Source organism: Eleutherodactylus coqui, chromosome 6, assembly GCF_035609145.1.
Source record: "Eleutherodactylus coqui strain aEleCoq1 chromosome 6, aEleCoq1.hap1, whole genome shotgun sequence".
NCBI classification, from domain to species: Eukaryota; Metazoa; Chordata; class Amphibia; order Anura; family Eleutherodactylidae; genus Eleutherodactylus; species Eleutherodactylus coqui.
Window position 1 is genome coordinate 163195175 of NC_089842.1, and position 72089 is coordinate 163267263.

Below are 72089 nucleotides of genomic sequence, written 5' to 3' on the forward strand. Positions count from 1 at the left end.
TAACATTTTTATTTACAGCAGTATAGACAAAACCCAGTAACATTTCAGTAGCAGCAGTGTAGGCAGAGCCCAGTGACATTTCAGTAGTTGGAGTATAGACAGACCCCAGTAACATTTCATTTACAGCAGTATAGACAGAACCCAGTAACATTTCATTAGTAACAGTATAGACAGACCCCATTAACATTTCATTAGCAGCAGTGTAGGCAGAGCCCAGTGACATTTCAGTAGTTGAAATATAGACAGACCCCAGTAACATTTCAGTTGCAGCAGTATAGACTGACCCCAGTAACATTTCATTTGCAGCAGTATACACAGACCCCAGTAACATTTCAGTAGTAACAGTATAGACAGACCCCAGTAACATTTCAGTAGTAACAGTATAGACAGACCCCAGTAACATTTCAGTAGTAACAGTATAGACATACCCCAGTAACATTTCAGTTGCAGCAGTATAGACTGACCCCAGTAACATTTCATTTGCAGCAGTATACACAGACCCCAGTAACATTTCAGTAGTAACAGTATAGACAGACCCCAGTAACATTTCAGTAGTAACAGTATAGACAGACCCCAGTAACATTTCAGTTGCAGCAGTATAGACTGACCCCAGTAACATTTCATTTGCAGCAGTATACACAGACCCCAGTAACATTTCAGTAGCAGCAGTGTAGGCAGACCCCAGTAACATTTCAGGAGCAGACGTATAGGCAGACCGAAGTAATAATTTTTGAATTATTGGCGTGCAGTTGGAGTGAGACAGCGCTTATGTAACGCAAACTGCAGCCAGGAAAAAAATAATTCGGAAGCCTGCAAGCACACCTAGCTGTGCAATTTGCAATACTGATACACCTGACCTCACAGCAGCCACGCAGTGAAATGCAGAGAGTCACAGCTAGCCGTAAGAAGTATTTTTAATTTTTTTTTATTTTTGGGCAATGCAATGCAGGCTATATTGCGTCTATCTGAGTTTCCCTCTATCGGGGGCTGTCGCCGTGTGTGTAGTTGACAGCAGACACACAGCGGTGTAAAAAATTTTTGAATTACTGGTGTGCAGTTGGAGTGAGACAGCGCTTATGTAACGCAAACTGCAGCCAGGAAAAAAATAATACAGAAGCCTGCAAGCAGGCCTAGCTGTGCAATAGTGAGGTACTACAACTGCCAGCAGCCACGGAGTTAAATGCACACGGTCACAGATAGCCCTAAACAGGTGCTTTTTTGGGGTACTTGTTGACAGGATTCTACAGTAGCACTGTCCCTGCCTCACCAATACTGCCCCTATACTATGTATAATTGGCTGCAGACTGAGAAGGCAATAGTCTGCAGAGCCCAAGATGAAAAACAAAAATTGGTGCAAAACTGCTCCTAGCAGCCACAACAGTAATTCACACGGTAAGATGTGTCCCTAAGAAGGACCGTTGGGGTTCTTGTACACTACCTACTGTCCCTGCCTGACCAATACTGCCCCTATACTATGTAGTACAGACTGCAGCCTGAAAACGCTATAGCCTGCATGTCCAATATAAAAAAAAAAAATGCGCAAAACTGCTCCCAGCAGCCACAACACTAATGCACACAGTGAGATGTGGCCCTAAGAAGGACCGTTGGGGCTCTTGAAGACGCCAACACTCTAACTATAGCAGCAGCACCCTCCCTAATCTCTGCCAGCGTGTGTCTGAGGCGAGCAGCGGGCGGGAAAGATTTAAATACTCGGCGGTCACCTGATCTCGCCAGCCACTCACTGCAGGGGGGGTGGGATAGGGTTGGAACCTCACTGGAGAAAGTTGTAATGCCTTCCCTGCATGTCTATTGGCCAGAAAATGGCACTAACATTTCAGGGAAGTAAATGTAATTGACTCGAGTAACGCGTGGTGCTCGTCTCGAATAACAAGTATCTCGAACACCCTAATACTCGAACGAGTATCAAGCTCAGACGAGTACGCTCGCTCATCTCTACATGTTATATAAAATAACAAATCCGGAAGCCGCTCTGTAGATTGGAGCTGTATGTGGCAATATTATTTGGATCTGTGAGTCAATAAATGACATAACTGGATACATATGCCCTGATACCTGCAGGACTGGATTATCATTGGAATTCTCGGAGCGCCGGTTTCAGACCTCGCTCTTTCTCTTGCTCAGGGGGTCTCCATCGGTCCCCACTTTGTCACTGAATCCGGATGGTCCTGACATCCTGCTTGGTCCTGCAGGCTGCATGCTGCGGTGGAGGACCACACAGGCTCATGTCTAGATGGTGACTGCAGGAGTTTACTAAACCCTGCCCTCCTCTATGGTGATGACAGTGATGTGTTGTACAGCTCGCCATGCTGCAGCTGGGAAACCTATACAGAAGCCTGTTGTAGGCAGTTGGTCACTGAATGTTTTGGCCTTTGTACTGACATTTAATCCTCTTCTGAATGTTACTTTCAGGCCTGTGTCTGTCACTAGACAACTGTGAACAGGACCTAGGGAAGCAGGAATTAAGATGTGGCCATGACATAGTAAAAAAAGTTTTCACTTTTTTGTATAACATCTGTCGCTGCCATTCAATTGCTTCAAAAATTGCTGTCAGCCAAGTGGTTTCTGCTACTTATAGTCAGGCTGCAGACTAAATAACAATACTTAGGCCAAATGCACACAGGCAAAAATTCCGCTGAATTTCTGCCCATGCCTGCTACCATTATGTAGAACTGCTGTATATAGTGATATACCAGGTTAAACCAGCATGTACTATATACACGGGATGTCTAACTTATACCAGTAGTATATATATAATTATACATAGGAGAAACCCAGGTTACCCCAGCATACTCCATATCACTATATATAGCGGATATACATCACTTGTATATAGTGATGCTGATGTAACCTGGGTATCTCCTGTATATTATGTACGTATAGCTGCTATATATAGTGATATACCAGGTTATACAAGCATGCTCTATATCACTATATACAGGGATGTCTAGCTTATACCAGTAGTACATATATAATTATATACAAGAGATACCCAGGTTACCCCAGCATACTCCATATCACTATATATAGCAGTTATACATTCCCTGTATGTAGTGATGCTGATGTAACCTGGATATGTCCTGTACATAATCATATGTACAGCTGGTATAATGTATACCACCTAAACATACAAGATTACATGCAGTACATGGTACAAACCTTGTTCCGCATTTACTGCTCCTCTGCTCTCGAAACTGTCACTGCAGGGCTGGCCGGACATCCATCCTGACCCCCACACATCACACACACAGCTTCACTACATCCATCCCGATCCCCAGACATCACACACACAGCTCCGCTACATCCATCCTAATCCCCAGACATCACACACAGCTCAGCTACATCCATCCTGACCCCTAGACATCACACACACAGCTCTACTACATCCATCCTGATCCCCACTTATCACACACACAGCTCTGCTACATTCATCCTGATCCCCACACATCACATACACAGCTCTGCTACATCCATCCTGTTCCCCACACATCACACACACAGCTCCGCTACATCCATCCTGATCCCCACACATCACACACACAGCTGCACTTAACCAGTCACTCCATTCATCCATCCTGACCCCCACAGCTCCACTCACTCACTCCATCCATCCATCCTGACCCCCAGAGGTCCAGCACACACACACAGAACACAGTTGAGTCCTACATTTACTGATCTCCCCCATGGTCATGTGATCCCTGACTCCTCCCACACAGGGTATGACATGAGGTGACATCACCACAGGTCTTGGAAGCTGCCAACTCTGCAGGTCTCTCTGTTTCCTTATGTCAGGACTTCAGGAGGAGGGTTAACTGGCGCTAGGGGGCCATGCAGGCTCTGTGAGGAGCTTCTGGCAGACTGGGCTGTATGGGAAAGCTCCTCTGCGGCAGTCAGTCACACGTGGCACCGGGTAGAGAGCAGACAAGGTGGCCAGCAGGCACTGGTTCTCCTGCAGCAGCTCCAATAGAAGCTCCTCCACCCACTGCCAGGACCACAGCTTACTAGCTGAGCTGTCACCCCCTCACTGATAGCACCTGGGGTGTCCCGCACTGGTCGTACCCAGCTTGCTACGCCACTGTGTGGGATGTCACTATTATTACTGTGGCCACTGTGGGATGTCACTATTACTACTGTGGCCACTGTGGGTTGTCACTATTACTACTGGGGTCCATTGTAGGATGTCACTATTACTACTAGGGCCACTGTGGGGTGTCACTATTACTACTGTGGCCACTGTGTGGGATGTCACTATTACTACTGTGGCCACTGTGGGATGTCACAATTACTACTGGGGGCCGCTGGGGGATGTCACTATTACTACTGTGGTCACTGTGGGGTGTCACTATTACTACTGTAACCGCTGTGGGATGTCACTATTACTACTGTAGCCACTGTGGGATGTCACTATTACTACTGGAGTCCATTGTAGGATGTCACTATTACTACTAGGGCCACTGTGGGGTGTCACTATTACTACTGTGGCCACTGTAGAATGTCACTATTACTACTGGGGGCCACTGTGGGATGTCACTATTACTACTGGGGGCCGCTGTGGGATGTTACTATTACTATTAGGGCCGCTGTGGGGTGTCATTATTACTACTGGGGGCCGCTGTGGGTATCACTATTACTACTGAGCTGCTGTGGGATGTCACTATTACTACTGGGCTGCTGTGGGATGTCACTATTACTACTGGGCTGCTGTGGGGTGTCACTATTACTACTGGGCTGCTGTGGGATGTCACTATTATTACCGGGCTGCTGTGGGGTGTCACTATTACTACTGGGCTGCTGCAGGGTGTCACTATTACTACTGGGGGCTGCTGTGAGATGTCATTATTACTAATGGGGGCCACTGTGGGATGCCACTATTACTACTGTGGCCACTGTGGGGTGTCACTATTACTACTGTAACCGCTGTGGGATGTCACTATTACTACTGTAGCCACTGTGGGATGTCACTATTACTACTAGGGCCACTGTGGGGTGTCACTATTACTACTGTGGCCACTGTAGAATGTCACTATTACTACTGGGGGCCACACTGGGATGTCACTATTACTAGTGAGGGGTCGCTGTAGGATGTCACTATTTCTACTGGGAGCCGCTGTGGGATGTCACTATTACTACTGGGGGCCGCTGTGGGATGTTACTATTACTACTAGGGCCGCTGTGGGGTGTCATTATTACTACTGGGGGCCGCTGTGGGTATCACTATTACTACTGAGCCGCTGTGGGATGTCACTATTACTATTGGGGGCTGCTGTGGGATGCTACTATTACTACTGGGCTGCTGTGGGATGTCACTATTACTACTGGGCTGCTGTGTGGTGTCACTATTACTACTGGGCTGCTGTGGGGTGTCACTATTACTACCGGGCTGCTGTGGGGTGTCACTATTACTACTGGGCTGCAGAGTGTCACTATTACTACTGGGGGCCACTGTGGGATGTCCCTATTACTAGTGAGGGGTCGCTGTGGGATGTCACTATTTCTACTGGGGGCTGCTGTGGGATGTCATTATTACTACTGGGGGCCACTGTGGGATGTCACTATTACTACTGGGGCCGCTGTGGGATGTCACTATTACTACTGTGGCCACTGTGGGGTGACACTATTACTACTGTAACCACTGTGGAATGTCACTATTACTACTGGGCTGCTGTGGGATGTCACTGTTATTAATAGGGGTTGCTGTGGGATGTCCATATTATTACTGGGGGCCGCTGTTGGATATCACTATTACTACTGGGCTGCTGTGGGATGTCACTATTTCTACTGGGGCTGCTGTGTGATATCACTATTTCTACTGGGACGGCTGTGGGATGTCACTATTACTACTGGGGCCCGCTGTGGGATGTCCCTATTACCACTGGGGCCTGCTGTGGGATGTCCCTATTACCACTGGGGCTTTCTGTGGGATGTCACTATTACTACTGGGGGCTGCTGTGGGGGTCACTATTATCGCTGGGGCCGCCGTGGGGGGGGGGTCACTATTAACACTGAGGCCTCCGTGGGGGTCACTGCTACCGCTGGGGCCGCCATGGGGGGTATTTGTTACCGCTGGGGCCACTGTGGGGGGGTCACTATTACTACTGGGGGCCGATGTGGGGTGTCACTATTACCACTGAAATATGTTTACATGTGGAAGAAATGCTGCAGAATGTCTTCGAGGGAAATTTCTGTGGCAGCATTTCAACATCCATAAAGCAGTCAAAATCTGCATGCTGTCTATTTTGAAATGACCCTGTCCTTTTTATAACGATGGAGGTAAAAATCATACATGGTAATAAGCCCTGCCTCCTGACGTGTTGGCACTTTCGTTAAGTAAGTGGGTTTTGGGTTGCAGTTTGGGCACTCTGTCTTTAAAGGGTTCGCTATCACTGGCCTAGAGGGTTGTCAGGATGCATAAATAGCATTAATGCATGATGTCATCACATAGACTACAACAGAAGCCTGTAAGAGTATACGATATAGGTTTGAGCTAAAATAAGCTCACAAACTGATGGAAAAAGGGGGCTCAATGCGTTTACCCACCTTTGTTTAGTCGGACCAACAGGAGCATAATGAAAATTTGCATCAATCGTTCCACAGCTATATGCAGGATATAGATTAAGGCCTCATGTCAATGGGGACAGATCCACAGTGGGTCACCCGCACGCGTGATCCGCGCCCCATAGGGATGCATTGGAGACACGTAATTAAATACCTGCAGATGTCATTTTCCCTTGAGGTGCGGATAGCGTGTGCGGGAAAACACCCGCAGCATGCTCCATTTTAGTGCGGGTCTCCCGCGGGGATGGCTCCCGCAGGTTTCTATTGCAGCCTATGGAAGGCATCCGAATCCGCGGCACACCCACAGCTGAATTCGTGCTCTCCAGCGCGGGAGCGCGGGAGAGCAGGAGTTTAAAAAAGAAAAGAGTGCACGGCGCATGCGCGCAGCACACTGCTGGCGTAGCGAGCACATCTGCCAGGCCGAAGAAAGAAGATCCGGCCGCAACGGAAGGCAGATCCGCAGCGTTCGGTCAGGTAAGTAAATTCTTATTTTTAGGCCTCATGTCCGCGGGAAAGAAGGGACCCGCTGCGGGATTCTGCATGAAAAATCCACGGCTGGCCTGATTTTCCCAGTGGACATGAGGTCTAAGGAGGGTGGTAACCAAACCACAGAGGTGCTATTAGTTGCCTGGTGGGTGTACAATCACACCAAAGATAGCTAGTTAGATAGAGGTTATACTAACTACCTAAACTACAAGAACCATCTAAGCAAAGAATCCCATTTGAGGGAAAATCCCATAGAGCAGATAAAACATAAAAAGGCACAATCACCAGCCCTAATGGTGCACTTGTGATCTTGCAATGGCTGTAAATGGTTCATCGAGTGCTGGCTCTGATCGGTTCAGCCAATCACAGCCAGCGCTTCTTGGAGGCAGGGATTTTCAAACTCCAATCCAGGAAGGGATGGCAGAAGACTTCAAGCAAGCCTGTCATAGCTTCAGGCAAGATGCCCCGGAGTCGACAGCGCCTGAGAGGTGATGTATTCTTTTTTTTAAATGCAGCTAGGGCTTAGTTTAGGGCTTTCACAGTAGTATTTCCTACTGTAAAAGTTGTATCACACCGCACGAAAGACACACTTTCGTGTGATGCGATGCAACAGAGAGGAAGGCTCCATAGAGAAACATGGGCTGCAAAACATCGCAAGTCGCGGGCATCTCTAGAAAGTCACAATTTTTTTGTCTCACAATGTTGCATGCTACAAAATACAGGTAATGTGAATAAACGCATAGGAAAGCATGGGCTTCACATACATGCGATTTGTAGCACTGTCGCATCGTGAGAAAATCACGTGATTTTGTCATCCGTGTGAAACAGGACTAAATGCAATGCAATCTCTATCACTGTGTAGAGCTGGTGTCCGACTACTAAATGGTGACTGCATTATTTTAAGTAGAGATGAGCGAGCATGCTTGTTTAAGCCTGCTACTGGAGCGAGTAGCAGTCTTTTCGAGTAACTGTGTACTCCCCGCCGCCCCCCGCATGCTGTTGCGGTGAGTACACAGTTACTTGAAAAGACTGCTACTCGCTCGAGTAGCAGGCTTAAAAGAACATGCTCGCTCATCTCTAATTTTAAGGTATCCTAGGTTAAACTGCTGTATCTAAGTAAGCCCACTGTCTTATAAAAGTTGTCTTGTAGATATGGTGCCTGTGAGATAATACATACATAGATGCTGATATGAACTCATTACTAGCATTTACTGTGACCTGTAAAACTACAGTCATAATGACCTGCTCAAGTATCAACAGCCTCAAAAAATAATCACAGACTCATCTATTTTTTTTTCACGAACACTGGAAAAAGTGTCCCATTTTTACGAACTGTCCAGGAATTTCTGGACAGTTGGAAACCCTGCTTATGTGATTGCAGAAGTCAAATGTGAATTAAGGCCCATTTACACGGAGCAATGATCGCTCAAAAGCGATCGTTTGAGTGATAATCGTTGCGTTTAAACGTGCGCCCATCGTGCACTTTTCGTGCAATGCTAGTTGATCGTTAAATTCAATCCAGCCTAGAAATCATCATGCAGTCTTATTGAGACCACAGGCTGAGTTCTCTGCGGATACTGCTGATAGCATTTTTTCAGCTATTTAACCTGTCAGAGAACAAAGGAGCTGAATGCAGATAGGAGCTCACTGTCATTTGAGTGGTTTTTGAGCGATCATCGCTCCGTGTAAATAGGCCTTTACAACTATCGTTTATTGTCTATGTCAATCTATTAATCTATCCCATCTGCATCGGAACCTCCAGCCAGAGATTCAATCACAGATCCGGCTTAAAATACCAGAAGAAAAAGAGCTGCATCCAAAAGCCGGGCAGCTGGGTGGAAAGCGGACGGACCCCATAATAGTCAATGGGGTCTGTCCAGCATTGTTCGGTTCCATCCAGAGGCAGAGCCGTTCGGCAGCAGGGATTCCCATTTGCTGCTCCCCAAATTGAGCTGGAAAGCGGAATCCCCAACACAGATGTGAAATCACCCTTAGTAAAGATATTTTTCATGTTGAAATGTGTATACAGTTTTTTGGACTATACCATTTTTCAGCACAAACACATAATTTTCAGTAAATAAAGTAAATTGCACTTTTGCAAGTTATGACACCGGCTATCATATAAGCATAAGTTGCTTGAACAATTAGTGACCATTTAAGTATGACGACATGTTTCTGAAATTCACACAAATTAGACAGATAAAAAAGCAACAAAATAAGTTTTATTTTTCACAGCCGTCTGTTGAGCCATTCCAATATTTCTAGATCTGTACATAGTGCACTCAGGTTTAATTTACATTAAATATAAAATAATTTATACATTCAGTAGACCGATTCACATTTCAGATAGATTAACATGGACAGCACATGAAAAACTTCAGTTTACGGCTGTCCACCTGAACACTTTCAAAGAAACACAGTTTGCTTTGGTCGCGGTCCATCTCTCTGTTGCGTATGTAATATAAAAGATCTTCCTTTTCATTATTGCTGAGGTTCCCTCTAATATTCAAGATGGCATTAAGATGTTCTTCCCTGTTAAATACAGTAAAGTCGATGTAATCAATGACTAAATGATACAAAAACAGTGATGTATAACAAATTAGGCTGCTTTTATATCTGTGGCGAAGGCTCCGTTGTCCTGAAATCCCCTCCACATGGCTTGTACTGTTAGGCCTCATGTCCACTAGGAAATTCAGGCCCACCGCGGATTCTCCATGCAGAATCCCGCAGCGGGACCCTCCTTTCCCGTGGACATGAGGCCTGAAAATTGACTTTACTTACCTGTCCGGATGCTGCGGGTTCCCGTCCGTTACGGCTGGATCTTCTTTCCTTCTGCCCGGCGGATGTGCTCGGCATGCGCCGTGCACTCTTTTTTAACTCCTGCTCTCCCGCGGCAGAGCAGAAATTCAGCTGCGGGTGTATCGCGGATCCAGACGGCTTCCATAGACTTCAATGGAAGCCTGCGAGAGACCCGCAGCAGAATTTCGCAGCAGAGTCTCACACGGCGCACCCCCAAAGACACCATACTCACCTGTTCAGATCCGCCGCGTGAGTCCCGTCCGCCAAGCTGGTGCGCATGTGCAATGCAGCGCATGACGCACTGGCGGTGGGCAATGACGCAGCTGGCAGTGGGCGATGACGCGTAATCACGCGATACTTCTGCTGTGCATAGTTCCCTCATAAGAATACTAGCCTAAGGCTATCTACACACAGTTAAGCGCGAAATCAGGTAATGAAACTTGGCCCAATATTGTGCTTGCCGATGTGCGATTTTCTAAGATAAGGTAGCAATCCTCCAACTAAGAACCTCAGGATCGGCAAGTGCTTCCCACTGTTTTCAATGGGAAACCTCACATCGCACCGGCACGCTGTGCAATGTGTTTTCCTGTCCCATTAAAAACAATGGGCAATGCATTCTGAGGAATGCGAAAATATAGGACACGCTGCAATTTTTTCGCTCATATATATGACTCCATTCAAAAGAATAGCGCTCATAGTTGTACAAAATTTTGTGTGTCTCGCAATGCAGAAATCTCACATGATTTTCTTGGCCGCGTGAAAGTGGCCTTAATGCAATTTCAAGGCCTCCATATCAGTGCCAGCCACAATGGCCGCTATATTAGTTCCTAATAGGACACGTGGAAAAGGGTTGTCCTGTTGCGATAACTCTTTTAAGGACAGCATTTGAGACCCTAATAATGTGTCAAGTGGGCCACAAATGAAGAACAAATTAGAGCTCAGTTATAACGAGGACTCACCTTACGTCCTGATGTTTATCAATAAAGAAGACCGTTGTTGTACGTAGAGATTCATAGTCATTAGCAGTCAGTATTTCTGATATGAAATCAAATGGATTACTAGGCAGGAGATAATCATCTGAAAGCTTCAGAACAGAAAAATTATTTTAAACCACATGCATTTGCATATTATTATTATTATTATTATTATTTTGAAGAGATCTTTTTGATATCAGCGAGTTGTAACATTCTGTAAAAATCTAGGTTTCACCGGAGCAGAAAAAAGTCTATTAGTATTAACCCCTTAGTGACGAAGCCTGTTTGCGCCTTAGTGACGGAGCCAAATTTTGGAAATCTGACATGCGTCGTTCAACGTGGCATAACTCCGTAAAGGCTTTACATATCCCAGTGATTCTGACATTGTTTTTTCGCCACATGTTGTACTTCATTTAGATTGTAAAAAGAGACCGATATAATTTGTGTATATTTATTAAAAGTACCAATATTGGAAAAATTTTGAAAAAATTGTCTTTTTTTTCACATTTTCAACCGTAATATCTCAAATATGTCCAAACATACTGTACAAATTTTTGATAAGATATGTATTTCCATCTGTTTACTTTATTCTGAATGCACACTTGAAAAACTTTTGTGTTTTTTTTAACCATTTAGAGGACGTACAAATTTAACATTACTTTTCAGCATTTTGAGGAGCACTTTGTTTTCCTGCACCAAGCCAAGTTTGCAGAGGCTCATAAGTGTCAGAATAATAGATACACCCACAAATGACCCAATTTTAAAAACTACACCCCTTAGTGTATTCACTGAGGGGTGTCATGAGTATTTTGACCCCACCAGTTCTTTTCAGGAATTAGTTCAATTTAGGGGACAAAAAATAAAATTTCATATTTTTGCAAATATGTCATTTTAAAGACATATTTTTTTCCTATAGAGCCCATGAAAATGAGGATTTACACACCAAAATGGATACCCCCGTTTCTCCCGTGTTCAGAAACATACCCATTGTGGCCCTAATCTTATGTCTGGATGCATAACGGGAGCCAAAATGAAAGGAGTAGTCGGTGTCTTTCAGAACATAAATTTTGCTTGAAGGCGTTTTAGGCCCCATAGCACTTTTGTAGAGCTCTTGAGTGGCCAAAACCAAAGAGAACCCCCACAAGTGACCCGATTTTGAAAACTAGACCCCTTAACGAATTTATCTAGGGGTGTACTGACCATTTTGACCCCACAGTTTTTGAATGAATTCAAGCCAAGCAAAAGGAAAAAATTGTGATTTTCATTTTTTTGTCAATTCTGTCATTTTAAAAACAGCTTTTTTTGTACAGCACACGCATGAATGAAGCCTTTCATCCCAAAATGGATACCCCTGTTTCTCCCGTGTTCAGAGACATACCCATTGTGGCCCTAATCTTATGTCTGGATGCACAATGGGGCCCAAAACGAAAGGAGTAGTCGGTGGCTTTAAGAACATAGATTTTCCTTGAAGGAGTTTTAGGCCCATAGCACTTTTGTAGAGCTCTTGAGCGGCCAAAATCAAAGAGAACCCCCACAAGTGACCCCATTTTGAAAACTAGACCCCTTAATGAATTTATCTAGGGGTGTACTGCCCATTTTGAGCCCACAGTTTTTGAATGAATTGAAGCAAAGCAAAAGGAAAAAATTGTGATTTTCGTTTTTTTGGCAATTCTGTCGTTTTAAAAACTGCTTTTTTGGTACAGCACACACATGAATGAAGACTTGCACCCCAAAGTGGATACCCCTGTTTGTCCCGTGTTCAGAGACATACCCATTGTGGCCCTAATCTTTTGTCTGGATGCACAACGGGGCCCAAAATGAAAGGAGTAGTCGGTGGCTTTCAGAACAGAAATTTAGCATGAAGGTGATTTAGACCCCATTGCACACTTGTAGAGCCCTTGAGCGGCCAAAACGACAGAGAACCCCCACAAATGATCCCATTTTGAAAACTAGACCCCCTAACGAATTTATCTAGGGGTGTACTGTGTATTTTTACCCTACAATTTTTGAATAAATCTAAGCAAAGCAGTAGGAAAAAAATTACAATTTTCATTTTTTTGGCAGTTGTATCAATTTAAAAACTGTTTTTTTTGTACAGCACACATAGGAATGAAGACTTTCACCCCAAAATGGATACCCCTGTTTGTCCCGTGTTCAGAACCATACCCCTTGTGGCCCTAATCTACTTAAAGGACGCATGGCTAGGCCTATAATGGAAGGAGCACCCGTTGGATTTTAGGGTACAACGGAATAAATTCCAGGCCCCATTGCCCACTTATAGAGTCATTGAGCGTCCAAATCTATAAAGACCCCCACAAATATCCCCATTTTAAAAACTAGACCCCTTAACGAATTCATCTAGGGGTGTACTGCGTATTTTGACCCCACAGTATTTGAATAAATCTAAGCAAAGCAGAAGGAAAAAATTACGATTTTCATTTTTTTGGCAGTTGTATCAATTTAAAAACTGTTTTTTTTTGTACAGTATACATAGGAATGAAGACATTCACCTCAAAATGGATCCCCCCGTTTGTCCCGTGTTCAAAAACATACCCATTGTGGCCCTAATCTACTTACAGGAAACATGGCAAGGCCTGTAATGGAGGGAACACCCGTTGGATTGCAGGGCATAACTGAATAAATTCCAGGCCCCATTGCTCATTTGTACGGATTAAAAATTGACTCCCTAAAATTCCCCCCCCCCCCACGCCCTTTTCGGCGTTCCCCAAATCTTAGATAAAAGTAATAATGTGAACTGTGTAGTATTTCCAAAGACGGGTAATTATGGAGGCTGGTTGGGATGGGTACATGGGGCAATAAAACCGGGTATCTCCCCTCCTCTCATGCTTTTTGGGAGTCATTTTTTGACCTCAGTGGCGGGGATGGGGTGTAAAAAGTGGTGTTCCGTGAGTCTCCGTAAGCTTGATGAGGTGCGGCGGTCTCACACAGAAGGCGCTCAACAAGCTGCTCCTGGAACTGCAGGAAGGCGAGCGTTCCCGGGGCTTCTTGTAAATTACATATTACAGGTAGCGGTCTGAATAACGCCGGCTCACGCAGCCGTAGGTGGATCCCGGCTGTGAGCCCGGCTGTGACCCTGCGTACGGCCGCGTAATGTACTGCGCATAACTGCGTACTTACACGGGCGGTCATGCGCAGTACACTTTTTTTTTTTTTGTTTGTATTTCCCGCACCGTCGCTTAGCGATGACGCGGGTACCCGCAGCCCGTACACAATGTAGTTGCGTGTGGGCGGCGGGTATATCCACGACCATGGAGCACAATGGGCTCTATGTTGCGGATATCCGCGGTAAAATAGAACCTGCTGCGTTCTCTTTTCTGCGAGTGGATTACGCAATTCCAACCCGCTAATGTGAGCGGAATTGTGTAATCCAATGCGATTCATCTGCGTATTACCGCTAATCAAACGCATGCGGAATCCGTAATTCCTATCCGGTCATTTGAGACCGACCAAAGGTAGATCGCTACCATTTTTTCACGTGACCGGGGACCGCTCAACGAGGCCACCCGTCACTGCTCCAGGCTCTCGGCAACCATTGATCGTTGGGAGCAAGGAGATATTAAGTTTCCTGGGCTCCCCGACTCCTGCGCATGTGTGCGGTGTTTTGCCAGCGGTCGCATGCGCAGAATACGGGAAAGTTCACGGAAGAAGATTGCGTCGGGGTGCAAATATGGAGGCCTCCAGTAAAAAGTTTTATCTCCTCTCACCGATCGCATCAGTGAGGGGAGATGAAGCTTCACCTTTTTTCAACTTTTACGTGATCGCCATTATTCTTTGGATAACGGCAAACACGTGATCAGGAACCGATCACCGCGGCCCTCCGTGAAATCTCCAGGCTCTCGGCTAAGTTTTGTAGCCAGGAGCAGGGAGATTTTAAAAAACCACGGCTTTTGCGCATGCGCCTGCCACATTGGCGACGGGCGCGTGCGCAGAAGCTGGGTTGAGGTCCGCGGATAAATCCGCAGGCCTTATGTACGTCATTTCATCCTCCCTCACGGATATGATCCGCGGGGGGAGATGAAACGCAAGCTTTTTTTAACTTTTTAAAACTTTTTTTTTACTTTTTGCACTTTTTTTTTAAATTTATTTTTATTTATTTTTTTTTACTTTTTGCACTTTTTTTTTTACTTTACATGATCACTGTCATCCATTGGATGACAGTGATCATGTCCCCAGTGACATCCCTCTGCTCTTGGCTACACATGGCAGCCAGGAGCAGAGCAATTTTGAATTTCCCGGGGCTCGAGCCCCTCTGTGCACACGCCCGATGTCAATCATCGGGCGCGCATGCGCAGACGGGGATTTCGGGTCCCGGGACATCGGGACATCGCAGAGGACCGGGGGTGAGTATCTTCACCTCCCCTCATGGATCCCAAGAAAGTGCAAAACCCAAGAAAGTGCTGGAAACGACACAGAAACGGATAGGGCAGGCGAGGGGCTACATGTTGGGCTGCATTTCAGGTTCCCAGGTCCCACTATTAAGCCACAATAGCGGCAAGAGTGGGCCCCCCCCCCCAACAATTTTTACTTCTGAAAAACCCTCATTAGCAAGGCATACCTTAGCTAAGCACCACACTACCTCCTACAAAGCACAATCACTGCCTGCATGACACTCCGCTGCCACTTCTCCTGGCTTACATGCCCCCCCCCCCCCCGCGCACGACCCAGTGTCCACAGCGCACACCAAAGTGTCCTTGCGCAGCCTTCAGCTGCCCTCATGCCACACGCTGGCCTCATAGCCACACCACCCTCATTTCTATTTATAAGTGCGTCTGCCATGAGGAGGAACCAGAAGCACACACTGCAGAGGGTTGGCAGGGCCAGGCAGCGACCCTCTTTGAAAGGTGCAGGGCAATGACCCACAATGCTGTACAGAAGCAATGAGAAATCCAATCCTGTGCCACCTCCATCAGGAGCTGCACACGTGGGCATAGCAATGGGGAACCCATGTGCCACACACTATTCATTCTGTCAAGGGGTCTGCATGCCCCAGTCAGACAGGGTTTTTTTATAAATAGTCACAGGCAGGTACAACTCCGCAATGGGAATTCCGTGTGCACCCACAGCATGGGTGGCTCCCTGGAACCCACCGGCGGTACATAAACAAATCCCATTGCAGTGCCCTGGACAGCAGAGCTAACGTCAGATTAAATGCAGGTGGGCTTCGGCCCACACTGCATGCCCCAGTCAGACTGGGGTTCTTTATAAGTAGACACATGCAATTACAACTCCGTGTGGACCGACAGCATGGGTGGGTCCCAGGAAGCCACCGGCGGTACATAAATATATCCCATTGCATTGCCCATCACAGCTGAGGTAACGTCCGATTAAATGCAGGTGGTCTTCGGCCCACACTGCATGCCCCAGTCTGACCGGGATTTTTAATACATAGACACTGGCAGGTACAAATCCCTAATGTGAAGTCCCTGTGGACCCACAGCATGGGTGGCTCCCTGGAACCCACCGGCGGTACATAAATGTATCCCATTGCAGTGCCCTGCTCAGCAGAGCTAACGTCACATAGAATACAGGTGTGCTTCGGCCCACAGTGCATGCCCCAGTCAGAGTGGTAATATGTACCTTAACAGTAACAGCGTTGGTGGGAATGTGGTGGCGACTGCGGACCTAGTAGCGTGGTTTTATTTAGTTGGTTTTCGGAATGTGGCAGGATTAAGTGGGCCGTGGCGGGGGGATGGTGGGGGGGCTCTCTTGTTGTGTCGGTAAAGGTAAAATTCTTGGACTGCCACCAGACGGACCAATGCAAAGGTATTTGGCAAGAATGTTTTCATTGTTGGAGGAGGAGGGGGATATTTTTGAGGCACTACGTGTCCTCTCCACATGTCCGTGGTTATATGCACCTTAACAGCAACCGCGTTGGTGGGAAATGGCCTCGCCACCATCATGTCTTTGGGAAGCCTCCGTTTCCACACCCCAGTGACATAGCATTAGCAGCGGTATAGGCAGAGCCCAGAATTAGTAACATTTCAGCGGTAGCATTAGGGACAGGCCCCCGTAACATATCACTAGCAGCATTATAGGGGGAGCACAGTATTAGTTCCATTTCAGTAGTAGTAGCAGTCCAGACAGGCCCCAGTAACAATTCCGAAGCAGCAGTATAGGGGGAGCACAGTATTAGTTCCATTTCAGTAGTAGTAGCAGTCAAGACAGGCCACAGTAACACTCCCGTTGCAGCAGTATAGGGAGATAACAGTCTCTTTCACATTTCAGTAGTTGCAGTATAGACAAGGCCCCAGTTACATTTATGTAGCAAAAGTGTGGGCCAACCCCACACACCTTGCTGTAGCATGAGTGCAGGCGAAGCCCATAAAAATGACTAGGATTACACTGTAGGCGAGGGCCCAAAAAAATTGGTGTACCAACAGTACTAATGTACCTCAGAAAAATTGCCCATGCCCAACCAAGAGGGCAGGTGAAACCCATTACTCGCTTTGGTTAATGTGGCTTAATTTGTAACTAGGCCTGGAGGCAGCCCAGTTAAAATAAAAATTGGTTCAGGTGCAAGTTTCAACGCTTTAATGAGAATTGAAACGTATAAACATTGTTTACAAAAGTCATATGACTGAGCCTTGTGGGCCTAAGAAAAATTGCCCGTTCGGCGTTATTACGTGAGGTTTCCGGAGAAGAAGCAGCAGGAGGAGGATGAATATAATACACAGATTGATGAAGCTAAAAGGTTCCCGTTTTTTATGGTGATAGAGAACGATGCTTCCATCCGCGGGTGCCACCTACGTATTGTTTAGGTACCGCTGCTGTCCGCTGGTGGAGAAGAGAAGTCTGGGGAAATCCAGGCTTTGTTCATCTTTATGAGTGTAAGCCTGTCGGCACTGTCCGTTGACAGGCGGGTACGCTTATCCGTGATGATTCCCCCAGCCGCCCTAAACACCCTCTCTGACAAGACGCTAGCCGCAGGACAAGCAAGCACCTCCAGGGCATACAGCGCGAGTTCAGGCCACGTGTCCAGCTTCGACACCCAGTAGTTGTAGGGAGCAGAGGCGTCACAGAGGACAGTCGTGCAATCGGCTACGTACTCCCTCACCATCCTTTTACAGTGCTCCCGCCGACTCAGCCTTGACTGGGGAGTGGTGACACAGTCTTGCTGGGGAGCCATAAAGCTGGCAAAGGCCTTGGAGAGTGTTCCCCTGCCTGCGCTGTACATGCTGCCTGATCTCCGCACCTTCCCTGCTACCTGGCCCTCGGAACTGCACCTTCTGCCACTAGCGCTGTCAGATGGGAATTTTACCATCAGTTTGTCCGCCAGGGTCCTGTGGTATAGCATCACTCTCGAACCCCTTTCCTCTTCGGGTATGAGAGTGGAAAGGTTCTCCTTATACCGTGGGTCGAGCAGTGTGTACACCCAGTAATCCGTAGTGGCCAGAATGCATGTAACGCGAGGGTCACAAGAAAGGCATCCTAACATGAAGTCCGCCATGTGTGCCAGGGTACCTGTACGCAACACATGGCTGTCCTCACTAGGAAGATCACTTTCAGGATCCTCCTCCTCCTCCTCCTCCTCAGGCCATACACGCTGAAAGGATGACAGGCAAGCAGCATGGGTACCCTCAGCAGTGGGCCAAGCTGTCTCTTCCCCCTCCTCCTCATGCTCCTCCCCCTCCTCCTCCTCAACGCGCTGAGATATAGACATGAGGGTGCTCTGACTATCCAGCGACATACTGTCTTCCCCCGCCTCTATTTCCGAGCGCAAAGCGTCTGCCTTTATGCTTTGCAGGGAACTTCTCAAGAGGCATAGCAGAGGAATGGTGACGCTAATGATTGCAGCATCGCCGCTCACCATCTGGGTAGACTCCTCAAAGTTTCCAAGGACCTGGCAGATGTCTGCCAACCAGGCCCACTCTTCTGTAAAGAATTGAGGAGGCTGACTCCCACTACGCCACCCATGTTGGAGTTGGTATTCCACTATAGCTCTACACTGCTCATAGAGCCTGGCCAACATGTGGAGCGTAGAGTTCCACCGTGTGGGCACGTCGCACAGCAGTCGGTGCACTGGCAGATGAAACCGATGTTGCAGGGTGCGCAGGGTGGCCGCGTCCGTGTGGGACTTGCGGAAATGTGCGCAGAGTCGGCGCACCTTTCCGAGCTGGTCTGACAAGTGTAGGTAGCTTTTCAGAAACCGCTGAACCATCAAATTAAAGACGTGGGCCACCAGGTTACGGCCGTTGTCACACACGACCATGCCCGGTTGGAGGCTCAGCGGCGAAAGCCAGCGGTCGGTCTGCTCTTTCAGACCCTGCAGCAGTTCGTGGGCCATGTGCCTCTTCTCTCCTAAGCTGAGTAGTTTCAGCACGGCCTGCTGACGCTTGCCCACCGCTGTGCTGCCACACCGCGCGACACCGACTGCTGGCGACGTGCTGCTGCTGACACATCTTGATTGCGAGACAGAGGTTGCGTAGGAGGAGGAGGAGGAGGGTGGTTCAGTGGAGGAAGCATACACTGCCGCAGATACTAGCACCGAGCTGGGGCCCGCAATTCTGGGGGTGGGTAGGACGTGAGCGGTCCCAGGCTCTGACTTGGTCCCAGCCTCCACTAAATTCACCCAATGTGCCGTCAGGGAGATATAGTGGCCCTGCTCACCTGTGCTTGTCCACGTGTCCGTTGTTAAGTGGACCTTGGCAGTAACCGCGTTGGTGAGGGCGCGTACAATGTTGCGAGAGACGTGGCCGCGCAGGGCTGGAACGGCACATCGGCAAAAGTAGTGGCGACTTGGAACCGAGTAGCGCGGGGCCGCCGCCGCCATCATGTTTTTGAAAGCCTCCGTTTCCACATGCCTATACGGCAGCATCTCCAGGCTGATCAATTTGGCTATGTGCACGTTTAACGCTTGAGCGTGCGGGTGCGTAGCGGCGTACTTGCGCTTGCGCTCAAACAGTTGCGCTATCGACGGCTGGACGCTGCGCTGAGAGACATTGCTGGATGGGGCCGAGGACAGCGGAGGTGAGGGTGTGGGTGCAGGCTGGGAGACAGTCGTGCCTGTGTCCTGAGAGGGGGGTTGGATCTCAGTGGCAGGTTGGGGCACAGGGGGGGAGGCAGTGGTGCAAACCGGAGGCGGTGAACGGCCTTCGTCCCACCTTGTGGGGTGCTTGGCCATCATATGCCTGCGCATGCTGGTGGTGGTGAGGGTGGTGATGGTGGCTCCCCGGCTGATCTTGGCACGACAAACCTTGCACACCACAGTTCGTCGGTCGTCTGCACTCTCAGTGAAAAACTGCCACACCTTTGAGCACCTCGGCCTCTGCAGGGTGGCATGGCGCGAGGGGGCGCTTTGGGAAACAGTTGGTGGATTATTCGGTCTGGCCCTGCCTCTACCCCTGGCCACCGCACTGCCCCTTCCAACCTGCCCTGCTGCTGCACTTGCCTCCCCCTCTGAAGACCTGTCCTCAGTAAGCTTAGCAAACCAGGTGGGGTCAGTCACCTCTTCGTCCAGCTGCTCTTCCTCCGAATCCTCTGTGCGCTCCTCCCTCGGACTTACTGCCCTTACTACTACCTCACTGATAGACAACTGTGTCTCATCCTCATCGTCCTCCTCACCCACTGAAAGCTCCTGAGACAGTTGCCGGATGTCCCCAGCCTCATCCCCCGGACCCCGGGAACTTTCCAAAGGTTGGGCATCGGTCACGATAAACTCCTCTGGTGGGAGAGGAACCATTGCTGCCCAATCTGGGCAGGGGCCCGGGAACAGTTCCTGGGAATCTGCCTGCTCCTCAGAATGTGTCATTGTAATGGAGTGAGGAGGCTGGGAGGAAGGAGGAGCAGCAGCCAGAGGATTCAGAGTTGCAGCTGTGGACGGCGTCGAAGACTGGGTGGTCAATAGATTGCTGGATGCACTTTCTGCAATCCACGACAGGACCTGCTCACACTGCTCAGCTTCTAATAAAGGTCTACCGCGTGGACCCATTAATTGTGAGATGAATCTGGGGACCCCTGAAACTTGCCTCTCTCCTAATGCCGCAGCAGTCGGCTGCGAAACACCTGGATCAGGAGCTCAGCCTGTGCCCACACTCTGACTTGGGCCTCCGCGTCCTCGCCCGCGTCCACGTCCTCTAGGCCTACCCCTACCCCTCAGCATGGTGTATTACGAGTAGAGCAGAAACAGAACGCTGTAATTAAATGTGCCGCTTATTGGTCTGTGGTTGGAGGCTGACTATGCTTACGGAATGCACAGCAGAGCCAGGAAACAATTTTGCGCATGCCTGTAGTGAGACGTAGGTGCGTAGGACTGAGCTAGTGGAATTCACAGCGCAGAAGCAGTCAAGTGGCCAAAGGGCAGTGGTAGGCCTTAAGTATTTTGCTTCAATTTTTTTAAATGGTGAGCTGAAACACCAGACAGATACTGTATGCAGCGTATCTATTGTATACTGTTTCCCTCTGGCGCTATGACGGCGGTGATGTAACGGGCACAGCAGAGCCAGGAAACAATTTTGCGCACGCCTGCAGTGAGACGTAGGTGCATAGGACTGAGCTAGTGGAATTCACAGCGCAGAAGCAGTCAAGTGGCCAAAGGGCAGTGGTAGGCCTTAAGTATTTTGCTTCAATTTTTTTAAATGGTGAGCTGAAACACCAGACAGATACTGTATGCAGCGTATATATTGTATACTGTTTCCCTCTGGCGCTATGACGGCGGTGATGTAACGGGCACAGCAGAGCCAGGAAACAATTTTGCGCAAGCCTGCTGTAACGCTTAGCTGCATATTAATTAGGACTACTACCTCCAACAGACACGCAGTACACTGAAGATGGTCACAGGCAGCCCAAAGATAGTATTTTTCCCCAATTTTTTTGAAAAAGCCCACTGCCTATATAGACAGTATATCTCTTTCACCTTTCCCTCTTTTCCTGCCTCACCAGTACTTCCCCTATACTCTGTACAATGACTGCAGACTGCGGACACAATGCTCTGCACGCCCGATATTAAAAAAAAACAAAATTGTGCAACACTGCTAAAAGCAGCCTCAACAGTACTGCACACGGTCAGATGTGGCCCTAAGAAGGACCGTTGGGGTTCTTGAAGACTAAAATAAGACCTAACACTCTCCCTATAGCAGCTACAGCAAGACGGCACTATTCCTGATCTCTGTCACCATGCATCTGTGGCGAGCCGTGGGCGGGGCAGATTTATATACTCGGGTGACACCTGATCTCGCCAGCCACTCACTGCAGAGGGGTGGTATAGGGCTTGAACGTCGCAGGAGGAAGTTGTAATGCCTTCCATGTGTTTCTATTGGCCAGAAAAGCGCGCAAATGTCTCAGAGATGAAAGTGAAAGTAACTCGAACATCGCGTGGTGCTCGTGTCGAGTAACGAGCATATTGAACACCCTAATACTCGAACGAGCATCAAGCTCGGACGAGTACGCTTGCTCATCTCTACTAGTAGCACAAAAGTATCAGAAATCCGCTAGCAAGTGTCACTGGTAACCAGTCAGTTGTTTGTGCCATTATAAAGGCAGATAGTGGACAACCAGGTCCTGTCAAAGAGACTGTTTTAAATAGAAGGAAATGCTTTCAGCTACTAACAACTGAGCTCTCTATACTAATAGCAAAGAGTGTAATAGCCCTACCTATCGTAAATACACTAACAGATACCGCTGGCAGCCAGTGAACTCTTTTATGCTATTGTTGAGAAAGGAGTGCAATGACCTTGCCTAGAAGGTTATAGATGGGAAAGATAAAAATCACAAATACAGCTCTTTCGTGCTATTGTTGAGAAAGGAGTACAATGACCTTGCCTAGAAGGTTATAGTAACATAGTATGTTAGGCTGAATGAAGATAATGTCCATCTAGTTCAGCTTCTTTCAACCCATCCCCCTTCCTCCCCGTTGGTCCAGAGGAAGGCAAAAAGAAAAACAACAAGCCAATTGAGCTCATTTGGGGAAAAAAAATTCCTTCTCGACTCCATATGGCAGTCAGAATAATCCCTAGATCAACGTTTGAGTTCCTAATGTCATCAATGCTGGTCATCTAATGTCTATATCCTGTAATATCATGTGATTGTTCTCAGCAAGAGAAACGACGTAATCTTGTAGATATGATACCTTTTAATGGCTAACAAAAATACATGATGTTATAATAGCGAGCTTTCGTACCAACGCAGGGTACTTCTTCCGGCTTAAATGGATTGGATCTGAAGAGGCATGCATATTTGTACACACTTATAACATACATACTTATGACAAGGCACAGATATGGATGTGATTGGTTCGCACTTAAAAGGAGTTCTGCAAAACAGAAAACAAACTTTTTTTGTCTAGGCACTGTTAGCCATTAAAAGGTATCATATCTACAAGATTACGTCGTTTCTCTTGCTGAGAACAATCACATTTTGCTCTACTGGCTAACACGGTACCAGATCTTTGTTTTCATTATACTGTAATATCATAGCGCACTAAAAAGATGTCTAGTCCCCTCTTAAACTCCTCAATGGATTTTGCCATCACCACATCCTCAGGCTGCATTCAGACGAACGTATATCGGCTCGGTTTTCACACTGAGCCGATGTACGTTGTACTCGTGTGCCGGGGGGGGGGGGAGGATGAAAGAGCCAGGAGCAGGAACCGAGCTCCCGCCCCTTCTGTGCCTCCTCTCCGCCCCTCTGCACTATTTGCAATGGGGAGAGGCGGGTCAGGGGCGGGGCTAAGGTTTGCGAATTAGTCCCACCCCCAGCCCGCCTCTCCCCATTGCAAATAGTGCAGAGGGGCGGAGAGGAGGCAGAGAGGGGGTGGGAGCTCAGTTTCTGCTCCTGGCTCTTCCATCCTCCCCCCCTGCACACGAGGACAACGTATATCGGTTCGGCGTGAAAACCGAGCCGATATACGTTTGTCTGAATGCAGCCTCAGGCAGAGAGTTTCACAGTCTCACTGCTCTTACAGTAAAGAACCCCCTTCTGTGTTGGTGATAAAACTCTATGACACCAATACATCCGGACGGGAGTCAGAGTGTGGTCATGTGCATCACTACCTAGTAGAGTGGGAAGTAAGTGGGGGGAAACTTTATAGCCCTCACACTGTATAGATGGAGGTTTGTTGCATATCCAGCAAAGACTATCTTCTGTGGGTTAATGCAGCTGTAGCTTCAGCCTAGTTAGCTACAGTCACTTCACAAGTGAGTTTCAGTCAGGTAAGCTGCTATGACATCACAACTATTTCAATCATATAAGCTAGTGTAACGGCAAGTGGATTTCCCTCAAGTTACTGCTATGACATCACAAGTGGGAATTAGTTGGGTAAGCTACTATGATGTCACAAGTTTGATTCACGCAAATAAGCTATTTTAACATCACAATTATGTTTTCATCAAGTACTATACTGTGACATCATAAGTGAGTTTTAGTCAGATGACCTGCTGTGACTTCAGAATTATGTTTCCATCAGGTAATCTATTGAGATACCATAAATGTGGTCCATCACATGAGCTGCTGTAACTTCACAAAAATGTTAATGTCAGGTGAGCTCAGGTACGAATATACCAAACTAAGGGCGCCCACCCACTGGCGATTTTTTTCCCTGCGAAATTCACAGCATTTTTTTCTCTGCAGGGGTCTATGGGACTTGTAATGTTAAAATCGCGATCGCGCAAAATCGCAATTTACCGCGAAATCGCGATTTTGCGCGATCGCGATTTTAACATTACAAGTCCCATAGACCCCTGCAGGGAAAAAAATCGCCAGTGGGTGGGCGCCCTAACAGCTGTAAATCAAGGAGCCTATTCTTGCACAAGGCCCTCTGTGGTAGGTGTCTGTTTTTAAACATACTGTTTGGTACTTACCGTATCTGAAAAAAAATCCTGCAGTTTTTTGCTTCCATTTGAAAATATGTGTCCTGCATTTTGGCGAGATAATTTTTTTGAGCATTTGAAAAATGACTGAATGAACAGGACAACAAGCCGGTGGTGAATAAATGTTACCAACTTCTGTAAAAATAAAGATATTAGCATTATAATAACACTCCATGATGTCCCTCAACCTGCTGTGCTCACCTGTTACTTTCAATCAGCAATCCCTCCTTAAGGGCTTATTTAGACAAGCGTATATCGGCTCGGTTTTCACGCCGAGCCGATATACGGTGTCCTTGTCCGCAGGGGGGGGGAGGATGGAAGAGCCAGGAGCAGGAACTGAGCTCCCGCCCCCTCTCCACCCCTTGCCACTATTTGCAATAGGAGGGGGCGAGACTGGGGCGGAGCTAAGTCTCACCGCTTATCCCCGCCCCTCCCCTTGCAGATAGTGTCCAGGGGCGGGGAAGGGGCGGGAGCTCAGTTCCTGCTCCTGGCTCTTCCATCCTTCCCCCCTCCTGCAGACAAGGACACCGTATATCGGCTCGGCATGAAAACCGAGCCGATATGCGGTCGTCTAAATAAGCCCTTAGACCGGTTTCACATAGATGACAAAATCGCAGATTTTCTTGTAATGCAACAGCGCTACAAATCGCATGTATGTGAAGCCCATGTTTTCTAATGGGTTCCTTCACATTAGCAATGTTTTGTAGGTTGATACATTGCGAGAAAAAAATTGTTGGTTGTTAAATATTGCCGCGATTTGTGAGGTTTTGCAGGCCATGTTTCCCTATGGAGCCTTCCTATGCATTGCATCTCATCGCATGAAAATGTGGTTTTTGTGCAGTGCGATGCAACGTTTACAGTAGGAAATCCTACTGTAAAAGCCCTAAAATAAGCCCTAGCTGCATTTAAAAAATACATTACCTAACAGCCACTGTCAGGTCTGTCGCACTTCTTCTCGCAGGTCCACGGCACTTGTTTGAAGTCTTCTGTCAGCACTTCCTGAATTGGAGGTTCAAAATCCCCGCCTCCAGGAAGCGCTAGCTATGATTGGTTCTCGGTCGCTGTGGTTCAGCGAATCAGAGCAAGCACTTAATGAAGAAATCACAGCCATTGCATATTACATTGAATAACTGTGATTGGTTAATCGAGCACTGGCTATGATTGGCTGAGCAGCGGTCCTTGAGAACAAATCAGAGCCAGCGCTTTCTGAAGGCGGGGATTTTGAACCTCCAATCCAGGAAGTAATGACACAAGACTTCAAACAAGTGCCGGGGATCTGCAAGGAGAAGTCCTCGCAGGGATGGGCTTATTGGAAGAATTTATAAACACTGATTCTTCAGGTGCGCTTTTATAATGAGCCACCGGAAGCTGACATGTCGGTCATAATTGTATTGTTGTGCTTGGTTTAATTTGCTAAATAGTAATGACAGGTTCCCTTTAAAAGTGTTACACAGGGTTAAAAGCACATGACTGCTTTCTTTCGAAAACAACACCACTCCTCCTTATGGTTTGTATTCAGTATTGCAACTCGGCTCCAATGAAGTGGATGAGGCTGAACTGCAATACCACACACCACAAATGGACATATCCCTTTAAAAATGTTACAAAAAATGGACAACTGGACAAATCCTTCTCAAATGCACAACATCCCAGTGTTTGTCTGATTGCTGGCAGGTCCTGCTGCTGAAACCTCCAGCATTCAGGTCATATCATCGAGAGAAGACAGGACATATCACACATTTTCCCTACAGCGGCCACTGCAAGGTAAATATAGTTTCACATGGTTGGTGGCTATTCAAATAAATTGGCAAAGAGGTAATATATGATCACACCGAGTGGTACTCAGTTTGTGTTCAATTCCCCTGCAGCGCCACCATGTGGCACATGAAGCATTACACAGTCCCATATTTAATCTATGTGCTGTACAAGTAAAGCATGGACATGGCAGGTCCTCCAGAACAAGAGACACTCTTTGTAGCTGCTCTCTGCTCTGGCTAAGTGTATTGGAAAATGAGTTTTCTCTTCCAGACAACCCCTTTCAATTGCATGCAGTGATGATAATCATAACTTTTATTTACCTGATCATTTTGAATGTCCTCCTTTACTAAAGTGCATTTTAGGCTTCTGAGAATATTCTCATATTCATTGGAATTCTTGTTAAAGTAATTTTTGAAAGCTTCCTGAAGTGAGAAAAGACAGCTTAAAAACAGGTGAAAGCACAGAATTTTCTGTTTGCGCTACTGATGTGCTAAGTGCTAACACATACACTCACAGATACATATTGTGGTTTATGTTACAAATATAAGCACAATGTGATGCAAGTATTACCTTCAGTGATGGTTTCAAATTGTTCAGAACAAGGCCAATTCCTTTGTCCTCACACTGCCCAATAAGTTTCTCTATTTCCTGTATTGCCGGATCCTGTGCTGCTGCACCCAGATTGTTCATTGCATTTCTGATTGGAGGAGAAATATGATGATATCATCTGAAGACATATCAATAGCGGACAATTAAAGGGGTTCTACAATATTGATGGCATATCCGTAGTAATGAAGCTTCGAATTCAAGACAAGTCTTATAGCCAAGTATGGTTTTATGGTTGAGTAAAGCCTAATCCAAGCCGCCATATTTTACGGTTTGTTGGAAAGGCTTCCCAGGAGAGTGAAGACCATATCTTAATAAACGGTTGTGATATTGTAATTAGATTTTCAACATTAACTTCTGCTCAATTCTTTTAGCAGCTTACCTCACCCACTCACACACCCAAAATAGATGATTTATCCAAAACAGCAAAACCTAAAGTATCACATGAACTCCCCCTCATTCTTGTTTATTGTAATTTTCCATATTACATTTGGGTGGCATGTGATTAGAGATGAGCGAGCGTACTCGGAAAAGCACTACTCGCTCGAGTAATTTGCTTTATCCGAGTATCGCTGTGCTCGTCCCTGCAGATTCGGGTGCCGCTGCGGCTGACAGGTGAGTCGCAGCGGGGAGCGGGGGGGGGAGCGGGCGGGAGAGAGGGAGAGAAAGATCTTACCTCCGTTCCTCCCCGCTCTCCCCTGCAGCTCCCCGCTCCGTGCCGGCACCCGAATCTTCAGGGACGAGCACAGCGATACTCGGATAAAGCAAATTACTCGAGCGAGTAGTGCTTTTCCGAGTACGCTCGCTCATCTCTACATGTGATCTGACATTCTAACGCTCTCTTAATTGGCAGATTATGTAGGTTTGTTGCCAATTTTCGAGGGTTGCAACAAACCATAATACCTTTTGTGTAAGATATAATTTTGTGTCTCTATGTGGTCAAATTCAAGAGATTAAATACCTAGATTTCTATGTATATTATTGCTGGATTTCATATATGTTCTTGTTAGAACCTTTAGAACAGTCACATGCCTTTTTTGACTCTAACTTTGTTGCTATGGATTAACAGGGAATGGGTTGCCCATTGACTGGCTGGGTATAAAAGGCAGGCCCTATTCCTAGGCAAGGTGGTGACTAAGCAGTGTTTGCTGAGAGCCTTGTGAGGAGTGAGCTGCCCCAGTGCCAATGGAGATCGGGGTTTTCCTGTTCCAGAGAGAAAGAGTGCAACTTGGATTCCTGGAGTGGCACTAAACAACTGTTGCAACATGAGTGCTGCAATTATCAACTGCAATTGCCGAGCCTTCAGTGGGAGAGAGACCACCAACAAGGACAGACAGACTGACAACAAGTGTCTAGATATTCAAGTTTCAGAGATCTGTAATTGTGAGTACCGTCACCCAGTGCTCATCACCAATACAACAAATTATTTGGATTTTATTACTATACAGCCTACCCAAAGGTACAGTACTAATAATTTGTTCAGGAGACAATCTCTGCATATTTCAGGTAGCAAATTTAGTAATCCTGTTGTACCAGCAAGACCAAGGTACTTCAGAGGAGACTTTATTTTCAGTCACCCTCTACGGAGCTATTTACCCCTGGCCAGGGTAAACCTTTTATTTAGTGTGATAATTCTACATTGTGTACAATATTAAGGACATCCTATTCATAGGGTACGGACTGAGTTGTAGCACTAATTGAACGTTTGTAAATTGTTTGCATTATACCTAAATATTACTGTTGTATGTTATTGCCATATTATTCTTTATCATACATTCAGTGAAGCATAGTTTGTTTACCTGAACTGGTGTAAAACATCTCCATCACCGGCATCATATTCCACACCTGCAACCCGTTTCACATATTAGCACACAAACTATACATGGTTATGATGGTGCTAGATGGAGCTGTGAAGCCCCATGTTCAGCCTGGATATCTCTTGGTTGTAAGAGTTGTTGCCAACTGGGATGTGAAAGGGGTTTGGTATCAAAGTTATGATCCATATGATGTCATAATATAGTTAGAAGATAAAATTTCGCTGCCTGCAGCCACCATTAGGGCAATTTCACTAAATACACAATTCTATAGGAACTGTATAAATCCATATGCAGTAAACTTGCTCTAGTGGTGGTTGTAGGCAGACAACATTTTTCATTATCTAACTCTAGAGCGGTTATGGGACGCGGGTTTATATAGAGCTCTGTAAGTTGTAAAACGCAAAGAATCCTAATTGTCCAGAGGAGCACACAATGGTACTGGTGTATCTTGACACCACCGAAAGCTAGGGGTGTGACAGCTGTCACCTGGAGTAAATGCCCCTGTCACGCCCCTAGCTTATGTTTGGCTTCCAAGATACAGCAGTAAAGGGCAGAGGAGCGAGCAGGTGACTGACCATTGGCAGAAGCAGAGATCCTGGCATTGTGAGGAGGTCATGTGCAGTGATCCCGCGGTGCTGCACAGAGTCAGTAGGGAGCGTAGAGGGTGTCTTGGAATATGGGAACACTATCAATGCAGTTACATATTTCTGTCTGGCCATACAGAATGAAATGCATATCTAATTGAATGCACCTTGGATTGTCATTGATGTGCTTTGGAAACAGAAATATATTTATACAAACAGTCCGCTTCCACATTTAAACAATAATTTCATGTGATCGCTGTTTATATCAGGATATGGGAAAAGCAAAGGCCATAAATCTACATTACTCATAACTGTGCATTGTATTATTCTGTCATTTATGTACCATAATTGCTTTTGTGTATTAATCTTTTCGATAAATTTAAAAATCTATTGAAAATAAATTTTAATTACCGTAAAATGCCGCAATTCTTCACAATTCTGATCCCAACGCACACCCCGTTCTCAGAAATCTGTCCACCTAGCTTCTCCGTTAGAAATATTTCATACCTGCATGGAAAAAAGTGCCTATGTTAGACCAGTGGGAATGTTCCCTGTCATTTTTTTACTGCAGTATTAGTGAAGGTGTAGAAACTATTTGCACTGCCACACAGCATTACACAAGTCACACTCCTGTTTCACGGTTTGGTGGTAATTTTACAGCACGCTACGGTTTCACACCTGCATCCAGGGTTCTGTTTTCCTGCTCTGTTCGGAAATCCCCATGACTGAACGACTTGGTCTTAGGACGGAACTCAACAGTGTTGAACGGACCCCATTGACTTCATCGGGGTCCATTTCGTTTCCGTTTGGCTGGACGGCTTTTAGGCAGAAGAAAAAGCACGACACGCAGAGCTTTTTTTAGACCTGTAGTGAAGCTTCCAAAACACATGTGAAAGCACCCTTAGGCTGATTCACATGCCCATATGGTAATATGCTGTGTAAAATTTGCAGTGTTTGACAGGTGTATGAAACTGCGCATTGTTGCGTTTTACTTGTGTATGTCTGTGAATGTACAGCTTATTTTACATGCGCTGTCCTGCATAGGCTTCCTGGTTACTTCTCATGTCTGCTAGCAACATGCATAAAAAATGCCGCACATACGCAGTGTAATTGTGTATGCATTGTGTTTTGAATGCACCCATAGAGAACAATAGAGCTCTTACGTAGGTGATTCACTGTAAAATACAGCATGTGTTCTTTTTTATGAACGTAATATACACAGGGGTGAGTGGAACAATGAAAATCAATGTACTTTCGTTGACGCCATTTGCGGCATATTATGCGCATGTAATACTTTCATGTGAGCCCAGCCTTATACTCTATATCTAGTCTTCAATATTAAATAGCCATCATTTTTCTGCCATAAGCACATGCAGGCTGCAGTTAGACGCTTGTGTTTGCTGTACAGTTCTACAGGGTGGGCTTTGGAAAAGTACCCCACCTCTGACAATACTGCGACAGGAAGAACGAGCAAGTGGATGGTTTTTTCCAAGGCTTTATTGATTTACCCACATGTTCATTTCTTATACTGCCGAGAGCTGTGCTATGATTGCTTGCCATGGGCAACAAAGAAAGACATCATTCAGAAATCACGGTTAGCGGGTATACTTACTAGTACACAAATACACAAGGGTAGGTATAGACACCACAAGTCTAAGTATTGCTATATGGAGGGAGGAGCATTGCATCGGTGCAATATACTGATGAACAACCACTTACATACTCACCACATATTGGCGCAGTGACTGTTTAGTATTACACTTGCTCATACATATGGCAGGCCAACTGATACATGTAGTTCACCATGCAGGCTTATAACCTATTAATGATATCACACACGATTCAACCCGGCAGGTTGCCCCGCACTTCAGGGGTGAACCACACCGGCACTAACAACCCGGGCTCTGCCAGCATTTAGGGCGATCCTTCAGACCTGGACAAACAAAAATAGTGGCAACAGATTCTCTGATCACCTAATGCACTCTCTGCATTGGCATGCATCATTAATCCAAGACGATGCAAATCTTGTGAGCAGCACTGCCCAGTAGAAGCAGCATGTAGCGTCATAGACTACCAATGCATCCTAATACACAGTGTGCACCAGGTAGTCAGAGAAGCACTTCAGCCATCTTTGTATCTCCAGAACCAGAGGGTCACTTTAAAGCCAGAATGCTTGCTGCAGAAACCATATATAAATATATGCATACTGTATCAGTTAGGTAGTTACGGTTTCTAGTTACATCTGGGGATATATTGGTCAGCTGAGACATATAGAGATACAGAAATATTCAAAATAAGAGGAAAATGCGCAAAAAACATGGAAACATTTAATTATATTTAGTTAATGAAGACTGAAAAAGGGGATGTGTGATGAAACAGTCCTATGTAGAACACATGTCTGCATTGTCTACATGTGCACAGACTGGACTTTCAGTTCATGATTTCAATCTGTCATAAAACCACAAACTGTATATTAGAGGCAGCTTCTTACAATGTATAAGAATATATTAGAATTACATCTACTAGACTTGAGAAAACTTATTTACAATTTAGGCCTCATGTACACAGATGAATTAGGGTGGATTCACACTTGGCAAAAAAATCTGCTAAAAAACTCAAAGGGCATAAACTGTGGCAATTCCACATTTAATTCCGTATGAAAGACATGCTGATTTTGCGGCAATTTTGCTTGTGGTGAAGTTTTACGCCATTTCTGAATCCTCCCTTATTGACTCCCATAGAGGTGTATGGGGCCTAACTATATCTCCAAATTCCTCGCTTTTAATGTTGAGGTTTGCAGAGGTTTATTGTGGCATACTTTGTCAAACGCCATATGCAGAGAGGTATTCTTCCATAGAAACATTGTTTCTAGAGAAGAATACCCCCAACATACAGCACTGAGCATCATATAGCATGCACATGCCCAACTCGGTAGGTAGAGAGTGACAGCCCTTGTGGTAATGGTGATGGTGGTCATATTGGTTTCCGTTTACCTAAAGGAACCTTTACATGGGACAACTGTTGGGTGCATGAGCACCCAAAAGTCATTATAATAACTATCGCACCTGTGACTTCACACAGTTGTTCAGTGAATGGGGTCGGAGAGCATTGGAGATCTCTTCCAGCCACCCGCCTCCATTCACTGCAAACAGGCAGTCGTTCAAAGATTGAGCAACTCCTCTTTACACTGAGTGAGAAATACAGTTCGCCTTGACGTGGCGGATGGGCATACACAGATTTGATCAAATCTTGCACTAAAAACCGTTCCTTTTTTTACGGTTAGTACAAAAAACCATTATGCATTTGTTTGCAGATATTAAGTGTGTATGTGTGCTGAAGCACATGTTGGTTACTGTATTTCTTGCAGCCATGGTTTATTGTACACCTTCACACTTCATTTATTTGTTGGATGTATAGACTTTTGTTTTCTAGATACACTGAGTGAGAAGTCACTCGCTAGTTACTTTGTTTCAGCGACTTGAAACAATGCAACTAACGACTACCGAGCGGTTTCTTGCTCAGTGTCCTGTTGGTGTACATCGGATGACTATTGCCGGAAATCGCTGTTTCAAGCGGCTATTCAGGCGATAATCGCCCTATGTAAAAAGAATATAATTACCCTGGTAAATATAAAAAAATCATAAACAGTTTAACAGATTGCTTAACGGGAAATTACAGGCTCTTCTTTGCATAATGTAAACTTATGCAACTTTCTAATATATTTTCGGCATCAATCTCTCAAAGTTCCCAAGTTCTCTGTTTGCTGTCATATAATAGGAACCTTCATTGCTTTCTTCCACAGAATAAAAATCTGTCCTTGTCAAGCAATGGACATGCAAGTAAGCAGCTCATTATAAGACAAATATATGATAATTGTACTGTAACGAGCCGTGCCAATCACAGGACCAGGAATGGTTTTATACCTTGGCAGAAAAGAATGAAAGTTCCCATTCAAAAACTACAAGCAGGGATCTTGAAAACTGCATGAAGTTGATGAGAAAGTATTGATTGCTTTTAGAAAATAATATCTATCCTGGTCATGTAGTGGACAAATAGATGTACAGCTTGTTATAGCAGTTGTTAGAGCTGTGAACTGTGACAAGTCCTGTAGCTGAGTATCATCAATGAACAGGACAGCATGCAGAGATTTTGATAACCATGAAGAATGGATACAGAAAGTACTTTGGGAAGTCATATAACTTAAATATAAAAGTAATAACTTTTCTGAAGCTGTAATACCACTTTAAGGAACATTATAGCATAAAGGCCCTATTATCTCAGTTATAAACAGATCATTACCTGGTGACAAAATGCAAAAACTCCTCCCAGAATAAGGATTGTAGTCTAGATACTAAGGTGTCTCCAAGGTCTTCAACTGCTTTGCACATCTTAGTTGCTTCCTAAATTTAAAGGCAAACCATGTTTAAGGTATAATATTCAAATTAAGTTTCACATATTAGGGCAGTTGCTAAATCTATGACTTATTTTATTTACTTCCAGAATTAAGATATTTGTTCTCCATTCAATGTTTCGTATTTTGTTTATGGAGTCATGGGTTTTTCGATGAAATGAAACAAAAACAAAAAAAAATCAAAACTTAGAAATCTTAGAATTATCAGGAATAGATATGAGCGAGCATACTCGCTAAGGCTAACCACTTGAGCGAGTAGTGCCTTAGTCGAGTACCTGCCCGCTTGTCTCTAAAGATTCGGCTGCCGGCGCGGGTGATAGGTGAATTGCGGCGGTGAGCAGGGGTAAGAGAGGGAGAGAGAGATCTCCCCTCTGTTACTCCCCGCTCTCCCCCGCCCACCGCTGGCAGCCGAACCTTTAGAGACGAGCGGGCAGATACTCGACTAAGGCACTACTCGCTCGAGTAATGTGCCTTAGCGAGTATACTCGCTCATCCCTAATCAGGAACTTAATAATTTTATTTGCATTGGTAAAGGTGAACAATCACCGCTGAATCATCTCAAAGTCAGTATAAAGATGTGGAACATGATCCGGCATTTGCTCAAGCATTGGCTGATCAATTGCAAATTCAGGCGAGGCGAAAGGGGAAATACACATTCAGGCCAACTAATTGGGTCATGTAAATGGGCTTTTAGGTTTGATAAATGAAGGTCATGTTATCCCCACTATCCTGATAGGTGGCGGTTACTGTTGATCTATTATTGAAATATTCAGGGCGAGAGTACCCGACCTGATTTTCAAAAAAATAATCAGGATGGCCCGATTCCAACTCCCATCAAATTCAATAAGAGCAAAAATTGGGTTAACTAATTTGGTTGTGGTGGGGTGGGGGGCTGTGTGCACATTCATGCATGTGTGTATTCCTCAAATGTGGATCAGTTGTTAGCACTGTTGCCTTTGAATGCTGGGGTCCTAGGTTCAAATCCAAACATGGATAACAGCTGCTTGGACTTTGAAAAACTCCATCCGGCTGTTGACCTTGGAAAGATATCAACCTAGCACTCCAGCAAAGCAACTGAAACACCACACTGTACTCCACAGGAGGAGAAGAACAGGTGGAATAAAAACAAAGAGAACACACAACCCCCATCCAGATGTTGCCTGTGGTCAGATTTGAACCTATAACTCCAGCAAGGTAGCATTGCTAACAACTGAGCAGAAATGGCAAGTGTGATGGCTCAGTTGTTAGCACTGCTGCTTTGCAGTGCTGGAGTTCTAGGTTCAAATCTGACCAAGGATTTGGGTGGAGGTTTTCAAAGCTTATGCAGATGTTGTCCTTGATGAGGTTTGACCCAAGCACTAAGCCACATTAATTAAAAACACATACCGTATATTACGGTATTTGTAATATGATTTTCTGGAGATCTTTGCTAAAATTTGGGTCAGGATCACCCAATCTGATTTTGATTTTGCAAATATCGGTCCGATTTTATCAGCTGGTTGATCATAATAAGCAACACTAATGGCAACACTAATGTCTGCAGTGGGAGTACTTTTAGAGTAATGTCAAATATGAAAGAGCAAACTGGTGCAGAGAAAATTACATATCTAGCTCATATGTTACCTCCAGGACATCAGTGAAATAATACCGGACTTCACCTCTTGGATAGGAGTTCCACACAATTTCACTCTGAAGAAGTTCAACTAATGTCCTGTAAATTGCATCCTGTAATGTAAAGATGACATATGTCATCAGTGTACTGCAAGCAATGATGCATTTCACTTTCAATACTTTAAACACTACATATAGAAGGAATTGCATGACATTAGAAGTAAGGATCTGCATTCTTTTTCCAGAAACGCAGCTGTCTTGTATATAAACTGTGTCTGGTAATGCAGCTCAGCCCTTTTCAAATCAGTGCTCCAATACCAGACACAGCCACAAGAGCAGTGCTATTTCTGTAAGACTAAAAAAAAAAAAAAAAAAAAAACGCAAAAAAAACTTTTTCTAATCTTACCTAATTCAAAGTATATATGCCTTAGTGTGCCCTTTGTCAGTCTGTAACTGAAATACCGCCACCATGTGGCTGGATGACCGCATGACACTCTAAGGCATTTATATATGTGGGCCAATAGAGGGGGACTTGACACCTAATTGTTTATACGGAAGAGGACACTGTGGTACGCACTCACCAGGGGGTGGGGGTTGAGTGAGAATGATGCTGAGCCACCGACTCACCAGTGTGGTAGGGAACGGCCTCCCACTAAACTCACAGTTAGTGCCCCTATTTACTATCCATCATTTTGTTTTTCCAGATTTTATTTGTCATTTATTTGGGGTCCTGATTCTCCACTGTGGTCGATTTTATTTGGACCTGAGGAAGATGAATTTTGAACTGCTTCAATTTCTTCATTGTGGCTGATTCTGATATTTCCTGTACTGTTACCTGCTGTTGTCATGATCTTAGTTTTCTTGATAAACAAGTACAGGCCTTCTTCTTCTTCACTTGCTTCTTTAACTTTTAGTATCAGTTCAAGATCTTCTAGACTTTCTGCCAGCAAGGTTGTATCATCTGCATATCTGAGGTTGTTGATGTTTCTTCCATCGATCTTGGCTCTGAAGTTTTGATTCATCTAAATTGCATTGCTTCAAGATCACCTCTGGATATGGCTTGAACAATGCAGGAGATAGGCTACAAACTTTGCATAGCCCTTTCCCGATTCTTAACCATTCAGTGTTACCGCTGGAGGTCTTGGCCATAGCCTCTTGGTTCGCAAATAATGACTATATGAGTTGCCCTAGATGTCTTTTACCACAGCTTGTCACGTTCAATGCATTCGAAAGCTTAGCTATTATTGATAAAGCATATCTACACCTCCTTCTGGTATTCCCAGGCCTCTTCCATTATCCATCAGAGATTTGCAATCTCTTGTTCGTTTTCATTTGCAAAAACCAGCTTGTGCATCAGGGAGTTCCCATTCCACTATTGGCGTCATGTGGTTTTTGTATAAGTTTTAGCAGGATTTTGCTTGCATGTGATATTAGGGCTATCGTGCGGTAGTTTGAGCATTCTTTCAGGTCGTCTTTTTTGGGAAGTGGCATGAAAATGAACCTTGACCAATCTTTTGGCCACTGCTTGGTTTCCCAAATCTTGCGACAAAGGGCTGTTAGTGTCTGGACTGACAGGGGCTTGAGCAGCTCAGCAGGTATGCAATAGATTCCATGGGCTTTTCGATTTGGTAGCTGATTCAGTGCCTACTCCAAAGACACAGACAAACTGGAGCAAGTTCAGCAACAAACTGGGGCAAGTTCAGAGAAGAGTTACTAAGATGGTGAGCGATCTGCAAATCGTGTCCTATGAGGAACGGTTAAAGGATCTGGGAATGTTTAGCTTGCAAAAAAAAAGGCTGAGAGGAGACTTAATAGCTGTCTACAAATATCTGAAGGGCTGTCACAATGCAGAGGGATCAGCCCTATTCTCATTTGCACAAGGAAAGACTAGAAACAATGGGATGAAACTGAAAGGGAGGAGACATAAATTAGATATTAGAAAAAACTTTCTGACAGTAAGGGTGATGAATGAGTGGAACAGGTTACCATGGGAGGTGGTGAGTTCTACTTCAATGGAAGTGTTCAAACAGAGGCTGAGCAAATATCTGTCTGGAATGATTTAGTAAATCCTGCACTGAGCAGGTTGTTGGACCGGGTGACCTTGGAGGTCTCTTACAACTCTGTCATTCTATGATTCAATGATTTCACTTCATTATCAGGCTCTAATTCTGTTAGTTTTTCAGGTTTTTTTTTTCGCTTGATGGTTTCTGCGATCATTTGCATCCAGTTCTTCTTTATATTCCCGTCATCTAAGCTTAAACTGTGCAGTATCGTGTTATTCCTTGCCATTCTGATCAAAAATTCAGGTTGCATTGTGTGATGCAAAAGTAGCACAAGACTTTTTACCATGAGTGAAAAATTCTGTGTTGTGTCCTTTTTTATTTGCCTTTTCCAATTTCATGCAGCGTGCATCCCAAAACAGTTCCTTTCCTTTCCTCGCATTGCGCTGAAACTGAGCATTTAGTCACTGGAAATCGTGCCCATTTCCAGTAGATTTTGCTTGTTTTTGCATGTTGGCGATTTGGAGGGTGTCTGCTGATAGTCAGGTTGTTTTTTTTGTTGACTTTTTGTATGGTTTATTTTTGTTTGCTGTTTCCCTTTGTAATGCTTATGATTTCCTCCTATAGTTCGTCTGTCTCTTTGTCAAAGGTATTAAGCAATTCCATACGATTCTTTACTTCTCCTGCATAAGCGAGAGGCACAGAGTCAGTGTTGAACTGCAATGCAGCTGCTGCTTTTCTGCGATTGCAGAACAGTAGTTTGATTTTGGTAACGAAGAGTTGGTGGTCAAAACCACAATCTGCGCACGGGAACATTTTTGCTGCTAGAACTGGACTTTTTCCTTTTTGGGGGTCCAAGATGTAATTAATTTGATTTCTGTGAATTCCGTTAGAAGACGTCCAGCTATATAAGTGAGGTTTTGGTTGTGTGAACAATCTGTTCATAATCAAAAAATTGCTTTTCGTAGCAAAATTGGAAAAATTGTCACTGGCATCATTTTGTTCTTCTAAGCAGAATTTCTCTACTATTGGTGTTTCTTCTTCAGCGCCAACGTTTGAATTGAAATCACGGATGATGTAAACAGTGTCCTTTTTGGGGATTTGTTGCAAGGTTTCTTGGATGTCAGCATACCATTTTTTGATTTGTTCATCTGTTGCATCAGTGGTAGGGGCATAAATTTGTATTACGGATGTGGCGTGAGGTTTTCTGTTGATACAGATGGTCATGATTCTTTACTAGTCTTTTTGATCATGAAGAAGGCGACACCATTCCTACATATGTTTTCATTTCCTGAGTAGTAGACTGTGAAATCAGTGCTGGTAAAGTATCTGTTCCCTGTCCAGTGAAGTTCACCGATCTCCAGAAGGTCGATGTTTAATCATTGCAATTCGTTCTTTAGAATGTCAAATTTGCCAATGTTCATTCCACGTAGTTCCCTGTTCCTATTTTATGCATTTTAGTTTAGCGTGGGCAATCTCTTTCGCGGCAGGCAACATCAGCAGGCTGGCACCCAGATGGGTTTCCTCTGCCCATTTCAAAAATTTCTGGGTTACTTGAAACATACCTTTGCTCTTCGCTGGTAAAATTGTATGTGCTTTCCTGCCCGTCGGGCCACCTTCCAGCACCATATCCTCAAATGTGTAGGTCACCATGTCACCATGTCTTTTTCCACCACTCTACGTTTTTCCAGGCTTGGTACTGGCACATAGCTGCGTTATGAAAGCTGTGTTTAGTTGATAACACAACCATGTTGCCGGCATATATACATGCATGCATATATCACGGGATGAGCTATCTACTAGTATAGAATATAACTCTTAGTTACTGTAACTAGTGTTAAGAGACTATAGGGCAGGCTCACTGTTCGCATTACTTTGCACTTTGTACTTGTAGGCAGTATGTACTGTAAATCTCATTAGCTATTTTCACTATAGCCTCTGAGTAATGTGTGTCATAATTTCACTTCAGTCACGCGTTCTTTTTTACTTTTGATATTACAGTTCTTTGCAGTAAATTATGAGTCTTCTGTATGACAGTTCAACCAACACCAGTGCACAGACTGAATACACAGGAAGTTTTATCTTCTATCAATTACTCAGCCCCTCTCCATGTCCTCTGGAGGACCTATGCCTTACACAGAGGTCCATTGATTTTAGTGCGTGGTGCAGAAGGCTTTATTTCCCCTACAGAAAGGTAATGAGGACCTGCTGCTAGCTTTATGTATGGATGGCATCTTATTGGGACACATGGAGGTAGGATTCCCCTTCCCAATAGCCAGAGGTTAGACCCCCACCTTACTAACTTTTACAACTTTCAGTGGGGTAACTTTTATTCTTAAGCCTCACAAGATGTTCAGGTCATGGTTTTGGACTAGCCCCTTATTCGTGATAGCTGAAAAGCAAACAAGTTACCAAAGTCATATGAGAGAACAGTAAGCAATGGTCGAGGCAGATGGAGTGTAATCAGGTTCTTACACAAGAAGAGGTTGGGAGTGGTGGAAGTTTGTTCAAAAAACACCAGCCACTGGGAAAAAGTGCAAATTCTTATCCCTGCCATAAGTTCTTCATAAACATTCACAAAGTAGAATAAGGGGGCTACTACACAAATCTTAGCAGCGGTCGCTACCACTTGTCTAATTGAAACCTTAGGCTTGGACTGCATAGCAATTTTGGTCACACAACATTAAAACTTAGAAAAGTTGTGTGACTGTCATGTTGTGCTTGCTTTAGGTCACATTGATAATCATTAGATGAGATGTTGCAGTGCGACACTGTGATCTTCACGTCACATGACCAAAGTCGCAATGTAGCACTAGCTCAAATGTACAGGTAGCAGAAGGTGACCTGTAGGTGCATTTAGATATTCTGCAAAACTATCGACAGATTATCAAAGTATCCATAATATTAATGGTACAGTGCAGTACCTGTACTGAGTCCCAACAATGCCCTGATACAGTACTAACAGACAACAGTATATCAGACTGCTAATTATTCAATCAGAAAGTCTCTGAAATATTTCGCTATCTCTTGGCATATTTGTGAAAATAAGGATAACTTACACGTCCAGTAGATGCTATCTTATTCCCGCTGTCCAAGAACCAGTTTCCAAATAGCATATGATCAAAGTCCTCTGATCCAACCCTACATATACACAGCCTGCAAGTGCAAGTAGATATTATTGTATTATTTATAGAGCAGTTAGTGCTGTATTTTTCTGATACAGCGTCAAAAGCCACTTTATATATACACTTTGTAAAAAAAGAAAAAAGTTGTCAGAATTGAATGAAACTTTTTATGTGTGATTGTGGCATTGATATAAGTAATTGCTATATCAGAGCAAAAGGATAATTTATCATGGAAAACTGAACACTTGAAGGGAGACCATAGTATCCTGTTGGGCCGTCTCTAGCTTGGATGCAAGATGTGATACAGGCAGGCATTGAAGCTCTAGTACCCTGTTGTACTGCCATTAGCTTTGATACAAGAACGGATACAAGATGTGATAAAGGAGGGCATGGAGGCTCTAGTGCCCTGTTGTACCATCTTTAGCTTGGATACAAGATGTGATACGGGTGGGCATTGAGGCTCTAGTACCCTATTGTACCGCCATTAGCTTGGATGCAAGATGTGATACGGGCAGGCATGGAGGCTCTAGTACCCTGTTGTACTGCCTCTAGCTTGGATGCAGGATGAGATACATGAGGGCATGGAGGCTCTAGTACCCTGTTGTACCATCTCTAACTTGGATGCAAGATGTGATACAGTTGGGCATGGAGGCATACAGGTTCTGTATGGTATCCTGCAGCATATCTGTCCACATTTGCTGTAACTGAGCCTCTAGATTATGCAAACTTGTAGGCTGTCAAAGTTGGTGTCCCAGATGGTTCCATATATGTTCCATTGGCAATAGATCTGGTGAACGGGCAGGGCACAGAAGTATGGCAATGAGGTGGAAGTATTTCTGTGACACCCTTGCCGTGTGCGGCCGAGCAATATCCTGCTGGAAAATGCCTCCTGGAAGCCGCCATGAGAGGAACACATGTGGCTGCAGGAACACAGCATTTATCAATGCCCAAACTAAACCTGGATTAAAAGTTTACTACCTATGTAACATAGCATGCAAGGCTGAAAAAAGGCATATGTCCATCGAGTTCATCCTTCCCCCCCCCCCCCCCTCCACCATGTTGATCCAGAGGAAGGCAAAAAAAACTATGAGGTAAAAGCTAATTTTTCCCATTTAAGGTAAAAAAAATCCTTCCTGTCTCCAATCTGGCAATCAGAATAATCCCTGGATCAACAACCCTTCTGAAATCCTAAGTGATTATAGCATATAATATTGTATCACCAAGTCCTCAGGCAGAGAGTTCTAGTCTCAATGCTCTTACAGTAAAGAACCCCCTTCTATATTGGTGTAGAAACTTTCTTTCCTCTAGACGTAGAGGATGCCCTCTTGTTAGGCTGGGGTAACACGGGATGGATTTCCAGCGGAATTCTCACGGAATGGCCGCACCGAAAAAAACTCAAGATTTCCGCTGAAAAAGTTTGCCTACATTTCTGCTGCGGCCATCTCTCCCCATAGAGAGGAGAGAGGCCGCCTCGCAAATGAAAAAGGATTGACATGCTGTGTCTTTGTTTTCTGTGCCGCATGTCCGTTTCTGCGCGGCGAAATCTCGACCAGTTTGCTGACTAATCCCAGGATTAGGAGCCGTGGGCAGAATTGCCGTGCGGACATTTCGCACGGAAGTTCCGTGGCAATTCCGTCCCTTGTGAACCCAACCTTACAGTCCACAATATGCCATGAGTGGTCTGACCAGTGACTTGTAAAGAGGAAGAACAATGTTCTCATCATGTGCCTGTAGACCTCTTTTGATGCATGCCATGATCCTATTTGCCTTGGCAGCAGCTGCCTGGCACTGATTGCTTCAATTAAGTTTACAGTTAACTAAAATCCCCAAGTCCTTTTCCATGTCAGTGTTTGCCAGTGATTTCCCATTTAGTATGTAATGGTGACATGTATTTCCCTGACCATGTGCATAACCTTACATCTATCAGTGTTAACCTCATTTGCCACTTTTCTGCTCAAGCCCCCAACTTATCCAGATCCTCTTGCAATCTCCCTGCTTCCTTTCTTGTGTTGATTTCTTTACATAGTTTTGTATCATCTGCAAATATTGCTATTTTACTATGCAATCCTCTACTAGGTCATTAATAAATATATTAATAAAAAGAGGGCCCAATACTGCCCACTGTGGTACTGCACTAGTAACGGTGCCCTAATCAGAGTATATACCATTATTAACCAGCCTCTGCTTTCTATCATTGAGCGAGTTACTTATGCATTTACACAAATTCTCGCCCAGACCAATCATTCTCATTTTATATGTCAACTTTTACGCTTTGTTTCATATATTAAGGCTGGATTTACACGAACGTATATCGGCTCATCTGCAGGGGGGGGGGGGAGGATGGAAGAGCCAGGAGCAGGAACTGAACTCCTGCCCCCTCTCTGCCTCCTCTAGTTACACCCCTGACCACACACCCTTTTTGTAAGGGGGCCTCAAGTTTGAAAAGAGGTTGGGAAACACTGACGTAGTGTCTTAGACTACCAATGTAGACAGGTACACAGTGTGCATCAGGTAGCTAGTCAGACAAGCCGTGCAGCCATCTTTCTTCAGCCCCATAGTGTCACTTTAAGTCTATGAAGGACATTTGGAGTTCGTTTTTAGAAAATCAGAGCTCTGATATAGTAAGAAATGAGCACAGAATAGTGAACGTACATATGACAGTGGTAAAAAGTCAAGTATAACTTAAAGAAAAAATCTATCTATATATAATACATATATAATATGTGTGTGTGTATGTATATATATATATATATATATATATATATATATATATATATATATATATATATATATATATTTATTTATTTATAGGTGAAAGCCCTCACTGACTGACTCGCCACTAATTCTGTAACTTCTGTTGTACAAACATGAAATTTGAGATGATCATTCTTTAGGTCCTAAATATGAAAAGTAAAGTGATCACAAATCGACTATTCACTGCCAAGTGCAAAAGTATTGGCACCCCTGTGTAGTGTATTTAATCTCATTCTCTAACTTCCCAGTGTCGAACAAACATGAAATTTGGCACAACGATTCTTTAGGTCCTAAATAGGAAAAGTAAAGGGGTCACAACTTGATTATTCAATGCTAAGTGCAAAAGTATTGGCACCCCTATGTAATGTAACTTCCCGGTCTTGTACAAGCGTGAAATTTGGCATGAGCATTCATTAGGTCCTAAATAAGAAAAGTAAAGGGGGGGGGGGGGGGGGTCACAACTCGATTACTCACTGCTAATTGCAAAAGTAAGTGCACCCCTATGTAATGTAACTTCCCGATGTCGTACAAGCGTGAAATTTGGCGCAAGCATTTTGTACGTCCTAAGTGAAGAGAGTGGGAGGGGTGGCACATTCTGCAGAGGGACATCGGTACATGCAGCTTGAAGAGAATCTAATGCTCCTCTATGTGTATACATATTTTATTCCTCGGTTCCTCCAAATAACCTTGACTTCATAAAATTTTCCATGTGAACAACACGTAAACACTGTATCAAATTAACTCGGGCGAAGCTGGGTATATCAGCTAGTACTGTATATTATTACTCATACTGGTGACGCAATCCTCTGGCATCCTGCTCTTTAGAAAGAATTCCATGTTTCCAAGATATACTGTAATAGAATCTAAACAAGTTCTTCGGATGAGGAATTTCCAGCCTGGATAAATGGGAAACTCCCAGTCACTAGAAAGTTTCATTTTCTGTTTGAATAGTGTTCTTGATCTGTGATTGTGTTTGACATCAGCAGTTAAATATTTAAAGTGACGGCTGGCTTTACACGTGTCAGAAAACCTTGCAAGATTTGTGCGTTGCAGGATGCACAGATATGAACCCCATACTTTTGACACATGAACGATGTTTTCCCACATCGCACCACGATGTGATGCGAGAAACAAATCGTGGCACGTCCTATCTTTCGGCGTACTTTAGCATTGCATCTCCCATTGATTCCAATGGGGTCTGCGGCAGCATGGCACCACGTGCTAGTTGCACATGGTATGGTGCAATACAAGGTTTCCCCATTGAAAACAATGGGAGGAACAATGCAATTAGCCGCGTCAGAGGATCACTACTTCCCTGAAGTGATGCAAGGTGGTTGTGTTCCAAAATCGCCTCACATCCATTATATCTTGGCAAGCGTGAAATCGGGCCGTGATACACTGCCCGATATCGCACTTGCCCGTGTGAAATTAGCCTTACTGCGCTTTCTAGAAGCTTTTGACACATCGCAGGGACAAGTCAAAAATTTTGATAGCTGGTGGTCTGGCAACTGTGATACCCCCTGCCGATTGCTAGAATGAGCCAGCTGGAGCACTCATCCACCCGCTGTCTTTACTGATAGCTGAAAACAGGTACATAGGCTGTTTATTGAGCTTGTCTTCAGCTAACTAATAGTGACAGAACTCCAATGAATGCTTTAGCTGGCTTGTTCTAGCAATCAGTGGGGGTTTTAGCAGCTGGACCCCCAGTGATCAAAACTTTTGACTTTCCCCTATGACACATATATATTTAACTACAGTATAAATGGCACAGTCCTTACATTGTGTGTTCAGTCAGTATTGAATATTGTGCAGGAAAAAATACGCCTATGTGAGTGAACCCATTGAAATCAATAGGTTCTATTCCCTGGGTATTGCACATGCAAATTCTGCATGTGCAAAAACACGCATATATACACCCGTTTGAATGGGGCCTTATGGCTTATTCACATGGACGCACATCGGCCAGGTTTTCATGCCCGGCCGATATACGCTGCCCCTCTCTGTGAGGGGAGGAGGCGGGATGGGGCAAGAGATAGTGTGCTGAGCTCTCGCCGTCTCTCCACCCCTCACTGCTGTTTGCAATGGGAGGGGTGGGATGGGTGAAGCCTGGCTCCGCCCCTGTCCAGCACCCTCCAATTGCAAACAGTGGCAGGGGGCGGGAGCTCAGCACACTAGCTCCCGCCCCGTCCCGCCTCCTCCCCTTGCAGAGAGGGGCAGCCTATATTGGCCGGGCATGAAAACCCAGCCAATATACATCCATGTGAAAAAACCCTTAGACTGACATTAGTAATAGAAATCACAGTGGTATTCCAAATCTATATGGTCATAGAAACGCCCTTCACAGATATAGATTAAAATTAAAATTAATAACTTTTATTCACAACTGATTAAAATTAGGGCCACATAAATCATATAACAAACAAACGTGGACTGACAACATGGATCGTACTCCGTAACTCAGTGACCGGATGAAATGAGGGTCTGAATTCCCCTCGAGTAACCAGTCGGGTTAACCCCTATTGACAAAATTAGGGGACTGGGTCACTGGTTTATAGCGGTACGTCACAATGAGAAGAATGGTCGGAAGGTATCAGGTTTCCAGTCTAGGATAATGGTTCATGGCTGGAGACCCACTGACCATTTCTGTCGCCGCTTTCAATACACCTTTATACAGTAAGGATCATATAGTTAATCAGAGGTATGTGTTACACCATATTAGGTAAGTAATCACTCAGGGTTTGTGTATTTCAACGTTGACAATAAAGGAATTGTTTCACACGGTGAGTAATCACTCAGATATTAGTGTAGTATTTCAACGTTAATGACCGAGTAGTCACTCAGTAATCGCTCAGACGTTCTTAAGTCTTTTAATGTTTAGGAGTGAGATAATTACTCCAAAGGTAGGCGATTACTCAAGTGTCTTTCTATATTTCAACTCTTTTGGGAAATAGGGTATTGGTTGACAATAAAGGAGTTGTTTCACACAGTGAGTAATCTCTCAGGTATTGGTGTACGTATTTCGAATAGTCACTCAGTAATCGCTCAGACGTTCTAAAGTCTTTTAATGTTTAGGAGTGAGATAATTACTCCAAAGGTAGGCGATTACTCGAGTGTCTTTTCATATTTCAATTCTTTTAGGAATAGGGTATTGGCTCGACGCGTTTCTCCATCCCTGTCTGGGGCGGTTCCTCAGGAGCAGGGCCGAGGATCGCCCTAAAAATTACGTGATTATCCCTATTAGTCCTATTGTGGTGAATGAGACCCTTGTTGGTAGTCCTTATTTTTATTAAAAGGGAATAAGACTATATCAATGATTCAAGCAGAGTTCTCCTCCTATTACTTCCCTCGTCTCGGCTACGAGACTTGGTATAGGGGGTCACTTTGCTAGAGGGATTAGCAAAGGGACCAATGGTAGCCTATAAGTATTTATCTGAGATCTTTTCTAGTTGCAGCGAGACCAGTTAGCATATATGAGTCTCAAAGCAAGTAGGTGGGAGTTGAATGTCCCAGCTCCCTATCCCCAGAAGGAATCTCGGAAGACAATCCCTTCTATGGCGCAATATGAATCGTGCCCAGAGGTGAAGGGCTAGTCAGATAGACCCGTTGGTCAAAGTCCATAAATTGCTGGACCAATGTGTCACCATTACATACTAAATGGGAAATCACTGGCAAACACTGACATGGAAAAGGACTTGGGGATTTTAGTTAACTGTAAACCTTCGTACGATCCATGTTGTCAGTCCACGTTTGTTTTTGTTTGTTATATGATTTATGTGGCCCTAATTTTAATCAATTGTGAATAAAAGTTATTAATTTTAATTGTAATCTATATCTGTGAATGACATTAGTAATAGGTATTACTAGGCTCAGTACGATTGATAGATACTACTAGGGCTAGTTCTTTCGGTTGAGCACTACAGTGCTATGGCTATTAGTGTCCAGCATTATGTGTGATACAATTAAATTGGTTGTACAGAGTTAGTAAAACATGCTCGCTTTTCTCCAAAAAGAGCACTACACCCATTCTCAAACTGTGATGTACTGCAGTTCAGTTCCATTAATTTCAATGGAGATGAGCTGCAATACCAGACTAAGAACGTGTAGAGAGGTGTGGCAAGGTTTTTGAAAAAGGGCCCCAATTTTCTAATCCTATATAAAACTTTTGATGACCTCTCCAATATCCTTATGTTAAGATATCAAGGCTGAAAGATATTGGAAGGATTTCTCAAAATTCATGCTAAGGAAAAGTGAAGCCGTTTATAGTAGCAACCAGAGTAATTGGAGATCCTTTTGGAAAAGGAAAAGTATAGTAATTTGATTGGTTGTTATAGGCTCTGTCGTAACTTTAAAAGAACTCTGTCATTCTCTATGAGCTAAACTTATGGGTCCAGAGGAGATGACATGCTGTTTGTGAAGGTGGGTCTTATGCTTTCCTTCTCCACCATTCTCCATCAAAGCCATGGCTGCATTGCATCCCACAGACTACATGGCATGTGCATAGAATGCGAGAACTAGTCCTCTCATTGAATGCACGTCAGGTAGTCCGTGGGAGCATTCAGTGGTGACTGACAGAGAACAGCAGAGGAACCATGGGGAAGGGAAATATAACACTCACCTCTTCTGACTCAGCCCTTAGATTTAGCTTATGGGGCTCATAGGAGCTGACACAGTCCATTTAAATCTCCTCCACTTTATTAAGGGAATGATATGGTGGTTTTTAAAGTTCCCAAGGGGTTTGGAAAATTGCCACTACTTTTAAAGGCATTGTAATGTATGCAGTAGTACAGATACAGAAGGACCATTTGGCGTGTCATGAAAGTCTGATTCTCTGGGTCCTACTGAGACCTCCACCAATGGGGCTGTAGTTCCCCAAGAACAATGGGGTTGTAGTTCCTTTTACCAGCAGAGAGGAGACTATGTGACCACTTGCCACTGAAATAAATAGTTCTGATCTTCATCAATAACACATATATCATGTTTAATTAACATAGAAGTGTTTAGATGGAAAGCCCCTATAAAGTGGCATTTCATAATAATTAAAGCAATCCCCCGCCTTTGGGACAAAATCCTGACTTGGAACCAGAGGGTAAGGAGAGTATATTACCCGCAGTTGTTCTTTGCGGTCCTACCAATCTGCTAGCTCCAGGTGCCATTTTCTGCTGTCCAATATGATTACTGAAATTTCTAACTACTCACACTACTAATGCACTATAGGGATTAGATAGTTTGAAGATTGTGTTGGCCATCTTGGACAGCTGAAAACGGGACCCAGAACTGGTGGGCTGGAGGGCAGGCAGAGAAGAACATCTGCAGATAAGATACTCGCTTCCCTCTCTGTTCTGGGACAGACTTTTGTCCTAGAACTGGAAGGTCGCCTAAACATATAGGCATTGCCATAATATACTGCACCTTCTATGTTCCTTATGGGCCCATTTAAACAGCAGCACATGATCTTCAAATTTCATCTTCTTATCGGCCAAAAACAACTTGAGTTGATTAAGCAATGCAACATGGAGGCACTTCAGGTAGGCAGCAGTCAGCACCTCTGGAAATTGCTGCATTCTTGTTATAATCTCTGAGCTGTTCTTCTCAAGTCCGAGCAGATAGTGGTTTAGGCCTTTTTTAAGTTCAAATTGTGGATTGTACTTTTTAATATCATTTTCAAAAAGAGTCTCCAGCACATTTGCCCATTCTTGTGGGCCCCAGTCAGGACCCTTGTTGCATTTTTGCTGCTTTGCCCACTGTATACATTCAGAGATGGACTGAAGACTCACAGCCTGATTGTGATCACCATCAAGTGCCAGGGTCAAGGATACCCACATCTCTTGGGCTACAACCTCATACAATGCGTTGACATCCACTTTTCCATTTTGCTCTACATCATGGATAAATAAACAAGCATTGTAGTATTCCTTTTTGCCCATCAAACTTTTGAACTGTTCTTCTGAAAAATATAACCGACATAAAAACTAATTAAAAGCAAAGGCATACTGCTAGAATATTCAACTACTTTTAGACCACTTAAATACAGAGTTACTAAAATTGTGCGGTTTCTACACAAAAAAGAAGCGACCATGATTAGGTCACAGATTGCATTTAAACAGGGTGTTCACCATTTAAAGTGTATTTTGGCTTTGCAATATATACATCAATGTAACTAAAGACTGCATTGGTGTAAAGTGCGGCAATTTTAATAAAAGCCTCTCAGGGGCTCTGTCACATCGCCGTAGGCATTTTTATGTGCGTCCACAGGCGCTGTTTGAACAGATGCACAAATCTAACATTTGTGTGACCCATTTAAACAGCATGGGCCCTGGCGCATACACGCCGAGGCCGCAATAACGTTGGGCCTCCCCCTCGCTGGCTCACCTCTTCTCTCCTCCTGTCCGGCTGTTTACAATGGAAGGGGGTGGGATGGGGGCAGAACTAAGCTCCTCCCCCCACCCCTTGTCCCCAGCCAGCAATGAAAGGGGTTGGGATGGGGTGGAGCTTAACTCCACCCCATTCCCTCCCATTGCAAGCAGCTGAAGGGGAGGAGGAGAGAAGAGGGAGTGAGTTTAGCCGTCACACTGCTAAACTCCCTCCCACCTTCCTTCTCCGGCCGCTGTCATTGGTTCCCATAGAAGCCCATGCCCCGGCCAACATATTCCGGCCCGAAAGATAGTTCCAGGACTATCTTTGCGGGCCGGCATGAAAGCACTTGGCGCTATATTGACCTGTACGGATCCTTTCACGCCACGGGAATATGGCCATGTGATCTGATGCGTTGGAATCCAATGCATCCGATCGTAGTGTATATCAGCCGGCCGTGAAAACGGCGGCCAATATACGCTCGTGTGGAAGAGACCTAATATATCAGTTGCAACTTCGGGCAGTCCATGTGCCACAATTTAAAATCTACGTTAGCTACCAGTTGACATCTATTAGCATCCATATACAAAACAACAAATAAATGAAGTGTGAAGGTGCACAATTAGCAATGGCTGCAAGAAATACAGTAACAAACATGTGCTTCAGCACTCATACACACTTAATATTTGAAAAATAAATGCATAATGTTTTTTTTACTAACCACATAAAATGCAATGTTCTTGATGCACGATTTGATCTAATCCATGTATGCCCATCCGCCACATCAAGGCCAACCTTAATGATGGGTAACTAGCTTTATAAGCACCTCTCTTTAGGCTAAAAAAGCCTTAACATGATAGGAAAGGACTTGTTCATATCTCTGTCAAAGCCTCTGTTCATAGCATCAGGCGCAGATCTAGCATCATACTGCATTACTTTGTCGGGAAAAATTCTGCATAGCATGATGGAAACCCAATGGATACCATTCCGGTCAATAAGATATGTTGGCACTCTTTGTACTCATCATGAAACAGATGCGTTCCTCACTGGCATTCTGGTTTCTTGTACTTATGACGAACAGGAAAACCTAATGCCCAAACTCAGATGTGAATGAAATCTTATGGCTGATTTAGACACAACGATTTTCGCTCAAAAATCGCTCAGAGCCGTCCTTTGAGTGATAATCGTTGTGTGTAACTGCACTGACATCGTGTAGTTTTTGTTAAGGAATCGCTGATCGTTGTCTTTCAGTGTGCTGAAAGACAACGAAGAGACTTATCAGGAGTTCCCAGAGGGATACAGCTGATATTATTGTTTCAGCTGTATTCCGCTCCCCGAACACAGGCGGGCTATGAAGAATACAGCTGTCCAGCTGTGTTCTGCATACCCTGCTCGGAGTGCTCAGCTGTATAACACCCGGGCGCTCCAAGCAGAGATCAGCTGGATACAGAAGACAAGCGGCCCCGCTTGTCTTCTGTATCCCCCGCTCGGAGTACAAAGTGATCACTCAACGTTTGAGCGACCACCTTGCGCTAAAAGGCACACAAGGATTATCACTCAAAAGTCGCTCAGTTGAGCGATAATCGTTGTGTCTAAACCCAGCTTTAGGCTCCATTTACATGGAACGATAAATTGTTTGCACAATGACAGAGTTTGCTTATTCGCTTGTACAGCCTGTTTATACAGGCTGATAAATTAGTTGTGAAATCATTTGCATATCATTCTGCCATTTATATTCACTGTAGCACTGAAAGAACAGAAGATGCCCGATGGTTGTCAGGCGCTTATGGGCCCACTAGTTGTCCCGTGTAAAGCCACCCCAAGGGCCCTGTACACTGAACGATTAACATTCAGATTTTTGTGCAATGTGATGTGTACAAAACTCGCACAAATATTAAATCTATTGTTTTGAATGGATTCATTCACATGAGCAAAATTTTCTTTTTTTTTCTTACAGAATGTTCTATCAGTGGACATTCCCCAGGAACGCCCCGCCATTGTTTTGAATGAGACCTTAAAAGACATCGCATGACACTTGCATGCCATGAGATGTGCATGTGAGTGCGATGGACTGCTTCCAATTGAGGTGGATGGGAAACACTTGCGATCGTAGCATGCACGTCAATATTGTAATTTCACAAAAGTGACGTGATGCGATTTTTAATCAAAAACGCTTTGCATCGTACATTGGCAAGCGTAATATCAGGCTGAGAAACAGATATCACGCTCGCCCGTGTGAATGTAGTATGAGATGTAATAAATTTTGTGCCACTTGTAATTAATTTTAAAGGGATTTTACTCTTTTTAATGCATCATATTAAAGAAAAGTTTTACAACTTTGTATATATTTTATGTTTCAAAACCTCTGCTTGCTCTCAATCACAGCCGGTAAACCCAGCCTCATTCACAGAGCTGATACATGGACAGTAGCTGCAGAAATCTCTCTAGTAGTTTGCTACAATGTATCTGTCTGTCCTCCAGATTATTTAGCGAACATAACATTATTTACAATGGATAAAATTGTAACAAACCCTCAGTTGCATGAATAGAATTACATCTATACGGGCTTGCAGCCTCTTAACATAAACAGGAGTGTTCTCATTCACTGACTGCAAGCGGAGACCTTGAAAATAATAAGGAATTGAAGCACAAAATCGAGTAGACATTTCTATCACTTCTCAGTCATACAGTGATTACATTTAATGTGCATAATATAGGAAACCCCCTTTGAGGACACAATGGTCAACAGAATTCTATTTTACTAGTAAATCTTCCCCAATATTCTATAAACACAGACTTACCTTTAGATTTACAATGCTCCTGAGGTTCACAAAGATTCACTTTGTTTTTCAGTTTTACATAATTTGTTATTTGGACCTCAAATTTTAGACTTTTCTTGAGTTTTTTCAGGCTTGGATTTTCTTTGGGCTGGCCTTTATGAGGCAGGAGGGGGCCAGCTTCAGGGTGAGACATGTGGATGTTCTTGAGTTTATCCAGTACTTTTTTGATTGGGTTTTTCTTCTTGCCCATCTGCACAGCTGGATGTGGCATTACTGTTGTCCCATGGATACAGAAGCTGTGTCTGCTCATTTCCCTCTTGCTACAGCAGCAGTCTAATCACTGGCAGCATCTGCTCCACCTCCATCTGCTTCAGTCACCTTCTGGGTAATCCCAATAATAAAGCCACGCCTAGGAAATTTATAGTCCGTGACAATGACTTTCACTTCAAAAAAGAAAGCCTAAAGACTTAATAGAGTGTAGATAAACTTCCCACCTCGGTCTTAATTCTTCTTTTAGAGATACAATATAACAATATTATATCATTATATCGTATTTTTATAAATCCAACCAGATATGTAGTGTTTCGTAGACTTATTGAGGTACCAGAAATTTTTGTCATTAGTTTTAACTATATATTACCATTTCTCGTATCTATCTAATCTATTCTATTTATCTATCTATCTCTGGATTTACACAGGCAGGAAATTCAGTATGAGGGCTCCGTTACACGAGCGTATGCTTTTTACATTTGCACAACCGCGTCATAAATTCTCATGAATGGATGATTTTCCGTGATCAAAAAATCGGAAAACCCTTGCGCAGCAAAAATCCTTGGAATGACTTCAAATGCCTAAATAGAGGCACCCGTAAGCTTTTTGCAGCGTTGGACGCTGCTAAACTGCTTCCCCCTCCTTTTTTTCCCCAGCTCCCATAGGAGTCTATGGGACTCGCCGCCGTATACTGGTCAAAAAGTAGAACCAGAACTATCTTTTTACCCAGCGTATAATCGCCAGTGAGCATTTCAGTTGCGTATGTTCCATTTTCTATGGTGCGACATTTTTACACAACGTAAATTTGCCAATGTGAAGGAATGCATTGGAAACCAGTGTAATATGTCTCCACCAGAAGTGTGAGCATGACCGGGCTGAGCTAGAGGGAGAGCCCAGGTAACGTTCACAGCTCCAGATTGGCTGCGGGACGCATACATCTTCACCAAGCTGGCGAGAAAGAGAGATGGCTCAGTGAAGGTGATAGCAAAGCAGGATGCCTGTATCTGGTGTTCTGTTGCCACAGTGACCCGTTGACGCTTCGCGATTTTTCTTGTGGGGGTCCGATGACCTCACGGAGAGAGCACGCGCTCCCTCTCTGAAACCCTTTACAAGCCGCAATCTACATAGATCGTGGCATGTAAGGGGTTAACAGCAGGGGTCACTGCTACGAAGCACCCCCAAGCTGATGCAGCAGGAGGTCGGCTATCGCTGACAGCCAGATCTCCAGCTGCTGGAGCTTGTTAATGTCGGGGGTGATGGCAAAGCAGGATGCCTGTATCTGGCATCCCGTTGCTATGACAACCCGTCAGGCATCCATGATTTTTTTTATCACGGGGGAACGATGACGAAAAATAGTGAAAACCTCTGTGAAAACCCTTTACACACCGCGGTCAACATAGATCGCGGCATGTAAGTGGTTACTGGTGTCCCTATGATGCACCGAGCTCTTGGCAGCAGCTCGGTCAAGCTGGGTACGCCGCTGGGGCTGTGGGCGTGACCTGGGCATTACCTCTAGCTCATCCCGGGCATGTCCAGTCTTCTGATGTCGACATATTACACTAATACCCATTAGTGTGAAAATCTGTGCTTGTTACTGCTGTTCACATATGGCAGAAGATTGCCAGTATGGGAACGAACAAATGTTAAAAAGGTCATTAGTCCCCATACAGATAGCATTCGTAGGCAGCACATCCCCCTGATTGTACATGAGGTTGTGCTGCTGATGTGTGAACATTTTGATACCTGTATGAAAGATCTAATCAGCTAACTAATAAGACCGGCGGCACATGACTGGGTCGGATTCCGCATCTGGGAGAGCACAGCGGAATGTGGCTCGCCAACGGTCATGGGCAGTGCAGATTTTTTCAGAAGCGCCTTAAAAATGCACCTCTTCAGGGAGCCATACCAAATCTCTTGATCTAATCCCCCACCCCGACAACTTGCCCCTGCCCCTCCATTTGGCCTCCCACACCTTCCACTTTGCTAATCGTATACATCTTCTGCCCCTGTACCTCCTCAGCACCCCCCCTATTCTGTTTCCTAGTAATTAAATACTGTATTTAATCTTCATACTGTTTTGTGCTCCCCCATGCCTTCTCTCCTGCCCCTGTACCTTCTGAACCACCCCCCACCCCGTCTCTCTCCAAATATATGTATACCACATGTAATTGTGTTCCCCCATGGTTTGAAAGTGTTGCAGAATAAGCTAGCGCTATACAAATAAAGGTTTGTTTTATTCTTCTTACGCTGTCGCTAGGCAATGATGCGGGTACCCACGGCCTATCCGCAATGTCAATTGCGGATGAGTCACTGGTTGGATGGCTTCCAGTGACTTCAATGGAAGCCGTCCGCAGCAAAGTAGAACATCGTGGAAAACTCGACTCATTTCCGCAAACTGTGCAGGAAAAAGCTTTTTTTTTTTTGGTTTGTTTTTTTAAATACGGTCGTTGAAAGAAGCCCTTTAAATTCAAGTTGAGGGGAGGGAAGAAGCAACAGGTGGGAGAAATCGTATTGTCGGTGTACGGGTGCCGATGCGCCCGTGTGACTGATCCCTCATGCCCATGGACGGAGCAAGATATGCCCGCGGATTTCCGCCGCAGGAGTGCTGCATTTAAAAACGTGAGTGCCCGCGAGCAATTGCATAATTCTGCCGTGGAAATCCCGAGGTCTCCATTAATACTATATTAAAACGCGATGAATTAGGACACGCCGCAATTTTTTTTTCCACAACGGAAGTCCACAGCAGAATCACACGTGTGTATTCAATAGAACCTAATAGCAGCAGATTTACGCCGCGGGAACCGCAATGATAATCCGTTTGTGGGCATTAGCCCTTACAGAAATTATGCACGGTGGTGAGAAAAAGACCCAAGATATCCAGGTTAGATATTTCTGGAGCACTGTGTTTCATATATATCAACAGCTGGATGAAGAGGGATTGTCTTTTTGTACCCTATTAAGTCGCCCGTGTATTCCCCATCCCACTTTGTCCCACCAAAACCCCTTCTTACTATTTATCTATCTGTTCCTGTTCATCTTATATTATAAAATATTCCACTTTTTATTATTTCAACTATAAAGACCAGCAGACAAGCCCACTCTGCATTTTGGAGAAGTTTAGAGAGAAGTGTTCTCTCTGAAGATTCACACAATTTTGCAACTTCACTTTCAACAACTTGAAAACCCCACCCCTAAAACCGCACGGGTTAACATTCAAGTCACAGTCTGTCACACGCAGAAATTAGGAAACTAAAATTAAAACCAAATTTAGATATTGCTATTATAATAGAATGATATTGCTTGCCATGGGCAAAACCACACTTCTATAAAAAAAAAACCTTTTTTGCAGAAGTCACCAGAAATGTATTAGTATTCAAAAATTGGAGCACACATCAATATAAAAAGATGTTTTTAAGTGTCAGCAAAGGAAAATAAAATTAATGAAGAAAGAAAATTATGTGAAAAATCTTAAGGGACTTTTCACACAGGACTAAATATTCTGCAACAGCGTTGAGGAATATCTCCTCCTGTGGAATATTTAGCCCCAAAATCTGCACTGCTAACTTGTTGATTTTGATGCAGAATTGAAAATAGCAGAATCCTGACAGAAAATTGAGCGATTTTCACCTGATGCGATAGTCAGTAAAAAAGTAGATTAGGAAACCAATGATATCCAATGGTTTTATTCTTATTAGTGATGTTTTCACTGATGTGATGTTGAGAAAACAAAAAATAGCGGCATACTCTATCTTTCTGCGATGTACATTTTTGTTTTGTTTTTTATCTCCCATGTTTCCCTATGGAGGCTTCTATTTATCACAGCGCAACGCAACAAACACGCTTTTCGATGAGATTTTAACATTAGAAAGTCCGATTGACTTTTGAGATAGAAAATCGTGCAATTTTTATCATGGGTGGTAGCGATGTGATGCGAGATTATTCTCCAAAAAAAGGATTGCTGACGCTCAAAAATCATGAGAACAAAGATGCGATTTTGCCATGATTTTCTCGCGGCAAAATCGTGATCGCCCGTGTGAAACTAGCATAAGTGTTGTGCCCACCATTGCAAGTCAGCCCCTTTGAAGTAAATGCTGTGCTACAGTACCACACACAACCTGTAGACAGGTGTGGTTCTACTTTTGGAAGACAGCAGGCATGTTTTCCTAAACCTGGACAACACCTAAAGTATATTTCCACTCTTGATCACATTTTTTTAAATCCAAATGGCTTCAAAATATTGTGCTGATTAATATCCTAACCTGTTGATAGCAATCGGAACTATTGAATCTGATACAGAGCTCCAGATCCACTGTATAGAAATAATTTTAAAATGTTACTGCCCGTAGTCACCACTAGAGGGAGCTTTGGAGGTTACTGCTTATACAGTATACCGTCTGTAGTCAAAAACACTGATCCAGCGCTATGTCTCAATACTGTCCTGTATTGAAATAACAATAACATGTTTGAATAGGAAGGCATGGATGCACTACATTATGGTAAGGTGCTTGGGACCCTGGGGGCCCCAGAACATGGATTTCCGTTTTGTGTTGTGGCCTCTGTAAGAGATAGAGTAAAACCTAACTGAAAAGTTGAAGAGTAACATGTGAGAAGTAGAAAGCCATGTTTTTCTAAGTGTTGCGTCCTCCTTCTGCTATAATACATGCGTGGAGCCATTGTTGGGCCTGTGTTCATTCTAAGGACTTTTCACGTGGATCAGTACCTGATCTCCTGCAGACGACAGTGGATGACTTTCTGGATGATCTGCCTCTATCATCGCAGAAGGAGGCCACTCTGAGTACGCTTTCCTTACTTCAGTCATAGCAGACATCCCACAAGACTTAGAGAGATTCGGAAAGCAGATATCTGCTTCTCACATGCTACTCTTCAACTCTGCAATTGGGTTTTACTTTCTCTTTTACAGAGGCCACAGCACAAAATTAAAATCCATATTCTGGGGCCCCAAGGGCCCCATGCAACCATACCATCGTGTGGCGCAGCCATGCCTTTCTAGTCACATAAGCTATTGTTATTTTAATATAGGACACCAGTATTGAGAGAGAGCTCTGGGTCAGTATTTTTAACTACACTCTGTATTGTTTATACATTGAACTAAATAATAACTCAATAATAAAACCTTTTGCAGTTGGCTCTTTATCTCCCTCTAGTGTTGACCAAAAGCAGAAAGAATGTTGTTTTTAAACCCTTGTGTGCCGATTGAGTGTCATTGTACAGAGCAGGCTTGGGAGCTAAGCCATTTTTATATGCAGTGGGTGTTGGTGGCTTTTAAAAGCAGACACCCAGCCTCAACAGCTGGGGTCGGAGTTTATTCCGTTCCTGGCCAATAACCCTTTAAGTACCTTTGTCAGTACCGATAGCAGCATTTAAATAGCCTGATAGAGGAAGGGTGCTCCCTCTGTCAACAAACGGTCCACTGACTAGATAGAAGATTGTGATGGCACCTAGGCCTGCCAATGGATGTCTTGCTATTAGGCTCTGCATGGGGACTAAATAAAGTAAAAAAAAGTTTAATAAAGCTTGTTTTAATTATCAGCAAATTTAAACAATATTAATAGTTAAAAAAAACAACTATATTTCAAGTTGTTGCATCAAGAAAAAAATCTGAAAATGTTACGTACCCTGAAATGGGATCAATAGAAAAAATAAGCCATTACACCGGCCCATTGATGGGGGTCAAAAGGTGGGGACGGAAAGCAATTTCCTTCTTTTTTTAAGTAGTAGTACATTTAAAACCAAAACTTTATAGATTTGGTACTGTTGGGCATCCACGTTGTAAATAACATCACACGTATGTGCATCCTCTTTCCAGCACCCACGGCTGTCAGGCTAAGTGAAGAAAGCTTCATTCCAAAGAGAACGGTATACGCCCGTGATGTCATTTGTGATGTGAACGGCTACCAATGAGTCACTGAGCTTGCGCCAGACCCGCTAGTGTGGTGCAGGCACAGACTGTTTGAAATGCTCGGTCAAACCTGGAGATGTTAATCAAAACTTGGAGGGGCATGTTTAGAGTAAAGGGGGAATCAGTCCAGACTAGTGCAAGAAGTGATCCGCCCATCGGACAATTTAGCTTTCATTTGCACACCACACAGGAAACATGGCAAGCAGTATATTTTGCCATTGGAGCATTTGATGAAAAAATTATAGGTAGACTTATTTTCATCTACCTGACGAACCTTAAAATACAATCAGCTTACACTGCTATAATCAAGTGACAGACTTCCTTTAACCCTTTAAGCACACTGCCTATTTTGCCATAAGGACACGGTGATGCTTTGGGGATTTTCATCTCCACTTTTCAAAAGCCATAACTTTTTTTTATTTTTCCGTCAGCACGGCCGTATGAGGGCTTGTTTTTTGCGTGGCAAACTGTAGTTTTTATTGATATAATTTTTTGGTAAATATAATGTATTATAAAACTTTAAGAATATTTGGGGGTATATCCACGGACCTGACCTAGGACGTTGGACCTTGTACCATACCTTTACAAAGCTTTCCTGGATTTGGATGGGGGAGATATCTACCCTGGGACTGCTAGGTTGATTTTCTCCCCTCTCCTGAGTGAGTATAGTCTCATCTATCTATTTATGAGCGCAATAGGAAATTCTTTTCTCGGATTGCATGACCCCCACCTCTTCTTGGTGGGGGGTTTATTCTTTACTATTGCAGCTCTCCACTCATTGTGGATTACAGGTGGATTGATCATCTCACAGCTTTTTGATCATCTTTTTTCTGAATCCCAAGGCGCTGGCTCTACCATTTTCCTATTTGTCCATAGATGAAAATCTGTGATGGCTTCTTTTTTGTGTGACGAGCTTTAGTTTTTATTGGTACCATTTTGGGGTAGATACGGCTTTTTGGCTCACTTTTCTTCTTTTTTTTTTTTTGCCTCCATTTTTAGAGTTTTTTTAAACTGTTTTTGCCTTGCAGGATAAATAGTGTGTTCAATTTATTATACAGGTCTTTATAGATGCCATAATACCAAATATGTGGGTTTTTTAAATTTTTTTAAACGGGAAAGTGTGCAATAAAGTTTTTTTCTCTGTTCTTTGTTTTTTTTACACAGTTTTTTTTTTACATTTTTTATGTCACTGTAGGGGACTTGAACCATAAAAGCTTTGATCGCTATAATAATTAACTTCTGTACTGAAATGCATTATTGCTCACAATAGCAATCAAAGCCATAGCAGGTTCGGAAACCAGTGTATGGTGTCCGGTTGTCAGGGCAACCCATCAGGTCTACTCGATAACATTACCGTTCATATGCGGCAATGTACATTGAACGTAGCATGTAAGGGGTCAAGAGTGGGGATGGGTATTCTTATTTATCCCCGCTGCTGCAGCGGGAGGCCAGCTATCAGTCACTTCCAACTCCCGCTGTGGGATGGCACGGGCTCACTTCTGAGCCTGAGCCATCCACAGGACGAAAGTTTACATCCAGTTGCGTCAACTACCACCCTGCCAGGAAGTAAACTTACATCCTGTAGTGTAAAGGGGTTAATACCTGTTTATACTGGGGATTTGGAGCTTTACGTAAGAAAAACAGAAATCTGAAAGTTACAAAGATACTTGATATTAAAAGACATTGTCTCATCAAGACCACCAGTGTCCACATGCCCTATTAAGGGAATATGGATCTCATAGAGGGATCCCCCTTTTTTTCATTAGAAATCCCTTTTAAGGATAAACCCACCCCAAATATTTTTAGTACACTTGCTTAGTTTCCACAGTCTATATGAGAAGACGTTTTGTATGGGTGTGTTGAACTCCGCTCAGGAAAGCAGCCAACATTAATAAATAAATCCTCTATCCAGCTCTGTGGAATTTAATAGTGCTTTATCAATAATCATAAATCTGCTTCCCTCTTTGCGTGGTTTGGAAGAACAATCATGGCTCTTAAGGTATCTCAGGTGGACAATGCCTTCCTTCATTCTTTAGTAGTTATTAAAGGACCTATGTATGTGTCATGTCATGTGCTGCACTGGGGACTTTCCTCTTGGTTTAAGTTTCTGCTACTAGTTCCTCCTAACCTGCACACAAATTGGGTATAACAGTTATTATTTTTGTCGATTACAACATTCACTTGTATAGGGATTTTTTACTGAAATCTTGACCACTTTGATGAAGAATGACCTGTGTGATAAGCTGACAAATATTTAGATGCGGTATAATACAAATAAAGATTATTATTATTATTATTATTAATGCAGATGTACTTTGACCAGTGTTTTTTCTGCACTTACTGATTGCCAGCGCTATTTTCAATGGGCTGTACAGTTTAACTCTTTAAAGGTTTGGTACTTTAAGAGTATCTACTAGAGATGAGCGAGCCCCAAAATGCTCGGGTGCTCGTTGCTCGAGTCGAACTTTTGGTAATGTTCGAGAGCTCGTTTCGAGTAACGAGCCCCATTGAAGTCAATGGCGACTCGAGCATTTTTGTATGGGACCGATGTTCCGCATAGGTCATGACTTGTCAAACACCAGAAAACATCAGAAAGTCATGTAAACACCACAGAAACAGATAGGGAAGGGCAGGGGCAGCATGTATGGCTGCATCTGAGGCTCCCAGGTCCCACTATTAAGCCAAAATGGGGGCAAGAGTCTGGCGTCACCCCCCTAACAATTTACTTCGGACAAACCCTCATTAGCAAGGCACACGCGCTGGTACATCTTAGCTAAGCACCACACTACCTGCAACCAAGGACAATCACTGCCTGCGGGTGACACCGCTGCCTCTTCTCCTGGGTTACATCCTGGCATTGCTGTCCAACCCCCCCCCCCACACACGACCCTGCATCCACAGCGCACACAAAAGTTTCCCTGCGCAGCGTTCAGCTGCCCTCATGCCACATGCTCGCTTCATAGCCACACCACCCTCATGTCTATTTATAAGTGCGTACTGGATGAGGAGGAACCAGAGGCACACACTGCAGAGGGTTGGCAGGGCCAGGCAGCTACCCTCTTTAAAAGTGTGGGCGATAGCCCACAATGCTGTTGAGAATTGATGATAACCTGACGTACGATCATCATTCCAATCCCGTCCCACATCCTTCACATTGTCAGGAGGCGCAAACGTAGGCATAAAGGGTACTCAGGTGCCAGCACTTCTACACATCTCCACAATGCAGCAATACTCTGTGTGGGAAGCACGTGAGCGGGCCCAGGGTCAGGCTCGGTCCCAGCCTCCACCTTGTGTGACCCAAGGTGCCGTGAGTTACATAGCAATGGGAAATCCATGTGTCCCCACACAATTCATTCTATGTAGGTGTCAGATAGCTCAGCACTGCAATGGGAAGTCTTTGAGTTTCTTGGGCTTCCCTATGCTGTCGGTGCACAAAGATGGTATTACACAAAAAGAAATCAGAGCACCCAAACATGGCAGAGTTTCACCCCGCCAAGGACCTTGGCCCACATTTCTACCCTAGTCAGTCAGTGTATTTCTGCCAGACAGGTAAAACACCGCAATGGGAAGTCTTTGTGCACTCACAGCATAGGCAAGCCCAAGGAACTCAAGCATGGTATTACACATGAGGAAATCAGAGCACCCAAACATGGCAGAGTTTCACTCTGCTAAGGGCCTCGGCCTATTTTTCTGCCCTAGTCAGTCAGTGTGTTTGTGCCAGACAGGGAAAACAACGCAATGGAAAGTCTTTGTGCACCCACAGCATAGACGAGCCCCTGGAACCAAAGGAAAGTATTACATATAAAGAAATCAGAGCGCCCAAACAAGGCAGTTTCACCCTGCCAAGGACCTCAACCTCGGCTCACACCCTCAGTAATCGTGGGCATAAAGCAGACTCGGATGCTAGTGCAGCTGTGAACGTCTCATTAATGCAGTAACGCTCCTTTTGTTTGGCCCAAACCAGTGTCTCAGATAACTGTGGTAACATGAGAGAAAATACATGTTGCCCAGCGCTGATCCCCAGACCCCAAGCAGGAGGAGGAGGTGGCATAACCTCCTTCTCCCAAAATGGATACCCCCATTTGTCCTGTGTTCAGAAACATACTTGTTGTGGCCTTAATCTTCTGTCTATATGCATAACAGGGACCAAACCAAAAGGAGCAGTCGGTGGCTTTCAGGTCAGATGTTTTGCTTGAAGGTGATTTAGGCCCCATAGCACACTTGTATAACCCTTGAGCGGCCAAAACAACAGAGAACCCCCACAAATGTCGCCATTTTGAAAACTAGACCCCTTGACAAATTCATCTAGGGGTGCAATGTTTATTTTGATCCCACAGTTTTTGAATGAATCTAAGCAAAGCAGAATTTCGATTTTCATTTTTTTGGCAATTGTGTCTTTTTAAAAACCGATTTTTTTGTAGAGCACATGTATGAATGAAAACTTTCACCCCAGAATGGATACCTCCATTTGTCCTGTGTTCAGAAATACACCCACTGTGGTCTTAATCTTATGTCTGTATGCACAATGGGACTCAAACCGAAAGGAGCATTAAACTTAAACTGTGTTTTAACTTTTACGTGATTGCCACTATCCATTAGATAACGGTGATCACATGACTGGGGACCGCTCACCGCGGCCCTCGGTCAGTGTTTCAGGCTCTTTGCTAGCTTTAGTAGCCAGGAGCAAAAAGACTTTAAATTTTCCAGGCCCTCCCCAGCTTCTGTGCTTGCATCCGCCATTTTGCCGATGGGCGCATGCACTGAAGTTTGGGAAAGGTCAGCAGATAAAGATCCCGGTCTGGGACATCGCTGGAGGCCTTCGGTAAGTAATTTCAGATCCCATCTGTGAGGGGAGGTGAAACTTTTTTGACTTTTACGTGATTGCCGTTTTCTATTGGAAAACGGTGATCATGTGACCAGGGACAACGTACCGCGGCCGCTCCGTGAAATCTTGGCTATGTTTGGTGGCCAGGAGCAGGGAGATTTTGAATTACCATGGCAATCCGCAGCTTTTGCACATGTGTTCGTTATTTTGGTGGCAGGCACGTGCGCAGAAGCCGTGGTGAGGTCTGCGGATAAATCCAGGGGGCATTAGGTACGTAATTTCATCTCCCCTCACGGATATGATCTGTGAGGGGAGATGAAACGTAAACTTTTTTTTTTACTGTACATGATTGCTGTTATCCATGGAATAGCAGCGATCATGTGACCGGGAACCACATATAGTGGCTCCGGATGATATCTCTCTGCTCCTGGCTACACATGTACGCCGGGAGCCATAGAGGTTTTAAATTTCCCGGGCTGCGCTCCCTTTTGCGCAGCGCCTGACGTATGACATCACAGAGGACAGGGGTGAGTATTTTCAGCTGCCCTGATGGATCCAATTCATCAGGGCAGCTAAATCTTTAACTTTTATTCACTTTTAATGGAGTTTCATATGATCGCAAGCATTCTGTAAATCCGGCGATCATGTGACCGGGAGCCGGCAACATGGAGCTGTCATGTCCACAGCTTGCAGTATTTTAATCCCCGCATGGAGCATATTTTTGCATCTCTAGGGATTAAAGCCCAGCAAGTCAGGACGTGGGGCTGCGTGCCTGCATTTTTTCAAGTTGCCACTGAGGGACCAACGGTCTCCATGGCAACTTGTAAGCAACGTAGGACCTGGTAACGTGAACGCAGTGCCCCGAATGCAATTGTAATTGTATTAGATGGGTCTTCTATCTTTTCTATGGGCACTGCGTTCCCATTAGACGCTGAACGCACAACTTGTTGCATCTCCTTTTCTGGACTCGACCTTCGTGCGTTCAGCACAGCCCTCTATCTGCATGTGGAAATGCTTTCATTTAGAAAGCATTGCCCACAGCCATCGCGATAGACACAAGCGTTCAGAGCCTGCCTCTAACGCGATGAACAAACGCATGTGGAAAAGCGGCCAAAGACCCCACTTTTTCTGAGAGTCGTTTTGCTGGAGCAAACCTTATTGGTGACAAAGAGTCACCTCACACTTTCCAAAAGTTTCTAGAACTTGTTTATAAGTTCATTAGTGCCTCGAGTGAAACTACATCCTGTACAACACAAAGGAAAGGGCAGAACGTAAAGAGAGAAAATCTGGTCACGGGACCACAAGACACGTTCCTTCTTTACAAAAATCGATATTATATCGCCTTAAACTATCGATGTTACCGATATATCGGACATAAAAATATCAGTGAAAAGTATCGCCAAAGCAATAGTGATACATCGATATATCGGTTTTCGATGTCCCAACCTTACAATGGGGTGCTCACTAAGGGGTTAAAACAATTTTATGAATGCCAACATTATTATTCCTTGTGATACAATTACATTGCTGCTTGGTATTCCCCTTACTTAAACTGGTTCATAAAGGTGCTTGAAGACATAATTCCAGTTTGGCAAGTTTAAGTCAAAATTAGTGGAGGAAATGTTGGCAGCGATTGTAATGTTTAGTCTAAATATCAGATTGAGAATTAATATGAGGGTAAACTGTTTATACAGCTTACTTACTAAACTTTAAACTGAGCATGAACTACTCAAGTTACAGTTAATACAGAGCTGGACTAGGGAGCAACTTGTACTATGAACATGGGGTAATTGCCGATATTTTCGCGATTTTACACGGCGGGCTGCGTAATCTGACACCGCAGCGCCAAAATCCCTTTGGCGACCATAACAATGTAAAATGACATGAAATGCCTCACTAGAGGCACATGTCATTGTTCAGTAGCGCTCCCCGCTGCTAAACTTCCTCCCCATCCTCTTGCCGGCGGGGAGGGAGCTTAACAGCAGGGAGCGCCTGTCATTGTTTAGCAGCGCTTCCCATTCCTAAACTTCTTCCCCTACCTTTGCCAGCCGACTCCCATAGAAGTCTATGGAGCAGCCAGGACAAGACCTATTTTTTGATGTGATAGAAATATCGGCGTTAAGCTAACGCAGCTATGTCCTATCTTTTGATACGCTTTTTTTTGGCACGTCAAAAAATCGTTCCTCTGAAGGAACACACAGGAAACCATTGGTTCTTTTAGACATGTTTACATCGCGTCAGAATGGCGTCCATGTGAACGAGGCCTTAAGTTCTATGGAGGCCTGAGGCACAATATTGGGTGGGATGGATATTGCCATCATACAGTTTTCAACTATACAAACTTTACCATGGAGTAGATAAAATGTCAGCAGTGGCTAAATCGGTAGAAGAAAGTATTTATCATTCCAATGCTTCAAGGGCTCCAAATTGGAGTGGCATTGGGAGGCAAACTGGGAAATTTTATATCACTGCACTAGATGAGCTATAATTTAACTGCCTTGTTATCCAAGATAACACGAATGAGACATTCATACATTTTCTGCACTATAGACCAACAGGGAGCCTAAAGAGCAACTGTCATTTCAGGTCACTTTACAGAATAAGCTGCCGTGTGTTTACCTGAGGATTTTGAATATGTATAGCCATTATATGACTTGTATCCTACATTTTTCAAAAATATTCGCCTTCTGCATACTCCATCTCTAATTGTCAGTTTTCCTGAGTTCAGCTCCAGAGTGGGTGTAGACTAGCTGCTTATGATGTCTCTCATACACTGCACACAGAGAAGAGGAGATCCTGCTCCCCATCTCTCTGTAAAACACCCACAGAAGCAGCTACATGGAGAAAATTATATAGCAGCATTGAGAAACGTAGCTGTAAATCCAGCGTTGGGGTGAGATAAAACATTTAGTAGATGCTACAGCCACATCTATGTGTGTATATGCATACAGTAGGATATGTTACCTATACAGCCTACTCCCGCTCTCTTGTCACAGACATCCCAGGACTGGCATCAACATTCAAACATAATCCAACTCCAGTGCACAGCCCTAAGCTTTCAATCAAAATAACATACTATAGCTATCTGCAAGAGCCATGCTACTGTGCATTGTGAATCCCTACTCCCCACAGAACAGCAGTCTGGGGTGAAGTCTCTGGACTTATGCTGCGGTCACACGGGGTGTAAATCCCACTGAAATCTAGCAGAATGACCGCAGCGGGACCGCACGGAAATACAGCGGCAGAAATGCAGCTTTAAAATGCACGGTTTTTGAAGCAACTTCGCTGCCTGCATTCCACTGCGGCCATCTCTCCCCATACAGAGGAGGTATGACTGCAGCGGAGATGACTATAAAATTGACACGGCATGTCAGTTTCATCGCAGCTTGGCCGAAACAGCTTCTCTGCAGCATATGGATGAGATTTTTGCAAATCTTGTCCACTTTGCTGCTTTTTTCCGGGATAAAGATTGGCGGCGGAATTTCCGTGCAGAAAGTCTGTACGTAAATTCCGTGGAAATTCCGCCCTGTGGGAACCCAGCCTTATAATTATTTTATCCTGTTTAGCTGGATGTGAACAAGATTCTGACTCACAGCAGAAGTAACTGCCCTGCATGTAGCTCATAAGAACACCTAATGTAAATCTTGTGAGGTATTTAGTAAGCGAGCATTACTTAAAAGAGTTATATTCAAAAATAGCGCCATCTTGTCCATAGGCTGTGTTTGGCATTGCAGCTCAGCTCCATTCACTAAGACTTAGGCTGTTCACACAAGCTTGTATTTCAGCAGCAGTACATCTATATTTTTGTGTCCAAAGCTTAGAGTAGGGCCGGGCTCAAACGAACGTGTTAGATTCCGCATTCGGGAGGCCCGCAGCAGGTTCCGGCTGTGAGCCCGGCTGGTGACCCCGTGTATGGCACTTGCCTGTATTGCATATGACTGCGGAGATGTGGTAAGGGTAGTACAGGTTTGTTTTTCTTTGTTTGTATCTCCCATACGTCACTTAGCGATGATGCAGCCCATACTCAATGTTAGCTGTGTATGGACTGCAGGTCACATGCCTCCATTGACCTCAATGGAGGCCATCCACGTGGATTCCGCGGTAAAATAGAGCATACTGAGTTGTTTCTTCTGCTCGCAGAATATGCATTTCGGACCTGTGAGTGTGAAGGAAAATTCGAAAATGCATGCCTATCAATGCCCGCATTTATCGCGGATCATCTGCTTGGATGACGATCTCAGAATCCTCAATTCAATAATGTTCCTTAATGTTAATCTATAAAACTTTTTAAATGGCTGTGTTAGACATGTATTTTATAAACACATGCTTTAGGGCTCATGCCCATGAGCCAGGCGGGATATGCCTGTGGATTTATGCTGCGGAAGTACCGCGATTAAAAACAAAAAAGTGCCTGCGAGTGATCGAGTGTTTTTCCGCAGCGGGAAACGCATAGCGATTCCGTCCGTTGGCATTCACCCTTACTCTCTTTTTTGTGAATAGAAAACACCCATTGAATTCTATAGGAAGTGCTTAAAATACGGATGGATCAATATTGCATCGGGATTTGCATCCATTAGTTTTATTTTCCATATGGTAAAAACAAAAAATATGTTTCATCTTATGTCCGCAAATACTGCAATAAAAAGACTGTGTCTCGCTGTGTTGTCCAGGCTGCTCTACACTGGCTATTCACAGGCGCGATCCCACTACTGATCGGCATGGGGGTTTTGACCTGCTCCGTTTCCGACCTGGGCCGGTTCACCCCTCCTTAGACAACCTGGTGGCTCTGAGCTCCCCCAAAGTCACCATATTGATACCAAACTTAGTGCGGACACCCGATCGACATAGCGCAGAGCAGACCAGAACTCCTGGACTCAAGTGATCCGACAGCCTCAGCCTCCCAGTAGCTGGGATTACAGACGCACGCCACCGCGCCCGGCAGCTCCTGTGCTCAGCTCTAATGTACTAGAGGCTACAATGTATGTGACGTCAGCAGCACAACAGCGACACCTAGTGTTGGCTAGTAATACTGACCCGCTCAACGACCGACTACTGAATATACTACTGTACTAGAGGAGGTACAACAGCGACACCTAGTGTCTGTATTGGTAGTGATGTTGGTCTTATATACAGAGGCCGCAGCACAACAGTGACATCTAGTGCCTCTATATTGTTAGTGATGTTGGTCTCCTACACTGAAGCTGCAGCACAACAGCGACACCTAGTGTTGGCTAGTAATACTGCCACGCTCAACAGCTGGCTACTGAATACTCTACTGTACTAGAGGAGGCGCTACAGCGACACCTGGTGTCTGTATTGTTGGTGATGTCATTCTCAGCGATACTGTGCGTTCTCATATGCAGAGGCTGCAGCACAACAGCGACACCTAGTGTCTGTATTGTTAGTGATGTCACTCTCATATACAGAGGCTGCAGCACACCAGCGACACCTAGTGCCTGCAATTAATAAAAAGACACTAGAACTGTGGATTGTGTAGCTCCTCCCTCCGCTAGGGCCATAGAGTGACTGACACGTCTGTACACAACGACAGAGCTCTTTGGGATAGCTGGAAATTGTGGATCCTTCTTGATATCTTTGCATAAAGAGATTTCCATGAGGAAAAATAAATTAGCAGCTTACTGCTGTAAAGTGATAAAGTTTTACTTTCCTGTTCTCCTATCAGTTCTGTGATGTTGTGCCCTTCGCCCCCCTAACCCCTATTTGTGTACAGGGCATTGCAGAGAGTTTGTATGTTCTCTATGTGTTTTGATGGGTTTTCTCAGATTCTGCTGTTTCCTTCCACATTGCAAAAACATAAAGTACTGATAAATGAATTGGTTTCCTATAAAATCGCCTCTAGTTTGTATTTGGAGGACAGAACAACGAGATTATGAGCCCCACAAGGGACAGAGACTGATAGGAATTATCTCAAAGAATAAAGGAACAGCAGCACTTAGTCATAAATCACCATCCGATGCGAGGTGCGGATCCTGTGTGCAGGCACCACTGGTCCCCACTCCTAGAACCACAATGTCAGATAAACGTAGAAAGAGGGAGCAGCACCACAGGTCTTCCAAAAAATGTTGTTTTATTTAATCCATGAAAAATGGGGCAGCAACGTTTCAACTCCAGCGGAGTCTTTTTCAGGCTGACTCCGTTGGAGTTGAAACGTTGCTGCCCCATTTTTCATGGATTACATAAAACAACATTTTTTGGAAGACCTGTGGTGCTGCTCCCTCTTTCTACGTTTAACTGATAGGAATGATGGCAATCTCTGTATAGCACTGCAGAAGATGCAGACACTATATGTGCAATAGGAAATAGTTACGTGACCGCAGGCCCAAATTGTTCCATGGAACGATGTAACGTCACAACCAGTAAACAGCAAATAAAATTGTAATAAATGATGATCCATGCACACAGCATATACTGTAATAAAAAGACTGTGTCTCGCTGTGTTGTCCAGGCTGCTCTACACTGGCTATTCACAGGCGCGATCCCACTACTGATCGGCATGGGGGTTTTGACCTGCTCCGTTTCCGACCTGGGCCGGTTCACCCCTCCTTAGACAACCTGGTGGCTCTGAGCTCCCCCAAAGTCACCATATTGATACCAAACTTAGTGCGGACACCCGATCGACATAGCGCAGAGCAGACCAGAACTCCTGGACTCAAGTGATCCGACAGCCTCAGCCTCCCAGTAGCTGGGATTACAGACGCACGCCACCGCGCCCAGCGAGAGGCACAGGATACCTTGTAATATATGAACCTGTGTAATGCAACAAAACAGCCAGTTAGTGCCACCTAGTGTCTCTTTTGTATGTGCACACAATGCAAAGCCCGGAATTAATCCCTGTGTTGTAAATCCATAGGATGCCTCTAATTATTTTCTATAGAAGCAATATGGAAGATTCTGCCTCCTGTTCACAGTATAAGTTTGCACAATTAGAAGTGTAATAAAGAAGTAGTGAGCCCATGTTGTAAATCACATTACAGCATCTAATAATGCTGCGTCCCAACAAACGTCTGAGTGTAGATGTTTATTTCTGTGTTTCTTGTGGCAGTACGGTACTGATAGCTTGGTAGTGGTTCAAGCAGTACATGCATCTTTCTTGTGCTATCTAATATATATGTGTGTGTGTGTATATATATATATATATATATATGTATATATATATATATATATATATATATCCGCAATGCTCTAATTATTGGAAAATCACAAGGTTTATGATATAACAGACAGAAGCTTATAAGATGGATGCAAGATACAAAGTGGATGCATATTTACTGCTCTCACTTTTCCCCCCTTTTGTGAACACTTCAATATACTGGATGTACAATCTATCCCTACTTCTACAATAGGTGCTGCTTGTACCCCTGACATGGAATTGTTCCCTGATCGTGATGGGCAGCTGTGAGGTGATCTAGCACTATTGTGTGTTGGTTAGTAAAAACAATCAATTAAGCTTAAATTGCATTAGTTTGATTAACCAACCCTAAAACTGTGAAACTTTGATCATCTAGACCAGGGGTGGGCAATTAATTTTCCCATGGGGCCACATGAGAAATTGGAATGGTTTTAGAGGGCCAGACCAACATACGAAGGCTCCATGCACATTGCCTTAATGGGGCCGTATTCCAGCCGCCCGATTTGGACAGCCATCGGTTGTAACACCTACCAATTTGTTCCATTTTAGTCCTAGCTTGTCCATGGATGCATTTACCTCTGTAAATAAATCACTCCCCGTTGTAGTATCTTTCATTGATCGCATAGCTGCCAGCTCTTCCATCATCTCAAAGTTTTTTGTTATCCCACGTACAAAAATAAGTAACTGGGCTGTATCTCGGATATCACAGCTCTCGTCCAGAGCCAAGGAAAAAAAGGTAAAATCATCCGCTTTCTTTTGCAGCTGAAGCTCCAAATTCCCCGCTATGTCTTCGACCCGTCTCGTTATAGTTCGCCTGGAGAGGGGCACATTTGCGAATGCTTCTTTTTTCTCAGGACAAATTAGCGCTGCAGAGTCCACCAAACATTCTTTGACAAACTCCCCATCAGAGAATGGCTTACTGTTTCTTGCAATTTTGTAGGATACTACAAAGCAGGTCTTTACGGCTGCATCCCTGGATGAGTGAAGCTTTTTAAAAAATCCTTGCTGACTTTGCAGTTTTGCTAGCAAATCTTCAGATACCCGTGCCCGCTCTGCCTCCGTCAAGTTCTTGTATTTCTCTCCGTGTTTAGTCTCATAATGGCGATGCAAATTGTAATCTTTAAATACAGCTATCTGCTCTCCACAAACTAAACACACAGCTTTACCTTTGGTTTCAGTAAATAGATATTTAGAAGTCCATTCTTTGTTAAAAACTCGGCATTCTGCATCAATTTTTCTTTTTTTAATGTTAGCCGCCATATTTAAGGGTTAACAGCTAACCTCGGAAAATAGATTTTTTTAATACACAGTAGTATGCTCCTAGGAGAGGGCACAGAGAGCTGCCCCAAGAAGAGAGATTAAAAAGTGAATATTATTAGTATTATTATTCTAATTACAATGCAAAGGGAAAAGTCCTGACACTTACCAATGACGAGCGTGGAACGATTGTCCTGGCACTCCCCAAGGTCCGC

The 72089-nt window shown here is 44.3% G+C and overlaps 1 protein-coding gene across 1 annotated transcript; it reads right to left on the minus strand.

The window, feature by feature from the left end:
* Positions 1-9261: 9261 nt before the first annotated feature.
* On the minus strand, positions 9262-52798 carry LOC136631532 (uncharacterized). The gene is made up of 10 exons (XM_066605814.1): positions 52474-52798; positions 48731-49265; positions 40502-40598; positions 35455-35556; positions 33720-33820; positions 29832-29927; positions 26984-27110; positions 26734-26835; positions 10818-10942; positions 9262-9591 (listed from the first exon to the last, which is right to left on the minus strand). The coding sequence occupies exons 1-10, from the start codon at positions 52760-52762 to the stop codon at positions 9411-9413; spliced, it is 1755 nt and encodes a 584-aa protein (XP_066461911.1). The 5' UTR covers positions 52763-52798; the 3' UTR covers positions 9262-9410.
* Between the last annotated feature and the right edge of the window lie 19291 nt (positions 52799-72089).

What these genes read in the sequence shown, in the direction of transcription:
- LOC136631532 (XM_066605814.1), bottom strand. Translation starts at nt 52,762, where the DNA reads ATGAGCAGACACAGCTTCTGTATCCATGGGACAACAGTAATGCCACAT. An exon ending in ATTTCACTGATGTCCTGGAG is followed by an intron (nt 33,821 to 35,454) that starts GTAACATATGAG and finishes CTTTAAATTTAG; the next exon opens with GAAGCAACTAAGATGTGCAA. An exon ending in AGGACATTCAAAATGATCAG is followed by an intron (nt 10,943 to 26,733) that starts GTAAATAAAAGT and finishes TCTGTTCTGAAG; the next exon opens with CTTTCAGATGATTATCTCCT.